This window comes from Pistacia vera, unplaced genomic scaffold (genome assembly GCF_008641045.1).
Source record: "Pistacia vera cultivar Batoury unplaced genomic scaffold, PisVer_v2 Contig824, whole genome shotgun sequence".
NCBI lineage: Eukaryota > Viridiplantae > Streptophyta > Magnoliopsida > Sapindales > Anacardiaceae > Pistacia > Pistacia vera.
The window spans coordinates 853,179-925,227 of NW_022196695.1; the positions used below are offsets into that span (position 1 = coordinate 853,179).

At 35.0% G+C, this 72,049-nt stretch overlaps 4 protein-coding genes, 1 long non-coding RNA gene and 1 pseudogene across 6 annotated transcripts in view; 3 read left to right on the forward strand and 3 right to left on the reverse strand.

Moving 5' to 3' along the window:
* LOC116117898 (putative pentatricopeptide repeat-containing protein At1g09680) overlaps positions 1-467 on the reverse strand; it is a 4,227-nt gene extending 3,760 nt beyond the window's left edge. The window contains exon 1 of the mRNA XM_031403898.1: positions 23-467. Coding sequence (XP_031259758.1) covers positions 23-467 — 445 coding nt within the window. The remainder of the gene's footprint in view (positions 1-22) is intronic.
* An 11,142-nt stretch (positions 468-11,609) lies between these two features.
* Positions 11,610-14,950, reverse strand: LOC116117905. Of its 2 annotated transcripts, XR_004126055.1 has the most exons (6): positions 14,408-14,950; positions 13,487-13,665; positions 12,903-12,974; positions 12,723-12,801; positions 12,454-12,500; positions 11,610-12,036 (listed from the first exon to the last, which is right to left on the reverse strand). It is a non-coding gene; the product is annotated as an uncharacterized LOC116117905 (long non-coding RNA). The 2 variants fall into 2 exon arrangements; XR_004126056.1 differs by lacking the exon at positions 12,454-12,500.
* An 11,537-nt stretch (positions 14,951-26,487) lies between these two features.
* Positions 26,488-31,819, reverse strand: LOC116117857 (oxysterol-binding protein-related protein 3A-like). The gene is made up of 10 exons (XM_031403867.1): positions 31,415-31,819; positions 30,591-30,684; positions 29,975-30,091; positions 29,800-29,872; positions 29,596-29,714; positions 29,271-29,392; positions 28,281-28,457; positions 27,534-27,678; positions 27,129-27,307; positions 26,488-26,867 (listed from the first exon to the last, which is right to left on the reverse strand). Exons 1-10 carry the CDS (start codon positions 31,510-31,512, stop codon positions 26,618-26,620), a joined length of 1,374 nt encoding a protein of 457 aa, XP_031259727.1. The 5' UTR covers positions 31,513-31,819; the 3' UTR covers positions 26,488-26,617.
* Positions 31,820-47,217: 15,398 nt separating this feature from the next.
* Positions 47,218-50,127, forward strand: LOC116117855 (RHOMBOID-like protein 4). The gene is made up of 6 exons (XM_031403865.1): positions 47,218-47,728; positions 47,866-48,029; positions 48,449-48,612; positions 48,725-48,981; positions 49,409-49,535; positions 49,833-50,127. Exons 1-6 carry the CDS (start codon positions 47,394-47,396, stop codon positions 49,953-49,955), a joined length of 1,170 nt encoding a protein of 389 aa, XP_031259725.1. The 5' UTR covers positions 47,218-47,393; the 3' UTR covers positions 49,956-50,127.
* Positions 50,128-51,893: 1,766 nt separating this feature from the next.
* On the forward strand, positions 51,894-58,981 carry LOC116117899 (annotated as a pseudogene).
* A 9,620-nt stretch (positions 58,982-68,601) lies between these two features.
* LOC116117854 (expansin-A4-like) lies at positions 68,602-70,253 on the forward strand. The gene is made up of 3 exons (XM_031403864.1): positions 68,602-68,955; positions 69,041-69,359; positions 69,913-70,253. Exons 1-3 carry the CDS (start codon positions 68,805-68,807, stop codon positions 70,220-70,222), a joined length of 780 nt encoding a protein of 259 aa, XP_031259724.1. The 5' UTR covers positions 68,602-68,804; the 3' UTR covers positions 70,223-70,253.
* Positions 70,254-72,049: the final 1,796 nt, after the last annotated feature.

The window sequence follows — 72,049 nt, forward strand, 5'->3', positions numbered from 1 at the left end:
TAGAATGTTAATTTAATGTCACCTGGAACCACCCCTAGATTAAGCATAGCATCCAAGAGCATATTAGCATTTTTAAGCTGCCCCTGTTTGCAGAGCCCATTCATTAGCACATTATAGGTTACCACACTTGGTACATGCCCATCACACTGCATCTCCTTCAGCAACTTAAAACCCATCTTAACATTCCCCAGTTTGCAAAATCCATCAATGACCATAGTATATGTAGCATCATCCCGTTTCAATCCTTCTTTGAGCATCTCCCTCAATGTTCTTTCAGCCTCTGTTACATTCCCGTCTCGACAAAGTCCTGATATAAGAGCTGTGAAGGCTACATTGTCAAGCTTGATCCCTCTTTCAATCATTTCTTTCCTAACACCAAAGGCTGATTCTAAATCACCCTCCTTGCAGAAACCAACTCTGAGCGTTGCATATGTAACTTTGTCAGGCTTAAAACCCCTTGCATACATCTCATCAATTACTTACTTTGCTCCCTTTAAATTCCCATTCTTGGAAAGGCCACTGATGAGCGTATTATACATTATCAAATCAGGCTTCAAACCTCTCCTCAAAATTTGCTGATAAATATCCATGGCCAAGTCAACCTCCCATTCTTGCAATGCCCATCAATCAAGATAATATAGTAACATCATTTGGGACCAGTCCTCCTCCACACATCTCATCAAAAAGCAATCTCGCATCATCTAATGACACGACCCATCCCGACCTTCCTCATCCCATAGGATCCGGGCACTCCCACAAGACTTGGATGACCGAGATGTGTCGTGTGGGAAAACTGTGAAACCTGAAATTGTGCTTTCTAGAATATACCATGCATAAATAATCCGTACAAAAATGTAATTAGAAATACAAGTATGAATAAGTACATAAACATATTTAGGAAGTTTGGAAAACGTAAATGCATAATCCACAAAAAATCTAGAAACAAAATATCAAGTCTTGTGTAATTATAGCAAAAACATAAGACTATTATAGAAAACAGAAGTCCATTTTTGGAATATAAGCCATAATACACACATGAGAAGACGTCGATGCTTGGCACGATCTCCCTGTAAACCTGGGGGGAGGAAAACATTTTTTGAAAAGGGGTGAGCTGAAATACTCATTGAGTGGGGGAAAGGGGAAGTTTGCAAAACATTCATCAAACAAAAGTTATGGCATGCAATGGTTCTTATGAATTACTGAAAACAACATGATTCTATGAACATGATATGGTGGCAGCTAATCATTCATGTATACATGCATAACTCATTTCTAATTGTTCTAAGTATTGTAATCTGATCAATTAAACTGACAACAATTTCTGAATCCTAGCTCATCACTAAATGCTGAAAACTCTTTTACGAGAACTTAAAGAATAGCTGTAAATGCTTATGCTTCTAAAGACAATGTTTTCTATAAATAATGCTACAAACATCGAATGTTTCATATAGCTAATGTAAATTAACCATCAGATACTGAAAACTGAAACTATTAATTGATACTGAAAACTGTAGGCTGGTATCTAAAAACTTTAAACCGATATCCTGTTCCAAAACAGTAAACTGATACTAAAGGTTCTCACCACAACTAGTACCCTGGGGAAAAATCTCGATACCTGGTGGGCATCCCACACACAGGCAGGGCTGGGAAAAACATCTCAATACCCGACAAGATCTATCATTGTGCGGGCAGAGCCTGAAGAAAACCATCTCAATACCTGACGGACAAACTCAACGCCCAGGCAAAGCACTAAATATCTCAATACGCATGCGCAGAGCCTGAAGACCGAATATCTCAATACCCAGTAAATTCTGCATCACATGGGCAGAGCCTGAAACTGGGGGATGGGTACTTCGTAGGGTGGTTGTAGCACCACAAATATCTCATTCATAATCTCAAGTAACATATAAGTCAGGAGCATATTATATAAGTGCTTATAAATCATGCATATATGACATAATATTCAAAANATATTTAGGAAAGTTTGGAAAACATAAATGCATAATCCATGAAAAATCTAGAAACAAAATATCAAGTCTTGTGTAATTACTGCAAAAACATAAGACTATTATAGAAAACAGAAGTCCATTTTTGGAATATAAGCCATAATACACACATGAGAAGACGTTGATGTGTGGCACAACCTTCAGCGGTGACTCACTACTCGGCACGATCTCCCTGTAAGCCTGGGGGGAGGAGGAAAACATGTTTTGAAAAGGGGTGAGCTAAAATACTCAGTGAGTGGGGGAAAAAAGGGAGTTTGCAAAACATATCTTCAACAATAGTTATGACATGCAATAGTTGTTATGAAATTTTGAAAACAACATGATTCTATGAACATGTTATGAAAGCAACTAATCATTCATGTATGCATGCATAACTTGTTTCTAATTGTTCTAAGTACTGTAATCTGATCATTTAAACTGAGAACAATTTCTAAATCCCAGCTTATCACTAAATGCTAAAAACTTTTTTATGAAAACTTAAAAGTATAGCTGTAAATGCTTATGCTTTTGAAAACAATGTTTTTCTATAAATCATGCTACAAACATCGAATGTTTCATATAACTAACGCAAATTATCCATAACTATTCTGATATTGAAAACTGAATCTAATGTTGAACATTCTAAAATTGAAAGTTGATTCTGATACTATTACTGAAACTATTAACTGATACAAAAAACTATAGGCTAGTATCTAAAAACTATAAACTGATGTCCTGCTCCGAAACAGAAACTAATACTGAAGGTTCTTACCATGACTAGTACCCTGGGGAAAAATCTCGATACCTAGTGGGCGTTCCACACACAGGTAGAGCTCGGAAAAAACATCTCAATACCCGACAAGATCTATCATCGTGTGGGCATAGCCTGAAGAAAACCATCTCATCAATACCTGGCGGACAAACTCAACGCCTAGGTAGAGCACTAAATATCTCAATACGCATATAATCCCAGCCTCCATTTGCTTTAATCGGCCAAAAATGCAGCCAGCAAACATCACAATTGAAAACACAAATAAATCATGAATAGAAGCCACATGCAGCAAAATAAATCACCTCCATTTCATGTTCACTTCGTCTACTTCTTTTTATGCATTCAGTCATAGTAAAGCAACCCCATAATCATAAATTTTCACATAAACAACCAAATTTCAAAACATAGCACAATCAGACAAAGAAATATACTCAGCCAAACACCATATAGCAAATTTTAAACTCAAATTCAACATGCAGCAGCATAAACTAGCAAAATTTCATGTTTACAAAAGATTCCAGTAGCCAAACACAACCAACACCTCTTACAAGCATTTTCACCATCATTTAATTCCATGTGAACAATACATAAATATACATGTAACATGTAGCATGTAACACATACTTTAGAACCAAATCTAGTGCAAAATCATCCAACAATTAATTTAGCCAAAACATGCAAAGTGGGATTTAGCAAATATCACAATTAACTAACAATTTTTACACCAAACATTTTAATAGAAATTCATCACTTGACATGCAAATGAAATTGAGTTTTTAAATACAAGTATTTGGAAATCCACTCACAAAAATTTTAGCTCAACCCAAAATGCCCAGTTGCCTCAAGCATCATCCAACTCACGGTCATTACGCTCCTGTCTTTGTGTTTCTCTCTTATCAAACTCTCCCAAAGTACTCTCAACTCTCATAGCTGCCTCTGTCAATTTCCCAAACTCTGAGTGGTAGTGTGAGGCCACCACTGTTCTGATGCTACCCCTAAGGCCCTCCTCAAATCTCCTACATTTTGCTCTCTCATCTTCAACTATAAACCAGGCAAAACAGGATAACTCAGTAAACTTAATCAAATATTCCTCTACTGACATATTTCCCTATGTTAATCTGATAAACTTACTTTGCTTAGTATATTGATACATTGGGAAAATAATGATCAAAGAACTCCTGACGAAAATTAGCCCAAGTAATTGTTGTTGGATCCCCATATCTAGGTTGCACTGATCTCTACCAATGACGAGCCCTACCTTTTAGTAGGAAGATAGCAAACCGTAGTTTCTGGTCATTGGTGCACTCTATCATCCCAAACACTTGCTCTAATTGATCCATCCGTGAATTGACATCTGTGGGATCTCCCAACCCCTCAAAGTTTGTTGCCCCTAACTTTCTTGCTCTCCCTATAGTTTTTCCTTCTCCTTGACGCCCAGGCATTCCATTTTGTACTACTCTAGTCATCAATTGAGTTAGCCTATCCATAGTCTGCTCCATGTTACCCTTATCACCTTGGAACCCTACATTTGGTTCACCCACTGGTCCTTCCCCAACATTTTGATCATCGGCATCTGATTCTTCCTGAGGTCCTGATTTGTGGGTACCCGACCCTTCTATTTCCTCTTCCTTAGGCTCACTCAACCCCCTAAGCATTCTAGGAACTAAAAATTCCCTCAGGGGTCTCATGCGAGGTTGGCACGTTGACTCATGCTGATATCTACAAAATGTAACAAATATTTTCTTTTTTTAAAACAACAAGACTCATGTATGCAATTAAACTTCTTTCTTAATAAAAACTTGTATGCAAGTATCTAAAAAAAATACCCTGGAAATCNCATAGTAAAGCAACCCCATAACCATAAATTTTCACATAAACAACCAAATTTCAAAACATAGCACAATCAAACAAAGAAATATACCCAGCCAAACACCATATAGCAAATTTTAAACTCAAATTCAACATAAACTAGCAAAATTTCATGCTTACAAAAAGATTCCAGCAGCCAAACACAACCAACACCTCTTACAAGCATTTTCACCATCATTTAATTCCATGTGAACAGTATATAAATATACATGTAACATGCAGCATATAATCACATACTTTAGAACCAAATCTAGTGCAAAAGCATCCAACAATTAATTCAGCCGAAACATGCAAAGTGGGATTTAGCAAATATCACAATTAACTAACAATTTTTGCACCAAACATTTTAATTGAAATTCATCACTTGACATGCAAATGAAATTGAGTTTTTAAAACAAGTATTTGGAAATCCACTCACAAAAATTTCAGCTCAACCCAAAATGCCCAGCTACCTCAAGCATCACCCCTCTCTTCTCCACCTAACAACCCAATTTGACAAAATTGAATTAGAATTACACAAATCGAAGAAAATGGTGAGATGACTCACTCTAAAAACTACATGCATGATACAATTTCTGCAAAAATTCGTGTGATCTCCCTTCATGTTTACTTGGCCGATACTTACCTCCCTTTCTCTCCCTCATTTCCTTACTTCTCTCTCTCTTCTTTTCCTTCACTCAACTTTCTTCTTCTTCATTTGGGGGAGTAGCCCAAATTTATATAAAACAATTTTTTTTTTTTTTTACACAACAGCCCCCAAATTCTCTTAACTCTAGATAACCCTGCCACATCATCTTTTCCTTCCAAAAACCTCCAGATTTTTTGCCCTTGCTACATGCAAACCCAACAGTTTCCATTTCTTCGTTTTCATCCCCAACCAAACTTTAAAATTTGACAGAAAAGTCCCTTTTTATAAACAAAACCAAAGAGAATATATATATAATTAGAATGGAGTTTTACACAAGAAATGGAAGGGTTAGATCCATTTTCACCCTTTCCAGACACAACAATTCCAAATCCAAAGGCTACTGAGACTGCATCCAGCTGAACACAAGCGAGCTGCGACACTACGACAAGATCGATGAAGAGGGCAGTGTCCTGGGTATGGCAATTTTTGAAGAAATCAAAACGGGCAAAGCCAAATGGGTTGGGGGAAGAGACGTGGGGTATGCAATTTTTGTCCGATCAGGATTAGCGCTGAGAACGAGACTTCTACGATGAGGCGACACCTGGAGAATAAGCACCCCCAATTAATGCAGCAAGGTTCAACTTCAACTGGAACCTATAAGAAAATACAAACTCAACTTAATTTTAATCCACAAACATCAACTCTGTCAAACTGGCAATTCAATGCACCAACTGCATGAGAGGAAGTAGCAAAATACATAGTTGCTACAGACTCTCCCATTTCTTTACCTAAAAATGTATTTTTTGTCAATATGATTAAAATGTTTTTTGTCCATAATATAGGCCTGTTAGTAGAGGTACAACCAGAAGGGACAGAGAAATACTTTATACTAAAATAAGTGATAAACTTAAAAAAGAATTTGAAAATTTACATAATATTTCTATTGCACTTACTTTCGAAATACAGGCTGCTAGATCAAAAATAGATTTCTTGAGTTTCAAATACATTACCTAGATCATAATTGGGCTTTACAACAAAAACTAATAGGTTTTAAACCATTACATGTTAAACATAGTGCTAACACTATTTATTTTACAACTAGATGGAAAGCCTATGTTTATTATATTTTTTTAACATTATTATTGGCTTTTTTGTGTTTTAATATATATTTTTTGTATTGGAGTTCATTTTATATTAAATTGATATTTAAAGAAATCAATAAATAAAATATTATATATTTATTGTTGGTATAAAGAAATATTATGTACAAAAGAATTAATATTGATTTTATCATATTTTATAAATAAAAGTTATGTTTTCAACATTTATGAATTAGAATATAATATTTTGTTCTTGGAATTTGGTTTAATTTTTTTTCCTATTTTTTTAATAGTTTGTTGAAAGTAATCTACCCATATCTTAATTAATTTGACAGAACTCGGAAATTGTTAGTTAAAATAGCAACATGTTTTAGTAATTGAGTAGAAATATATTTTAGTTAGTTTTTGTTGTTAAAAATTAATATTTTAATTTATTATTACTGACAATTAAATTTATTCAAATTATTTGTAAGTGTGAACCAATTTTTTTTTTTTAAACTTATTTATAAGTGTTAAACTGGCTTCTTTTTACCGGCTCTTTAACTGGTTTATTAGTTTGTCTAGGTTTTTACTTTTTATGTTTCCCTTTTTCGTTTTTCATTTGTTCACTATCATTGTTAATTTTGTTCTCTCTTTGAAGATTGTGTTGGCTGCGTTTGGTGCTGTTGTTGCAATTTACTTTGAAGATGATTACACTATTTGTCCTATTTTTTTGTTGTGTTTTGTTTCGTTTGTTTTTTTGTTATTGTTGTTGACTGTTTAGATTATAGAGAGTAGTTTGATTGTGAATTCGAAGTTTTGAATTTGTTAAACAGTCTATTTCCACAGAATGCCAAATAATGGAATCATTATTTTGTTTTTCATGTTGAATTTTTTCCTGTTATTAGGAGAATAGTGAGTTAGGGTTTTCTATTGTAAGGAAATTAAGGGAAGTTTGATTGTTGTAGGAGGAAATTAAGCAAAAACATCAGTTTGAAGGAGAGTTTGTTACGAATTTATCAAAGTTGTCTTTGATGTTGGTCCTTAGAAGTCGATTGTTTAGATCTAGTATTTAGGCATTTTAGTAGTGGTGAAGAGCATGAGTTATTGGTTAAAAGTTGTTACTATTTTTAAGTTCATTTTTCGTTGCTGTGTTGCCTGTTTAAAAGGCTATTAGTTAATTGAATAATGATATAAGGGTGTGTTTGGTTAGGGCTCTAGAAAGATAACTCCGATAATCTATCTTTAATTTCGGACATTCCCTTGTTTGGTTGTTAAGTAATAAAAGATTGTGGTAATCTTTCAATACCAATAGTGATTACTATGGGTTAAATAGGGGGTAATCAGATTACCTCCTTAAGGGGTGATATTTAAAGATTACCTGGGTAATCTTAATTTTATACTCATTTTGCTATTATTTAAATACCATTCTGGACACAATTACCCTCAAATGTCTACCAAATAACAATAACTCAGACCTCCTACATTTTAGAATTTAGATAAAACACCTCAGCCACAAAAATTTTAAAAGTTAACAAAATACCCCCAGCCACCAAAGACCATCGCTGGCCGCCAGCCATCACTGTCAGCCACAAGCAATAGTCGCCATATTGATGTACGACTGGTGGGATCTGGCTAGTCGTGTTTTGATCTGGCTGTTTTCGGCCAGATCAAAGACTGAAAATCTCCAGATTGCCGTGGATCTGGCCGAAAACGACCAAAATAGATCAGCTATTTGTGTCTATTTTTGACTAGATCCATGGCAATTTGGCTGTTTTCGGCCTTTGATCTAGTTGTTTTCGGCCTTCGATCTGGCCGTAAACAGCCAAAACGACGCACAACTAGCCTAATCTTGTCGGTCGTGTGTCGTTTTGGTGACTAACGCCGGTGGCCGGTGGTCGGCGGTGGTCTTGGGTGGTTGGGGGTATTTAGTTAAAATTTAAACTTTGTTGTTAGGGGTGTTTTAGCTAAATTCTCAAATATAGGGTGTTAAAGGAAATTATTTTAATAATAATAATACTAATACTAATAATGATAATAATAATAATATTTGTTATTATTATTATTATTATTATGAAAAAGGAAGGGCAATTAAGTAAAAGCCTTTATCGATAATATTTTATTCTTCCCAATCAAACATCTTAATTATTTATACCCACTAATCTAAACAAACATATTGATATCACATTCCCTCGTAATCTTTAAGGTAATCTATCTCGGAGGTAATCCTACCATTTCAACAATAAATCATTCCACGAACCAAACGCACCCTAATAGTAAAAGTTTTTTCTCCACTTTGCTTTGTTTTTTACCTTTATTAAAAGTGTTTTTGTCTTTTTGCTTTTTTTTTTTTTTTTAAGTCTTCAATTTGCTTTAGTTTGTTTTAATTTTTGTAGTGTTTTATGTTATATTGCACTCCGTTTTGATTTCTTTTTTGTTCTGTTGTTGACTGTTCATATTGTAAAGAGTATTTTTTTTATGTAAGAGTACATATTTTCTATTGTAACCAAATAAAGGGAAGTTTGTTGTTGTAGGAGGATCTTTTTTCGTGTTTTCTTTTTTCTTTTTTTTTTTTTTTTTTTTTTGTTATAATTTGTTGTTAATATATTTTAGTTTAATCTATTTTCATTTATTTATTTATTTTTTGTGTTTCTAATAAGTTTTTAATCTTGATAGCATTGAAAAAGGAAAATAGTATCTGGATGATGTAGATGTTTCTTCAAAAAGGAAACAGAAGAGAGGCATTAATGCTAATGTAGACGTTCTGTAAGGCTTGAGGGTTCGGTTTTAGATAGTCGGCAACAGGAAATTGATCGTTTGATTGATTCAGCTATTTTTAGTGGAAGTGAGAGAGATGATGAAGCTACTGTATTTGAGGAAGTAGCAGACGATGTACTAATTTCTGAAAAGAAGAAGTTGGAAGACAAACTTGATTACTTAACAAAACTTTTACAAAGTCAATAGAAAAAATATTCTCATCATGAGAATGTGTGTCTTTGTCATGCAAACTACAAAAGCTTGTATTTTGACTCGAGAAGGAAGGTATCATAATTGTTTTATAATATGTTTGTTTTTTTAATGATTTTAAATGTCATATTTTATCAAGTATTATTTATTGTTTTTGTGTTTTTTGTTATTGGAACACGGATAGAAAGCTTAACAAATGAAAAGCATTAGCTGGCTTTGAAGCTAGAAAATTTGCAAGGTAGACTTGAATCAGTATGTGTTTCTAAATGTAATATATTCCTATTTAACTTTTAATTTGTTTATATATAATTTTAAAATTATTCTTTTTATTGTAGGCTGAAAAGTGTTATTCAGAAAGTATTGCAGCAAATGAAGGATATGTCTTTCTGTTCATATCAAAGAATGTCTAATAAAAATGCAGTACATGTATCATCTGCAGCAAAAAATGTGGAGAAAGAAAAAAAAGGTAGAGGCAAACCATCAAAAAGAGGGAGAACGAAAAAATAGATTTTAGCAAAATGATAATATATTTCGTTTTGGTGTTAATTTCTGTGTAAGATCTTTGTTTTTCAATTTTTTTTTTATTTTTATTTTTTTATTTTTATTTTTTTTTTATGTTTGATGACTTGTTTAACTTTTTATCAATGGGCATGCTGATGTTTCTGCATTGCTTCTCGTTTTGGTGTTAATTTATGTGTAAGATCTTGTTTTTTTGTTTTTTCGTTTTTTTTTAATGTTTGATGACTTCTTTAACCTTTTTATCAATAGACATGTTGTTATTTTTGCAGTGGTTCTTGAAATTATTTATGGTTGGAGTCAATTGATTCAATTCGAATTGTTTTTTTGTTATTTCTTATGACTTGTTTAACTTCTTTATCAATGGACATGTTGTTGTTTTTGCATTGGTTGATTCAATTTGAATTATCTGTTTGTTATTTCTTATAATATATGGTGATGAGTTTCTAAATTATGAATCGTAAACTAAAGAATATATATGTTAGATTTGTGCAATGAAATTTCTAGAATGCAATATACTTTTATTTTCATTTCTTTACTTATAAAAAAACTGTGTACAATGCAGTTGTCTGATTATTTTGATGTTGGATTTGGATTTCAAGTTCTCTGGTAGCAATCAAGAACTCACGTCGAGTTAAGTAAGAGATATAACCATGGTTGAATCCATTATTTCTATCAGTCCATGGATAATATCTTTCAATTTTATGCTAGCACCATTGAGATTGCCCATGCCGGTGCTAACATTCTTGAGAATTTGTTTGATCTCCGCTTGTGTGTGTGACAGTCTTGCTTCATTTGTAAACAACAAACTTACATGAGAATAGATATAGAACAATGAATATAATAGATATTGTTCAATGTTTATTACTGTATGTTGCGGTTGCTTGTGATGCTTTGCCATTTGAAATAAAATTTTGAAACAAGAACAATGTTTGTAATTGTATGATGATTGAAATTGTATTTTCTTATCTTTATATAGAAACAATAGAATGTGAAACGATAGAATATTAATAGACAACTTATCATAAATAGACACACTTATTGATGATATGTGTAAATGACGTTTCAAGTAATCAGTTGTGGGATCCAAAAGGTTCAAGAAACTTTTATGTTAACTTAATAATGTGCAATAATAATTAATATTATAATGTGTAGGATAAATGTAAATAGTCAAAATACCAACAACCAACTTTTCACAAATAGGCACACTTTTAGAAGATATCGAGATAATCACTACAAGAAATTTAACATTTAGGGACAAAAATTTTCATCACATAAAGTGCAAAATTTGTCCTAAAAAGTAATGTGGGACAACAGACCTAATCGTCCCCAAAGTCGCGTCGCCAAAGGGTAATGCTTATGGAAAAATATTTCGTCCCCAAAGCCATGCCATTGGGGAAGAAATACAGTTTCGTCATTAAAAATTATTTATTTTGTGACGAAATTTTTTGTCCACAAAAGAATAATTATTCGTCCCAAATGAGACTGTTTCGTCCCCAAAAAAGCACAATTAGGGACGAAAAAAATTTCGTCCCTAACTGGATCAATCATTGGGAACAAAAATTTTCGTCCTTAATTATGTGGTGAACTAGGGACAAAAATTTTCGTCCCTCAGGCCTCATGTTGTGGTGAATTGGGGACGAAAAATTTTGTCCTTGATCGGGTTGATAATATGATTATTAATCGTAATCCCAATTTATGAATCAACCCTACTAATTTTCCTTCATGATAATACCCAGATTCATTTTCACTTCACTATATAAACAAACAAAACAACAAAAGCTGAGTTTCCCAAATCAAATTGCACTTCTTTATTAACAAAAGCTGTCAACATTACAATTCCTACTTACCCACTATCACAGAATCTTCTAAGTAAGTTTCAGGATTCCAATCCCAAAAGAGTGAAATAAGAAACAAAATTGCAAACATCTTTGTTCTTTCCTATAGCCCAAAATCTTCAATGCTGTCATAGTTTCTTCTTTGCTTCCATCCCTACTACTTCGAGCTCAAGTTTATCTGCCCTAAATGCAATCTCTTTGTCTTCAACAACATTTTATTTACAATTCAGATTTTCTTGATTAGCTTCAAAGAATGATTTACCAGTTATTCCTCATCAAGTTGTTGTCGTTGCGACGTTAGTTCCTCTACTAATCTATCTAATGCTTCCTTGAACCACCCATATTGACTTTGACCAGCTTTTCTGGCTCCTGCCACACTCATCTGCACACAAAAAGTGACATAATTATCAAAAAAATTTCTTTATAAGATATCTAACCAGAAACAGCTTTCTGAATGCCTTTGAAAAATGACATCATTCACAAAAAATTTTCCTCCATTTTACCGTCCGTGCAATTACCCACTGTTAACAGAGTGTTCTATATAAAATTTACCATGTATATTAGACACATTTATGTCAACGATGCCATTACTCAGACTAATCAACACAACCAAAACTCAGAAGAAGACAGAAGAAGAGTTTTGATTGTAAGGGCAATAATTAATTGCAGTAGAGCCTGCCAATTTCAAGAATATACAGCAACAGAAATCAAAATAAATAATGGTCATTACTGCTTCCAATATATTGTCAAGCACATGAACAAGAAAAGTTTCCCAGAAAGTTGAAGAGGGATTACATACTTGAGATCAATGCCCATAAACTGAGGATTCAACTGTATTCCAACCACCTAAAGAATTATATACAAGGTAAAAATATCAAGAATTTAAATATAGACTGTTAAAAATGACCAAACAGACAGAAAGAAAGTATTTGACGGACACTAACTTTTCCATTTTCAGTTACACGAATTGATAATTTAGCTCTTCAGTTATATTGTAATGCAATTACAAAAAAAGAGTTCGTACAGTAAATTATCAGTAGTTAAGAAGAGGACAGAGTTTGAGCTTACAGGAATGCTAATTCAGAAAGCATCCCAAGCTCTTTTGGAAGTTACCCAGATAATCTATTAACGTCGAACGCCGAAGTCCCTAAGCAAAATGAGAACTAGTTGGCATAACAAAAAAAAGAAAAGAAAGGAAAAGGAAAATAATATGAGTTTCAAAATTAAAATTTTATATTAACTGCTTACAGGTTTATTAATGCAGTTAGATTGCCGATAGATGGAGAAAGTGAACCTGACAAGCTGTTAAGATTCAACCTCCTATTAAAAACAGAACAACTAATAAGATTAATATTTAAGAACACAAAGTTCAAATCATTTTATGATGTTGATACTGTATGGTGTCAAGAGATTTAAGCATAATTCATTAAAATGAAGTAAAATATTTTAATAACCACCAACCCTCATCTAATGATCTAAAAATAAGCATATATGAAATAGTAAACGACATGTTCCCACCCAAGGTTTAGCGTGGTAATTTTCCAGGTTTTATAAATTCCACAGTCCCACCCATAAATTAACACCACTTCTTGTCTTTTAACAATTAAAGGCTAAAATGTTAATTTACTACATTTTAATATTTTCATTTTTGCAAAAACATTCTCTCACCCACTACCTAACTGATGCCAGCAGACCCTCTTGTTCATAACAAGCCAACAGCAGCGCCACCACCTAGCCACCACACCCTCCAGCCGAAGCTCCAACAAGTTAAGCTTACCATTACTACAATCGAAAATGAAATGCAACCCGAATGGCTACGAAACGGAACTCACACTCATTTACCAACAATTCAATTTGGCTCTCGATCTCTTCTCTTCCAGCAGCAAGCAAGCACCTGGACCTCCACCAGCTTGAAACCCTCTAAAAGACATGGCCACCGTCGTCGTCGCCACTACCATCCCAAAACTTATCCCAATTCTTCTCATAATCCTCCTCTCCTCCACCCTAACCTCTGCAAAATCCAATCACTTCATTACAATTATTTAAACATTTACAATCTACACATTGAGGTTGTGGCTCTACGGAGACACCTCAAATTTATAATTAAATGATTTGAGTCAGAATGCAAATTCAACCTTCAACAATGTCAGTAAAATATAATGCTGTAAGTTATGATAAGTTAACTTGAAGAAAGATGCTGACACATAAGAGCATGCATGTACTCAAGAATAATGTTTACAAATTAAATGAATAAGTATATTTCATTCAACAACCACGTACCAAACTTTCTAGGCACCAAAGAAGAAACTACATCAATTACAAGAAAACAAAACATTAAAGTTTCTGATAGCAGCTCAAGTTCACATAAATGTCAAATAACACACTAAACCTAATTTAATTAGAAAAAAGACAAAAATACGCACCATCAAAAGTCAAGTCGAATGAGGGTTGTCCAAACATTTCATATATACTTACAATTTGAACCTATAATCTTAAGTTTATCACTTTGAAACTTTCATCATTTCACGTGACAATGCCTACTCTGAGTTTCAAAATACTCATGACACAGCATAAAACATTAAAAAATCTGTATTTCAAGCCAGATATACTACCTGAATGTTTATTCAACATCATACTATCCTATTTACAAATAATAACATAATAAAAGTCACAAAGCCCCAAGTAATTTTAGGAATTGAAGATGATTATATAATTACAAGCCAGTAGATAAACACGGAGTAGCGAGTACTTACAGTAGGTGATATGAAATCCATCTGGGTACCAATTCCAAGTAGCGCAACCAACAATACAAGCATACAAAACAGTTAACCCATTTGAAACATTAAAAAATACAAACTATAACACATCAAAATTCTAAAGAACTTGAGCAAATGAGTAAGCAAACAGCTAATTAAAACAAATCGAGTGCAAAGGGTCAATGGTGGAGTCGGAAGAAGTGGAAAGGTCGGAGAGGTCGGTTTGGTTGGATTGAGCGCGGAGAGATACGAGGTGAGTCGATGGGCTGAGGAGAAGGAGGTGACGCTTGTGGCGGGGGTGGAGATGGATTTGTTTAGAGAGAGAAAGAGGGATCTAGCCATCGGTTTTGGAGGAAATTTGAGTGAAGATTGCGAAAATCTTGATTGAGAGAAGAAGATTTGAAGAATATGACATTTTGGGGCAAAAATTTCGGGTTAATGGATATCAGGTTTCTGGGGACGAAAACTTTGGGACATTTTGGGAAGATAATTTTGGGTTAATTGGTATTAGGTTTTTGGAGACAAAACAATTCATCATAGAAGAAAAAGGTTTTTAGCTACAAAATGTTTTGTCCAAATATAATACCTTTAGTTACCAAAAATGTATTTTTACAATAAAAAACAAAATCATATTTCGTCCCTAATAAGTGTTCCAAATTTTGCATAATTAGAGACAAAAAATTTCGTCTTAGAAAAGAAGGTTTTTATCTATAAAACTTTTCGTCCAAAAATAATAAATTTCGTCCCAAAATAATTTCCCTCTATACTATTTCATTTTTCCCTCCATATGGCATTGTTGGCGCAGGGCAAAAGTTGAGTGCTAATCATTTTGTGATGAAATTACAATTTCATCCCCTAAAATGACCATTCTAGGACGAAATTAAATCCGTCCCTAAATGTTAAATTTCTTATAGTGAATGAGCGGCGGATAGTGAAAGGTTGAAGAAACTTTTGGGTTTTCAGTATTGTAAAATAATAATTAATATTACAATGTGCAGGATAAACTGAATAGTTTTTTTTTTTTAATATAAAAGTTTAAAAAATATATTTCATTTTTTTTTTTTAATTTGTTAAAAAATGTATATAATTTTATTAAAGTTTTTGGTTTGTGAATTTTGTTTATTTCAAGTAAACATAGTTGGACTTGCTTTTTGAATGAATTGGATTTCAACTCCTTTATCAAACCCTCTTCTCAAATATTAAACAATAACAAATGGGTAATTATACGTCTTTTAATTTTTCTAATATTTGTTCTTCTTTTATAACTTTAGTAACATATGATGACAAAATGCTCAATATCTCTCACATAATGCCCCTTAAATTTACAATAGGAGTGAAAATTGATGACTTCAAATAATTTAAGATTCATTTAATCAAAAGTTCCTGGGAGGTGGAACGTTAAGATTATATCAATACGACCCGCAAGTATTATATAATAACAAACATCCCCTTGAAGTTTACGAAATAATATTTGAGTTAAAATTTTTTTTTTTTAATTTTTAAAGATTTTGTGTCATTTGTAAATTATTAATATATAATATTAGTAAGGTGTGCTTTTTATATTGGTGTTACAATTAAAACAAATATTTCAAACATTAGGGAATTATGATAAGTTACAGTCGAAAAAAATGGCTTTTATTGTTTAATATATCATGTTTGTGTTCTAACTTTTGAAATCATTTATTGTTGAAATCAATTTTTATAGAATAAAGATATAATTTTTTAATTCTTGTTGTTGTATTAACTTTTTCTTTTATCTTTTTATTGATCGTGTTTTAGGTATCGTATTATAATTCATGGAAAGCAATATACTCTCAATATTCTATATATTTTATTGATAACAAAATGTGTACATAGATGATGTTTATTTTTTTCCCAGATGAATATCAAGCTCCGTTTCCTTGGTTGCAAGCAAGGAATCACGTCGATTCAAATCTGAGAGAATATTCATGGTTGAGCCTGTTACTTTTAATAGACCATTCATAATATCTATGTTTCTTTCTTTAGTATTGTTCAGCTTTTCCAAGTTGGCTTTAACTTTTTGCAAAATATCTCTTAGTTCAACCTATCTGTTTGATATGACTGCTTCAACTAATAAGATGAAACAATGAAATCGTATTAATTTATTAAAGTTTATATATAAAGATACGAGAGTAGATGTATAGGAAAAATATAAGAGAACTTATTCAACATTATTTACCGTGTGATCTTGCTTTCTTTGCCTCTAGGTTGTCAATTGTTGGTCTCCTATCTGCCATTTGTTAAAAGTGTATGACTTGTTGGATGGATTACAGAGTCTATTTGATTATTCTTATATAGATATAAATATCATTGAATGATGTTTTATAAACAAAGAATGCGGACAGATATAATGCGAACAGGCAACTGTTCATTAAAGAATATAATTGTTTTGATGATTAAAGCAGCTGTTCGGATAATGTGCAATTGAATTCAAATATTTAATATGAATATGACTTTTGAATTATCAATAATATAGATTCAACAATTAATATGGCAATTACATATTTATATATATGTGTGTGTGTGTGTTTAATTATTATTATTTTTTCTTTTTAAAAGAACATGTGTATAAAATTGGGAGATTTTATTAAAAGGCCATTTGAAGTTAAAATTTAATTAAAAGGCTATATTGTTTGTAAATGTTAACTAAATAGCCTTGTCTTTGATTAAGCTTAATTAAACATGATTAGGGGTTAATTAGGATTAATGAATAATTGTGTAATCTTTTAAAAATTATAATATGTCCCCAAAGAGTCGAAATTCTTGCAAACAAACCCAAACACCTTCTTCTTCTTCCTCCCGCCACATTAACGCATTCCTCCACCATTAACATCTTCTCCAACACAGATCCTCCTCCTCCTGACATTTCGTCCAGGTATATGTATCTCCCCTTTCGATTTACAAAGATTTAATGATGGATTGGGTTTGGGTTATGATTTTGATTTAGTTGTTTAGGTTGTTGGGTTGTGTTTGATGTAATGGAAGTTGAAAGGAGTAAAATTTGTTGAAAATTTGCTTGTATTGTGGGTAGCCGGGGTGGTAGCACCGATTGTTATTGGAGATGACTGAAAATGTGTTCTAGATATGGTGTATCGCTTAAGCGATCTGGTACATCTGGTAATGCAGCAGATAGATCACTTAAGCGATTAGGTATGTGGCATAAGATCGCTTGAGCGATCTGCTAAAAGTCTGGTGTATAGCAGCAGATCGCTTAAACGATCAGTAAATGACATAAGATCGTTTAAGCGATCATGCTTATTTATACTGGATCGCTTAAGTGATCTAGTAAACGATATACCAGATCACTTAAGCGATACACCAGATCTGTCAAGCGACTGTGCAGATGCTTTTTAAAATATTTCAACCCTTAGTACATCAGTTAAGAATATTTTTTTCTTGCATTATAGGCACTTGGCTATTATTAGACATGGGACACGTTGTTTTGGGTGTTGAATATTTTGGTGAGTGGGTGGAGGAAGAAAGTAGCTGGAAGTGGATTGGGAAGAGCAAAGAAGTTATACTAATTGCTGTGAGCACAGAGGTTAGTTTTGATGAGTTGATTGATGAAATAATTAGAAGAGGTGATTTGAGTTGCTCACATAGTGATATAGTTGTGAAGTATGTTTTAAGCAGAGTTCCTGAACATTATAAGGTACCTCCTGCTATATTAAAGTCAGATGAAAGTGTGAAGTTATATATGATTGATGTGACCGATAATGGTTCGAGGCCGATTTTAAGGGTTTCTTTTGTAGAAAAACCATTGGAAGTTGGTTCAAAGGAAGGGGATAACAAGGAAGTTGGCGGAGATTTGCCTGGTTTTAATTTGAACTACGAGGGCATTGATTTGTTAGTTGAAAAATCAAGAGTAGATGGTGAATTGGGTGGTGAGGAGGACACTATAGAAGAGGTAGGTCTTGGGCGGCAGAATGAAAATATTGAGGAGGACCCTATACATGTTCCCACGCACAGATGTAGAGATTCCTTTAAATACAGATTATGCAGAAGGTGTAGTTTGTGAGAAAGAGAACACTATGGTCATTTATACAGGTTCAGAGGGGGCAATTGCAGGTATTAGTGAATCAGCTCATGTTTTTATGGATGGATCGGAGTTGCGCATAGGGTATTTATTTGACAACAAAGAGGAAGTGGCGAGGAAGCTAAAACTTGTTGCTGTGAGAGGTAATTGTGAGTTCATCACTAAAAAGTCAAATTCATTGGTTGTGACGGTTGTATGTCATGACCGAAAGTGCAAGTGGCAGGTTTATTGTAGAAGGTTGGAGGAGTCTGAAAAATTTATTCTTAGCACACATATCCATGAGCACACATGTGGTTTGAGACATATTTCAGGTGAGTATCGACAAGCCTCCGCTGATGTTATTGGATAATTTGTCAAAAGTCAGTTCGTTGAAGACTTGTGCACACAGAGTTGGGATGTGCTGTTAGTTATTGGAAATGCTGGAAAGGGAGACAACATGCATAAGATTTTGTGAGGGGCACATTAGAGCACGGGTACGCAATATTAGAAGCGTACCATTATATGCTCTAGTTGACAAACCAAGGTAGCAAGACGACTTTGAAGTGGGATAGGAATATGATGTTTAAATATTTTTTTGTTGCTTACAGTTCTGTTATAAGGGTTTTTGTAAACATGAGAAAGGTGTTGGCTGTTGATGGTTGCTTTTTGACGGGAACGTATGGAGGTACATTGTTGGTAGCCACTGCACAGGACAACGAGAATCACACATATCCTATTGCATGTTGTGTGGTTGACTCTGAGAATGACAAGTCGTGGACTTGATTTTTTCAGCAATTACGTATAATAGTGCCTGACAGTGACAAGTTGTGCATAATATCCGATAGGCATAACTCTATAAAGAAGGGGATTACCACTATTTACCCTCAAGCACATCACATATTCTGTATGAGGCACCTTGGTGAGAACATAAAACAAAATTTTAAGTGTACTGGCCTTCTTCAGACATACTACATGGCAGCAAAAGCTTATCGAGTTGATGAGTTCGAGGAGCACTTCCAACAAATCCAAATTAAGGATGATAGAGTTGCTAAGTATCTTGAGCATGATGTTGGTTTCGAGTGATGGAGTAGAGCTTACTTTCCTGGAAGAAGGTTTGATGTCATGACCACGAACATAGTCGAGTCCATAACTTCGAAGTTGTTAATAGAAAGAGAGTTTCCAATAGTTGCACTTTTTGATGCAATCCAGAGGACATTGTCACGGTGGTTCCATGAGCGTCGTACAAAGTCAGATAATTTTACTACAACCCTTGTTCCGTCAGCTAAAAAATTATTGCAAGAATGTATGGAAATATCAAATGCATTGTTTTCCTATCCTCTTAATGCTCAAGAGTTCACTATGCATGGCTATGGTTCGGATGCCCTAGTTAACCTTGTTAGTAAAACTTGCAACTGTAAAGTGCTTGACATTCAACGTTTACCTTGTCCTCATGCACTAACAGCACTGAAAAACCAATGGAAGCCGGATTTTGGTTCAAGAATTTACATGGAACTTTGCTGCCCTCTCTATATGGCAAATCACTACATGCTAGCTTATTCAGAAATGATATATCCAATGCCTCCAAAAGAGCAGTGGGTAGTGCCACAAGATTTGGCTGACATTATCATCCATTCGCCATTCAAGAAGACAATAAATGGGAGAAAAAGAGTTAAGTGTATTCCATCAGCCTCTGAGGTTCCCCGGAATATGAATAAGTGCTCAATTTGAAGCAACCTGGCCATAAGAGAAGCAGTTGCCAGAAGGAATAACATGCAGATACAGAAAATTAGGTTCGAAGAAGGATGAAATTGAGGGAGTTGCCAAGGCCAACCGTTGATGAGTTATTGTTTTCAATTATTGATGTTTTAAATTTTATTGTTACCTTGAATAAATCAATCTTTATATTTAGTATTCTTGTTACATGGCCTAAATATATATTGGTGATTTTAGTTTGGAATTACGTTGTTAAATTGAGGAGAAAGTATGGAATTAATATGTGTTGGTAATTTTAGTTTGTCAAAATTCAGGAGAAAAGATGGAAGAGTATGTATTGCCCATGATCGCTTAAGCGACAAAGGGTTTTTTTATAAAGGATCGCTTAAGCGATATCATGGATCGTTTAGGCGATCATGCACCTGGGCAGCAAAATTGTGTAAAAGCAAATAATCGCTTAAACGAGATCGTAAATCGCTTAAATGATCGTGCATTTGGTAGATATTGATTATGCATCGGACTTGATCGCTTAAGTGACCTTGTGTAAGCGCAAAGAAATCATCGCTTAAGCCAGACCCAGTGCAAGATTTGAAAATTAACAAAACACCCCCTAGGTTTGTTAAATAACTAACACCGCCATAATGAAAACATTAAAGTTACAAAAACACCCCGAGATAGGCCTTTCTGGCCAGATTCACCATGCATCTGGTTGGAAAGGGCCAGATCTAAGACCAAATGTGGCCATATTTGGTCGTCAACGACAGCCATACCTGCGCTATCGTTGACGACCAGTTATGGCCAGATCTATCAACGATGGCCATACCTTGGCTGTGGTTGATGACCAGTTATGGCCAAAGATCTAGCCGTCAACGGCCAGATGTTGGGTCGTAACTGGCCGAAAAATTATAGATCAGCGCACTACCAGCAAGATGTAGTCGGTAGTGAGTTATTATACCAGATTCCGGCCATATTCTGGCAGTTGGCAACTGGAATCTGATCAATATGGGTGGGTGAGGGTATTTTTGTTAATTTTTAAACTTTTTCTTTAGAACATAAAGATGTTAAGAGTTCGAGCAAGAAAATGGCTTCAGAGTTGAGATATGAACAAAGTAAATTACCCTTAATCACTTAAGCGATCCTGTCTATTTAGCCTTGGTCACTTAAGAAGGTTACAACAGTTGTGCTGAAAAACTTATTGTGATAACAGGAGCCATTGTTCATAGTGAAAAAGTTTCTGAAAAATTTTGACACTCTATTGGTCTACAGAGTGTAGAGCATCTGGTTGCAGAGTTCAATTTTATATTAATATTATATTTATTATATATTACTTTCTTGCCAAGAACTAACAAAAATAATAGAATAACAATAGATCGTTTAAACGATGTTATATATCGCTTAAGCGATCCTATATACATAAGCCATGATTTGCTTAAGTGATATCTCGCATTGCTTAAGTAATCATGCCTAATTTCCTTTGTACTCTACAATAATCATTCTCAAATTCAAGGGTAGAGATTTGGGTAGAAGAGAACTAGATAACCATGCAAGCTTAGTGAACATATCTTCTTCTTCACACTCATCTGCACACAAAAAGTGACATAATTATCAAAAAAAATTTCTTTATAAGATATCTAACCAGAAACAGCTTTCTGAATGCCTTTGAAAAATAACATCATTCACAATAATTTTTCCTCCATTTTACTGTCCGTTCAATTACCCACTGTTAACAGAGTGTTCTATATAAAATTTACCATGTATATTAGACACATTTATGTCAACGATGCCATTACTCAGACTGATCAACACAACCAAAACTCAGAAGAAGACAGAAGAAGAGTTTTGATTGTAAGGGCAATAATTAATTGCAGTAGAGCCTGCCAATTTCAAGAATATACAGCAACAGAAATCAAAATAAATAATGGTCATTACTGCTTCCAATATATTGTCAAGCACATGAACAACAAAAGTTTCCCAGAAAGTTGAAGAGGGATTACATTCCTGAGATCAATGCCCATAAATTGAGGATTCAACTGTATTCCAACCACCTAAAGAATTATATAAAAGGTAAAAATATCAAGAATTTAAATACAGACTGTTAAAAATGACCAAACAGACAGAAAGAAAGTATTTGACGGACACTAACTTTTCCATTTTCAGTTACACGAATTGATAATTTAGCTCTTCAGTTATATAATTGTAATGCAATTACAAAAAAAGAGTTCGTACAGTAAATTATCAATAGTTAAGAAGAGGACAGAGTTTGAGCTTATAGGAATGCTAATTCAGAAAGCATCCCAAGCTCTTTTGGAAGCTACCCAGATAATCTATTAACGCCGAACGCCAAAGTCCCTAACCAAAATGAGAACTAGTTGGCATATTAAAAAAAAATAAAGAAAAGGAAAATAGTATGAGTTTCAAAATTAAAATTTTATATCAACTGCTTACAGGTTTATAATGCAGTTAGATTGCCGATAGATGGAGAAAGTGAACCTGACAAGCTGTTAAGATTCAACCTCCTATTAAAAATAGAACAACTAATAAGATTAATATTTAAGAACACAAAGTTCAAATCATTTTATGATGTTGATACTGTATGGTGTCAAGAGATTTAAGCATAATTCATTAAAATGAAGTAAAATATTTTAATAACCACCAACCCTCATCTAATGATCTAAAAACAAGCATATATGAAATAGTAAACGACATGTTCCACCCAAGGTTTTCGGTGTAATTTTCCAGGTTTCATAAATTCCACAGTCCCACATAAATTAACACCAATCTGTTTTTAACAATTAAAGGCTAAAATGTTAATTTACTACATTTTAATATTTTCATTTTTGCAAAAAAAATTCTTCACCACATACCTAACTGATGCCAGCAGACCCTCTTGTTCATAACAAGCCAACAGCAGCGCCACCACCTAGCCACCACACCTCCAGCCGAAGCTCCAAAAGTTAAGCTTACCATTACAATCGAAAATGAAATGCAACCCGAATGGCTACGAAACGGAACTCACACTCATTTACCAACAATTCAATTTGGCTCTCGATCTCTTCTCTTCCAGCAGCAAGCAAGCACCTGGACCTCCACCAGCTTGAAACCCTCTAAAAGACATGGCCACCGTCGTCGTCGCCACTACCATCCCAAAACTTACCCAATTTTCTCATAATCCTCCTCTCCTCCACCCTAACCTCTGCAAAATCCAATCACTTCATTACAATTATTTAAACATTACCATCTACACATTGAGGTTGTGGCTCTACGGAGACACCTCAAATTTATAATTAAATGATTTGATCAGAATGCAAATTCAACCTTCAACAATGTCAGTAAAATATAATGCTGTAAGTTATGATAAGTTAACTTGAAGAAAGATGCTGAAACATAGAGCATGCAGTACTCAAGAATAATTTACAAATTAAATGAAAAGTATATTTCATTCAACACCCCATACCAAACTTTCTAGGCACCAAAGAAGAAAATACATCACTTACAAGAAAACAAAACATTAAAGTTTCTGATAGAGTCAAGTTCACATAATGTAAAATAACAACTAAACCTAATTTAATTAGAAAAAGACAAAAATACGCACCATCAAAAGTCAAGTCGAAGAGGGTTTTCCAAACATTTCATATATACTTACAATTTGAACCTAATCTTAAGTTTATCACTTTGAAACTTTCATCATTTCACGCGACAATGCCTACTTGAGTTTCAAAATACTCATGACACCGCATAAAACATTAAAATCATGTATTTCAAGCCAGATATACTACCTGAATGTTTATTCAACATCATACTATCCTATTTACAAATAAAACATAATAAAAGTCACAAAGCCCCAAGTAATTTTAGGAATTGAAGATGTTATATAATTACAAAGCCAGTAGATAAACACAGAGTAGCGAGTACTTACAGTAGGTGATATGAAATCCATCTGGTACCAATTCCAAGTAGCGCAGCCAACAATACAAGCATACAAAACAGTTAACCCATTTGAAACATTAAAAAATACAAAATATAACACATCAAAATTCTAAAGAACTTGAGCAAATGAGTAGGCAAACAGCTAATAAAACAAACGAGTGCAAAGGGTCCATGGTGGAGTCGGAAGAAGTGGAAAGGTCGGAGAGGTCGGTTTGGTTGGATTGAGCGCGGAGAGATACGAGGTGAGTCGATGGGCTGAGGAGAAGGAGGTGACGCTTGTGGCGGGGGTGGAGATGGATTTGTTTAGAGAGAGAAAGAGGGATCTAGCCATCGGTTTTGGAGGAAATTTGAGTGAAGATTGCGAAAATCTTAATTGAGAGAAGAAGATTTGAAGAAGATGACATTTTGGGGCAAAAATTTCGGGTTAATGGATATTAGGTTTCTGGGGACGAAAACTTTGGGACATTTTGGGAAGATAATTTTGGGTTAATTTGTATTAGGTTTACAATTCGTCCGAGAAGAAAAAGGTTTTTAGCTACAAAATGTTTCGTCCAAAAATGATACATTTCGTCCCTAAAAATGTATTTTTACAATCAAGAACAAAACATATTTTGTCCCTAATAAGTAGTTTTCCAAATTTTGCACAATTAGAGACAAAATATTTCATCCCAAAAAAAGAAGGTTTTTATCTACAAAACTTTTCGTCCAAAAATAATAAATTTCGCCTCAGAATAATTTCCCTCCATACTATTTCATCCTTCCCTCCAAATGGCACTGTTGGCGCGGGGCAAAAGTTGAGTGCTAATCATTTTGTGACAAAATTACGATGGGCAAATGATTCTGCCTCATACAAGATCTCTTAAGCGATCTGAAATCGCTTAAGCGATACAAATGATCGCTTAAGAGATTATAGATCTGGGCAAATTTGGTTCTGCCTCAGAAGAGATCACTTAAGAGATCTTGTACGAGACAGAATCAACATCCGCCAGATCTAAGATCGCTTAAGCGATCTTTTATATTGCTTAAGCGATTCATCGATTTTACTCTTAAGCAATCCAAAATAGCTTAAACGACCAAGAGTAAAAGCCATCAATCACTTAAGCGATATAAAGGATAACTTAAGCGATCTTAGGTCTCAGCAAGTACAAATACCTTTTCTTCGGCTGCCTCCTCCTCTTTGGCGACCTCCTCCTCCGTGGCCTCCTCCTCCTCCTCTGAACTCTTGCCGGACTCTTCTTCCTAGCCTGAATTCTGCCCGGCCTCCTCTTTCCCTTCAGAACCGTTTTGCTCCTGTTCTCTCTCTTGTTATGCCGCCGTCGTCTCCGCTGGAGGATCCACCGGAGCAGCCATTGAACTGCTTGCGCGGCCAGACTCTACGATTCGAAGAGGCGTTGGGTTTTCCTCCTCATTGTTAAAGTCAGCCATAGTTTTAAGAAAGGAAGAAGCTTTAGGATTGAATTTGGGTGTGAAAATTCGCCAGAATGTGGACTGTTATTGCCGGAATGTGGACTGTTATCGCCGAAAATTGCTAAGATGCGTTTAGGGATTGAAGATATCGATTTTTGCCTTAATTGGTTTCGATTAAGCGATTTGAATATTTGGGGCTCTTTTGTAAATTTCAAATTTTAAAAACTTTCATTAATTTTTTTGTCCTTATATGTTTTAATCTTTTCATTTTAACCCATTTTACATGTTTAATGGATCCTAACTGTGCCACGTCAGCTTCTCTAAATAAATAAAAAAAAAAAAAGGGTAAACAGTTTCAAGGCCATTTTTTTAAATCCAAACTTGGGATGGCCGGTCAGCTAAATTTTCTCGTTAATCATGTGTGTTTAAAATAAAAGTTTGAATTTAGGTCATCGTGTATCCGTTTTTGACTTCCACATTACATTTGTTCTTTGCAATGTCAACTACATAACTCTAAACTTTTTAACATCTCTTTCACTATTTTTTTTTTCAGTTGCAGTTTGTTGTTCTTGAGAATCTTATTTCAAAATATATTGGCAACGTTAAATATTTAATTCACAACGTAAACCTTTTTTTTTTTTTGGTCGGTTGTCTTTGTTTTGTTTTGTGTTTGCAGACAAATTGTGTTGATGGTGGTTTTCGGCACCAACCAATTGTCTCGTGGTTTTTGCTCTTTGATGAATTAATGCACGTGATAATGGATATCTCCCATGAAATGAATGCAAAGAGGACTTTTAAAGTGGTTCGGATGCTAAGGTAGTAAGTCCTACGTCCACTGAGTTGTATTGATATTAGTGTGGGTCAGGTCGCGAAGCGGACTGACGTACAAGAAGTTTAAGAAAAGTGTTTTCTTTTGTAAGAGAGAGAGAGTTATTTTCTGTAAAAAATGGCCGAATCCCCTTAATGGAGGGGTCTTCTTCATTTTAATGCAATATGAACAAAAACATGACTGCATAAAAGGCTTTAAAATGATCAGTCATAATTTGGTACTAGCTAACACAACAAGAGTGGATAAAGAATTAACAAATACATATAGCATACAGGAAAATCTATAAGATACTTGTTCATTCGGCAGCCAAATCTCCATACTGCCAGGGGTTGAACTCGGTTGACTTGGCGTTACTACTCTCTTCATCGCTATTTGAACTATCTAAAGCCGCCCGGTGTTCAGCATACTTGCCATTGTACTTGTATACTTCCAATTCACCCCAAGGCGTAGGGGCCACTTCATCAGTAAAGTCAAACCATTTTGGAGTAAACTTATCACCCTTGGCCTCCCGAGTTCTCTTTTCAGTTCTCTGCCTCTCTTCCAATCTAAAACACAGAAAAAAAAAATGATTATATTTTAGTTGAGACATTGCCTAGTTGAGTATTTAGAAACAGAATAGCACTCCATTGTCGTAAATCAAATCAACAACAAGCTTTAACGCCATATTAGGAGATTAGGCTCTCTCTTTGCTCAATAAACTTCAAATAAGAATTAAGATATGTGAACAGTACCAGGCATGCATGCCCCTGAGTGAGTGTGTCAGTGTGTGTGTGTGTGTGTGTGTGTGAGAGAGAGAGAGAGAGGACCTGGTCTTTTCTGAACCAGCTTTTGAGAGGTCACCGGTTTCTAGTGCACACCTATCAGGACGTAAACGAGAATCCGACGACAACAACTTCTTAGGAGCAGTATCAAAGCTGTTTAACTTGTGAGCAAAATATGTATACTGATGTTTGTCATTTTTTGGTGCATCAGCAACTCTCCAAACCTACAAGAAGACAACAAACTAATTAATAACAGAATGTATGGAGGGTTTTAAAGGTTTGTTGAAAATTTTCAAAACTTCACGCTCTTTTTATCAGGAGGTTCAACCAAAAAACAAATTGGAGATTAGTATTAATTGAAGCATACAGAAGTTTTTCCAACTGAGTGATTTGCAATTACATGGCTAAAAAAGGTACAGAAAACTAAGAAACTTGAAAAACAAAACTAACCTCCTTTAGTTCAGTGCCTGGAAGCGGTTCCCCGTCCAAGTCACAGGGTTGGTAGTTCATTGACTCATTCCATTTCCCAGTCATCAGTATCTTGGGTTCCTCATCAGCATTATATACATATCCATCCACTTCATAACGACCAGATCTGCAAATGACAAGTTAAATTAAGTATAACAATTCAAACACACATTTGTATGTATCAACCAGCTACTGTTCTCCCTGAACCATATAGGGAACACAAAAAAGATTTGAGCTTTTATATTGGTCCTTTCTTTCCATGTGAAGACCTGCATGATCTGGTCAAGCATTTCAGCCATAAAAAATACATATGGCTACTTGTAAGGAAAAAAATCATCAAGACAATTCTTAGAAGCAACATAACTAAGAAAAGATACACTCAAGCTTGATAAGCTACATGCAATGATGAAAAGAGTGTCTAGTTAATTATGCGAGTAATATTACACGTACAAAGAAATCTTACAAAGATTCCTATACATAGTGACGTGGCAAAAAATGAATAAAAGAGTGAATATGATGAGTTTGACTTTTTGTATGCACTCTTCTATTCATTTTCTACCACATCACTTTGTATAGAAATCTCACAAAGATTTCTTTGTACGTCTAGCATTACTGTAATTTTGCATACTACCTTATGGCCCCCAAAAAAATAAAGATTGTCTCCGAGACAGAGTAATCATTAAAATCACCAACATGCACTACAAAATAAGTGAGGAAAAGAAGTAATACCCAAACCAGCCACATGGTTGAAAATATAGCACGGCTTTGTCTCCTGTGTTCAAGTTTGTCATGATCATCTCCCCTGGTGAATCAATCCAAGTTCGTCCAAAAATTAAGTTGTTAACTTTTGTGGGAGGGGGCACCAATTCGAGAACTACTCCATCCCTCTTGAGGGTTACACGTGTCCTGTAAATAGATTTATCAAAAAAAGTTATGCATATACAATATGCAAACTTATCCTACAAGCCGAAATACTTAGCAGATCAATCATAATATGTAAACAAAAATCATGCTTAGCATGAGTTCAATGATTACAAACAATGGTTTTTGCAAATTGAACATATAGGAACAAGGACAACTAAATATTTCAAAAGAAATTGGGACCATCTCTAAGTCATAACTAATTCTGAAATGCATATCCTGATTAATGATAGTTTCAATTGCACAGAAAAACTTCTTCCCTCTGGTTCTGTCAGAGGATACAAAGCAAAGCAAAAAAGGACAAGAACCTCATAAAAATTCCACTCAGATCCTCCTTAACGCAAACTATATTTGATAAATCTACGAGTAAAATTACAAAACCTTTTATAACCATCAAAGCAATTATGATCTTAGTTTTATATTTCCACAAACTAATGCATAGGAATTTAACTTCTGCAAGCTCTTCAAGAATATGCTGAATTGCTGACACTTAAAGAACCTTAAAACCTAAATCCATAATTTAGAGAAGGGAGGCAGGAAATGATTATTCACAACCATATCCAAGAATTGTTATGCTGGCATGCTGTAAGAGTTCTAAGCGCTACCTTTAATCAAATATAAGGTACTTGCAAAGAAGATACTTATAACTTTGCTTTTATAAAAGTAAAAATCAAGCTCACATGTTGTAATACCAATATTAGATATTTCAACATCAAGAAATTCTTTTCTTTTACGAGACAGTGCAAGATATCAACAAGAGTCAAGCCCCGGAGACAAGAGAAAGCATTCACAGTTTACCTTCCAACTGGATAAATATCAATCGAGTTTCCCAAAAATTTAGTTCTCAACTTCGAAGTCACATCATAAGTGAAGTGCTCATTTTCAGCATGTCCAGCACACATTGGAGGGTGATGACTAACCTGAACGAAAAATATGAATTAAAGAACGTCGAAACAGGCAAGTAATGAAAAGATAGAGCATAAATACTAGCTTCTTCAAAATTTTATGAGTTTTCCCACTAAAAACCTAAGATATATCTCAAAAATGAATGATTGCTTGTTTCCATCAAAGATATTAACACAAAAAGAAAGAGAGAGAGGGAGGATAGGACTGCTAAACTCACTTGTTCGGCTATAAACGTAATGCCACCATGATTAACCAATTCATAAGTTTCACCAAGAATAGGATTAAAGGGCTTCCAGGCTCGTTTGTATGCATAGTAGATAGATATAGCCCATGATGCTGCAATCAGCAACTGTAAGTCCCCACAACAAAAAATAGAAATGCAAAGAGACAGAAATAGAGGGGGATTGTAAACAGTTCTTACAAGAATACACCAATCTCATGTAAGGATCCTCGCATTTATCAGCCAGATCTAGCAGGTTGGAGTACTCCATCAACTGTCAGAAAACAACAAACGATATGTAAAATCCCATAGCAGAAAAACATCAAATAGAATAAGAACTTAGATGCCATGAAAACCAAATACAAAAATCACAAACCTCTGCCATTCTCTGAAGGTTCGTACTTGGCTCACAAATAAGTACCGGAAGTGTCACCATCGATTGAACATCAGATCCTATATAGTTCTGCATCATCTTCCAGTAACCATCCCGATCCTGGAAAACCAAAAACATCAAGAAGTGAATAAGCATCTCTTTGATTAATTATACTATACTACAACACCAACAACTGAACATACAATAGAGCACTCTCAAACTTAAATGTACTAGTTGGTGGGCAGACAAATGTTCTTTGATGGTATTCAGTTTTGCAACATTTGACCCTTCCCTGTCCCATAAAGATACTGTCATCTCAATTGATGTAAAATATGCTCACATCACAAATCCATTCCAAGAGGCTTGACTTCGGACAATGGCACACTAGACTAAACTTCATTACTAAAGGATTACAGTACTGATTCAAAACAATATCCAAAAAACCATGATCCTAAGCTCTAATACATAATATGTTAAAACATTCCCTACTAAGGAGGCCTCTAGCATTTTTCTAAACCAGGAGTCAATCTATTATAAGGCCAACGCGAGGAGAAGCTTAATGAAATTTACCCTTTACATATATATATAGAACAGGAAGAGAATGTAATCTACTTCTCACCTCTTGCTTCCATCTTCCTTTCTTTGCTTCCTCTTCAGCATCTTCTGTGCCTCCTTCTGGATTAATAACTTCCAGCCCTTCATAACCCAATAAACTGAATAACAAAACCACCAAAATGTGAGCATGTCAGAATAAGTCACAAAAGGGTCATGATACTGCACAGTAATCCAAGTCTGTACGTTGTGTTATTGTTTAATTATCTAACCAGTTTGACGCTAAATGTCATATACCAGTATAATTTAACACAAAACTGCATTGACTTTCAACAAACAGAGAATTCAAAGATTAGATGGGACAGCGTACCAAAGCATCCATATGATCCTCCAATAAAATCATGTCATTCATAGATTTATTTTCTTTTCCATCTTTTCAACTTCCACCATGCTTAGTTAATTTTAATATTAATATATGTGACATGATTTTATCGTATATCTGCTAATCCCAGTAACCTAGCTAAACCTTATAAAAGCATTAATCAACTCCTGTGAAACCAGGAAACTAAGATCCGGAAAAAACTGATAATTTACAGACTATACATGACACAACTGCCTATTTTAGCAATAGATGCTCCAAATCAAAGAGCTTGTTTAATTCAAACTACTAAAAGATGATCTATAAAAATAAATCTATCAGTTAAATTTAGTATTACTGTCATAATTATGAAGGAATTACGAGATCAGAACACTTCAGGCAATTCAAGAAGAAAAAAACAAAACAGATCTCATAAAGCAGAAGACATAAATTTTAAGATAAATAAGGCAAAATACTTAATAATTAAATCAAATCAGCAAATACAACATCACAAAAAGTTGAAGTCAAAGTACCCGTTGACCGATTTGGTCATGGCAGAACCAAAAGTCGACAAACCGGAGGCGATGGACGCGAAGAAACCACCACCTTGCTTCGGTTCATTAGAAGCCATCACTGAATTAACAATCTGAAGTGAAAATAAACCCTTGACGCTATGAAATGAATGAGAACAGAGCAGAGCTAGAGGGACGTTATATTGGTGAAATTAATTTAATTTAAATTTCGTAAATTCTTTTGATTATTTAATAGAGGAACAGCTCGATGAATGGAATATTGCCCATTGGCGGTACTTTGTTTTGAAGTCAAAAAAAAGGAAGAATCATGAATGCGCGTTGCTTTCTAGATGTATATATTATTCACGCGTTTATAGGAGGGCGTGGGATTTAGCTGCCGTCGTAAAATCCAAGTCGGCTACTTCGTGGTAAATACGCGTACCAAACCACGCAAAATCACAAACCTACAAAATTGCCGGCACGGCAGTTTAGCTTCCCGTCCAGTTACTATCGTACGGTGCTATGCCGCGTGGAGAATTAATTTGGATTAATAACAATAATATCCTTTTAGGTATAACTATATAGCAAGGTTTTAAAACCTCACCCGACTCGTCCGTCCGATTCAACCAAGACCTGGGGCTTTTATCTGGTCAGGTTGCCAATTTTCACTATTCATGGAAAACCCTAGAGAGAAGAATGAAGACCAATGAAAAATTAGTGGGTAGGATGTTGGGGGTTTTGAAGAGGAGAGGTCGATGAGTCTAAAGGTAACGATGAAGACAATTTCCGGTGGGTGAAACAATCGGAAATCACAAAAATGCGCAGCAACTTGCTAGCGAATGAGGACAACAATCGACGAGCAACTGGTTGTTTTCAACAATTGGCGAGGCGAATGGGGGTGGGGTGAGATGAGTTTTGGTCAAGAGATTGAGGGGAGTGTTTTTGTGATGATGGGAAGTGTTGTTGACGTCGGAAACAAGCCATATTTGGTATGGGTTGTCGATCGTCGATTTGCATTGGGGTGTTTTTACAAGATTTTAAATATATAGAGACCAATATGTAATTTTTAGGGGTGTTTTTATTAGATTTCAAACTTTTTTTACATGCTGATGTCACCAGTTTTAACAGACAAGTTAAACCGGTTCAACTAATCAACCCGAGACTCGACCATTTTGTCAGATTTCACCCAGAGCAAGGTTTTAAAACCTTACTATATAGTCAGTGGCGGATCTAGCCACATGGCCCACCCTCAATTTTTTTTTTTTATATTAATATGTATAATTTATATATTTTGGCCCACCCTAACAAAAATATTAATGGACAAAAATAGTAATGTATAATAAATTTTTATTTTGGCCTACCCTAAAAGAAATTATTGGATCTGCTACTGTATATAGTAGTTACAAAAATAACATAAATCTTTTTATTATTAATTTTTTGTGTTAAAATAAATGGTAAAAGAGCAATTAGATAAATTTTCATAAACCTATCATATTATAAATTCTAACTTTGCACTAATAATTATTAAGAGAAGAAAGATTTTTGTTATTTATAAAATCTCAAAGAAGCTTTTATTATTTAATTAAACCTCGGGTAAAGTGAACCCTTAATTTTATCCAAATGGTATTTTCTTGCATAAAGAAATATTTTTGATGTAGTCGGAAGAAAGACCAATTAAATCACAGTCAAAATAGTGACTAATTTATAACATTATATTTCAACATATAATGGGTCAAGTGGGCATTGAAAATCATGGGGGCCATCATCAAATTTAAATAAAATAGTAATGCAAAGAGATGAAGTGGTTCTCGCTGTCGTCGTGATAACTTTATCTATAAAATCCTGTCATGCACATGCACAGGCAGCCAGCGGCCGCCGCAACGTGCTTCTGATCGAGCATATGCTTCATCCCCTTCTTATTTACCGCATCAATTGTTTTTGAGAAAATTTAACCCTCCGGATATCCCAAGTTTCCATTTAACAAAATGGCCTTGAAAATTTTTTTCATTTTTTTATTTTTTTTAATTTAGAAAAGCTGACGTGGCATAGTTAGGATTCATTAAATATGTAAAATTGGTTAAAATGAAAAGATTAAAACATATGTGGGAAAAATCATAATTAATGAAAGTTTTTTAAAATTTGAAATTTAAAAATGAGCCCCACCCATTCAAATCGCTTAATTGAAACTGATTAGGCAAAAATCGATTTCCTGAACCCTAAACGGAATCTCTGCGATTTCCAGCTATGCAGTTCACATTCACAATCAAAACTGCAAATTTTCACACCATATTCAATCATAAAATCGATTTCTTGAACCCTAAACGGAATCTCTGCGATTTCCGGCGATACAGTCCACATTCACAATCGAAACTGCAATTTTTCACACCAAATTCAATCCTAAAGCTTCCTTTCTTAAAACCATGGCTGACATTCACAATGAGGAGGAAAAACCCAATGTCACTTCGAATCCTAGATTCTGGTGGCGCAAGCAGTTCAATGGCTACTCTGGTGGATCATCCGATCAGTGAAGGTGGTCCACAGGCAGAGAAGACGACGGCGACACAACAACAGAGAGAAGAATCGCAAAACGGTTCTGAAGAGGAGGAGGCTGGCGAGAATTCAGGCGAGGAGGAGGCCGGTGAGAATTCAGGCGAGGAGGAGGCCGGCGAAGAAAGGGTATGCATTTGTTTTGGGAGTTCTGGTACTGTATTGTATTTTAGTTCGCCATACCAATTCTATATTGCTTAGCCTTTGTTTGGTGCATGGCTATGGTGTCGACATGCTTCATGTCAGTGATGCTACTAGTTTAGATATGTGATGGTGTACTTCTCGTGTACTGCTTATGGATGAAAAACCACTTGTGGAATTTGAATGATTAAAAGCTTTTCATTGTGTATTGAACTATTGATAGGTGGATTAATCAGAGGTCATTTTGATCCTGTGATGAAATAAGACAGTGCAATTAAGTTTTTGAATTCAGTAAATTCATATATCGGTAGGAAGAAATATATGCAAGTCGTAATAACATCCCTTTGCTCTGTACTGTTGCTTAAGCGATCTTTTGTATCACTTAAGTGATTCATGGCTTTTACTCATGGTCGTTTAAGCGATCCTGTCCGAGGCAAAATCAACATCTGCCCAGATCTAAGATCGCTTAAGTGATTCATCGCTTTTACTCTTGGTCACTTGAGCGATCTTTTCCGAGGCAGAATCATCTGCCCAGATCTAAGATTGCTTAAGCGATCTTTTGTATCGCTTAAGCGATTCATCTTTACTCTTGGTCGCTTAAGCGATTCCAGATTGCTTAAGCGATCTTGTCCGAGGTAGAATCATCTGCCCAGATCTAAGATCACTTAAGCGATTCATCGCTTTTACTCTTGGTCGCTTAAGCGATTTCAGATCGCTTAAGAGATCTTGTACGAGGCAGAATCAAGATCTCTTAAGGGATCCGAAATCGCTTAAACGACCACAAAGGTAATTTCTCATGAATTATGTAATAATCTCTCTTTACAAAGGTAATTTCTAAATTGATTGTATGATACTTTTTCTTTGTTAACAAAGTATGTTGGCAGCCTATTAGTTGTTTTGGTTTCTTTTTTTTTTTTTTTTTTTTTTTACTGATATTTTGTTTATATCGATTGTTCAGAGTTTGCGGACCGTAAACTGTAAAGACTATGGGTTGGACATTGTAAGCAATAAGGTACAGTACTTCCCTGTAAGGGTGACAATCAGGTCGAGTTGGGAAGTTTTTAAGAGAATAAAGGGGATTTTAAATGGAGTGAGGAATGGTGATACCGATTCAAAGAGACTTGTTTCGGCCATTTTTTTTATATAGGAAAAAGGCGTTCTAGGGGCAAGGAGTGCATTATATGTTGCTGCACTCAGTAAAAAGCAAAAAAAAAACAAGAAATGTAGTTCATGGTGGATTGAAAGCCACTACGTTTTGGGATGATAGAATATGCCTTGGTGATAAGCTTAAGATGTGGGGAATTGCCAGATGCGAATGAGGAAAAAAGAATAAAAGAGAGTAAGGCAGCCATAAGGTGGGCTAACAAGGTTTTGCAGGGGCAAGCATCTATTACGGGACACGATTTAGAGCAGAGGATAGAAGCAGTTCAGTTAACCGATTCAGAGAAGTTCAAACTGTGTTTGGTATTGTTCTTACATTCGATCCTAATGGCTGGTGACTTAACAAAAGCCGTTGATATTGATTGGGCGATGTTTGCAAGCAATTTGAACTTCTTTAATGCTTATCCGTGGGGATAGGTATCATTTTAAGCGAACCATGGACTCCCTACAAGTAAAAGACATGGCCTTTAAGCACTCCCAATGGGCTGGGAAGAATAGACTTAGCACATACAATTTGGTTGGCTTCTCATGGGCACTACAAGTAAATATTAATAGCTTTTTGTCATATTTTTTGTAATATATGTGTTTAAATTATGATATGGACTTTTTTTTACAATATAGGCTTGGATGAATGAGGCCGTCCCTGTCTTCGCTAAGGCGAGGGGGATAAAGACTTCAGATGTGTGATGGAAATTTCCTAGGATGTTGCGGTGGCACGTCGAGAAGTGTACCCATTGGGATTACGACTAAATAGACATTGAAATTGAAGCATCTCGGGTAAGATTAAAGGATTAAGCTTTTGAATATGCAGTTGCTTTAAAATGCCGCTTAAATCTGATTGATTTTGTTTATTATTGCAAGGAGTCGTCCGTCCCTTTCTCACAGCTACTAGGGGTGAAGCGGAAAAGCATTATGTCAAATCTTTCCAACCATTGGAGGACGAAAGCGATGAAGGGATAGACTGTCTAATGCGGGACCCAGAAGGGGTCACGCATGTGAGGGCAGTTGTAGGGCCACTACTTAAGAATGTGATTGACGCCGAGGATGATGAAGCTCCAATCGGCGGGAGGGAGGAGGAGGAGGAGAGGAAGGAAGAGGTTCATATACCTCAGCAAACTGGTACAACAAGTTTCGCTTTGTCGAGGCGTTGGGGTCGGGAGAATGAGGTGGTTGACCTTATAAACGGTCTGTTTGAGAGTTTTACAACAGCCGTTTATGAGAGGTTTGACAAGATGGAAGAGCGGATAAAAATGGTGGAGGAGAAAGTGGATAAGGTGGCAGAGAAAGTCGGTAGGGTGGAGGAGGAAGTTGGTGGAGTATTGAAGGCAGTTGAAGTGCAACCTGGGCTGAAAAGAAAGAGCCGAAAGAGCAAGTTTGTCAAATCGCCTTCCACCGTAGTAACACATGGAAAGAAGATGAAAATGAAGAAACAAATTGAGGAAGAAGCAAAAATGGAGGACGTTAAGGAGGTTGCTGGAGGAAGTGGGGCAGTGATAATGGAGGAGGGTGAGGCAAAAGGCAAAGGAAGCGGGGATATACAAATGGAGGAAGGGGAAAGAAATGTGCAAGCGAAAATGGAGTCAAAGGTCGATTTGTATAGGCCAATAGAGGAGGAAAAGAAAAAAATCTTCTATGTCTATTACAATGAATTTGGAAGTGATGCTCATGTAAACTGTAAGATCGGGGATTATCCTTGGGACTAGTTTGAACAGATTTTGACGATAGGCAGGTGGCTTGACGACTCGGTGAGTTATTTTCGCTTAATTTTCCTTATTTTTGTTTATGTTTTCCATGAGCTATTGTATATTTATCATGTTTTTATTTGATGCAGCACATCGATGAGGTATTAACACTAATGAGGCTACGACAGACCAGTAATAGTGATCTATTGTATCTCGATTGTGCCATCACCGATGTGGCCTTTGGCCAAACACTAGTAATGACATATCGTAGTTTAATGAAAAAGGTCATTGATAAAGGTGTAGCAAAAGGAGCCAAGCGAAAAAGATTGGACACAAAAGACTTGGACTTCATCCCTGATGATTTTAAGTTTGATGACAGGATGATGCAGTATGTACGGGGGGAAAGGCCCAAATATGGCCACAGTTGGGCAAAGGTTAAAAGAGTCTACCATATCATGAACATCAAGGATATGCACTGGATAGCAATCATCGCGCTTCTAGAGGAGGGGTTGCTAAAGATCCTTGACTGCAACCCAATTATTTGTCGAGACAAGCAGTTGGAGATCGAGTTGGAGCCACTGTCCATATTGTTCCCGCAGCTGTTACTCGACAGTAGGATGTTTAAGCACTTCGATGATCAAGTACTGACCGAAAAGTGGCCACTCAACCGCTCTCTCATCCCAATAAATGAGTCAAGATATATAAATTTTGTATAAAACTAACTTACATAATTCAATTGTTCTATAAGCTGATTCGAATGCTAATGTCTTTTTCCTATTGTAGTACTGATTATAGGGTATATGCCCTGAAATTTCAGTTCGACATGACCAACACCCTGATGGACGGCTTGAATGACGAAACAATGAGCAACTGTCGGGAGCGCTGGGCTGTTGAGTGCTTCCATGGGGAAATGGATCCGTTTTGAGTGACCACAACCCAATCAAAAGGTATGGAACTTGGACTTTGAATTTTGTAGTTTATGTGATGTTGATGTTGATACTTGGGTTGTGGTGCTGATGCTACAGGTGTCATGCTTATACAGAGCTTTACCGAAATAGATGGACGAACTCAGTGAACTTTTCAATCTTGCACTCCATAACTTGGGTTCGTGAAGAGAGAGAATTTTACTCCCCGGACATCCCAAGTTTCCATTTAACAAATTGGCCTTGAAAACTTTTTTGATTTTTTTTTTATTTAGAAAAGTTGACGTGGCTGTAGGCGTGCCGGATAATTTTGCAGGTTGCTGGCAAACAATGAGATGGAACTTCTCAAACTGGCTTGGGCTGTCAGAGTAGGTTACCGGCAAGGCATCTGCAATCAAGGCTGGTGGCCAGGATGAGGCATCTACAATCAAGGCTGTTGGCAAGGCATGGTACCAAACAATGATCTCAGACAGTGATTATACATAATTCGAAAACTTCTCAAAGTGGCGGCATCTGCAATCAAGGCTGCTGGCAAGGCATGGTACCAAACAATGATCTTAGACAGTGATTATACAGAATTCGAAAACTTCTCAAAGTGGCTTGGGCTGTCACAGGAGGGAAATGAGAATGTATGGAAGGGAAATGAGAGGAAAAATGGTACTTGGAATTGGGTTTTTCTTTGCAATTGTCTAGGTGGAGGAAATTTTATTACAATCAGAATTGGAGTTAAATGTCTTATGATTTATTGTGTTTTGGCACTATTATGGATGATTTTAAGTTTAAAATTTCAATTACATTGATGTCTCTTATATTTTGATTTGTGATGAATTAGCTTAATATAAATTACTTAATTTTGCTGCTTATTCTTTTCGGATTTTGGAGGAAAATGAGTGAGGTCGAAATGTATCACAATCACAGTAATTTACAAATTAGCCCTAGAAAGAGAGATTATTACATAATTGAGGAGAAAAGTCAGAAAAATCTGTTTTGTCTATGATCGCTTAAGCGACCAGAGTTTTCTAGTAATCGCTTAAGCGATCATGAGTAACAGTGAATAATCGCTTAAGCGATACAAACGATCACTTAAGTGATCATAGATCTGGGCAGATGCTGATTCTACCTCGGACAAGATCGCTTAAGCGATTTACAATCACTTAAGCAACCAAGAGTAAAAGAATTGAATCGCTTAAGAGATACAAATGATCACTTAAGTGAACTTAGATCTGGGCAAATGTTGATTCTGCCTTGGACATGATTACTTAAGCGCGCAAATTGCTTAAGCAACCAAGAGTAAAAGCAATGAATTGTTTAAGCTCTTAGATCTAGGCAAATGTTGATTCTGCCTTGGACATGATCGCTTAAGCGATCGTAAATCGCTTAAGCAATCAAGAGTAAAAGCAATGAATCGCTTAAGAGATATAAATTATCGCTTAAACGATCTTAGATCTGGGCAGATGTTGATTCTGCCTCGGACATGATCGCTTAAGTGATCGTAAATCGTTTATGCGACCAAGAGTAAAAGCAATGAAACGCTTAAACGATAAATTTTATCGCTTAAGCGATCTTAGATCTGGGCAGATGTTGATTCTGCCTCGGACATGATCGCTTAAGCGATCCTAAATTGCTTAAGTGACCAAGAGTAAAAGTAATGAATCATTTAAGCGATACAAATGATCGCTTAAGTGATCTTAGATCTGGGCAGATGTTGATTCTACCTTGGCATGATCTCTTAAAGGATCCTAAATCACTTAAGCGACCAAGAGTAAAATGTTAGAATCAGTTAAGAGATATCATAAATACCACCAAATCTCTTAAGCGACTAAGTCTAAATACACATGATTGCTTAAGCGATAAAAGAAATCGCTTAAGCGATCCTGTGTTTTCGAATTTTTTTGATTGTATTTGACAAGATCGGTTAAGCGATTAACGTTATCTTAAACATATAATGTGTACTATTCGTTTTCAGTGGAATATGACCGTTATTATATTTTAATTAAACATATAGTTCTTTTACGTGTATATTAAACATATATGGTGTAGAATGTTTACGTCTGTATTAAACATATAGGGTGTACGATTCGTTCAGTTAACCATGACCTTTATTATATTTTAATTAAATATATAGTTCTTGTACGTCTATATCAAACATATATGGTGTAGAATGTTTATGTCTATATTAAACATATAGGGTGTATTATTTATTGAACGAATCATACGGAGCTATAACTTTGCAAAACCATTTGCACAAACAATCTGTTGATTAGTCATTCAAACTTCGTTTACTCTTTAAAATAACAACTCTTTTAAAATCAGACTGAGAAGAATCTCAAAAGAGTGTAATATTTATCAATGCTCTACAAATTTCACCATCTTCTTCTTTATCCATATCTCAACTCTGAAGCCATTTTCTTGTTCGAACTCTTAAGATAGAGGGTGTACGATTCGTTTAGTTGACCATGACCGTTATTATATTTTAATTAAACTTATGGTTCTTTTACGTCTATATTAAACATATATGGTGTAGAATGTTTACGTCTATATTAAACAGATTGGGTGTATGATTCGTTCAGTAGAACATGACCATTATTATATTTTAGTTAAACATATAGTTTTTTTACGTCTATATTAAACATATATGGTGTAGAATGTTTACGTCTATATTAAACATATGTCCATACACTTGGAAAAGAAATATTTAAGTAAATTACCCTTAATCACTTAAGCAATCCCGTCTATTTAACCTTGGTCACTTAAGAAGGTTACAACAGTTGTGCTGAAAACCTTATTGTGATAACAGGAGCTATTGTTCATAATCAAAAAGTTTTTGAAAAATTCTGGCACTCTCTTGGTCTACAGAGTGCAGAGCATATGGTTACCGGTTCAATTTTATATTATTATTATATTTTTTATATATTACTTTCTTGCCAAGAACTAATAAAAAAAAAATTAGAGTAACAATAGATCTTTCAATGTTAAGTGAGACATTAAATCGTTTAAGCGATCAAGCGAATTTCCTTTTGTAGAATAATCATTGTCAAATACAGGATCGCTTAAGCGATGTTATATATCGGTTAAGCGATCCTATATACATAAGCCATGATTTGCTTAAGTGATATCTCGCATCGCTTAAGCGATCATGCTTAGTGAACTAGATAACCATGGAAGCTTAGTGAACATATCTTCTTCTTCTTTCTTCATAACATAAAGGGCGCGTTTGGTTGAATATTCCTATCCATATTCCCAAAATATTTCTTTGTTTAATTATTTATGAAATATTAGTATATTTTTTTAATTAATTTTAGACCCCCTTAAGTTTATTAATTTCATTAAATACCCCTAGAAAAAAAGTTTAAAAATTAACAAAAATACCCCTACTACCCACAGTGCCAGATTCTGGCCACCACCGCCGGAATCTTGCCAGAAAAGAGTGTTACGATGCAGACCGGTCAGATCTGGCGGGTAGGGCATCGATATGGCCTTTTCCGGCTAGATCGACCATGGATTTGGCCCGAAAAGGCCAGATCCGACTAGATCTAGCCGTCGACGGTCGCAAAAGCCCAGATTTGGCTGTTGTTGACCGTCAACAACGATCATTTCTTTGACCGTCAATGACGGCCAGATCCACTGTGGATCTGGCCGGAAAAGGCCACATGGATGAATTACCGGCCAGTTTCAGTCGTTTGTAGGCCGTTGTGACAGATTCCGGCTACAATCTAGCAAGTTTGGGTAGGTGGGGGTATTTTTGTTAATTTTTAAACTTTTTTCAAGGGGTATTTAAATTAACTTAAGGGTTCTAAAATTAATTAAAAAATACTAATATTTCTTAAATAATTAAACAAACAAATATTTTGGGAATATGAATAAGAATATTCAACCAAACGCACCCTTTATGTTCTAAAGAAAGAAGAAGAAGATATGTTCACAAAGCTTCCATGGTTATCTAGTTCTCTTCCACCCAAATCTCTAGCCTTAAATTTGAGAATGATTATTGTACAGTACAAAGGAAATTAGGCATGATCGCTTAAGCGATGCGAGATATCACTCTGAAACATGTATTGTTATTCTATAATTTTTGTTAGTTCTTGACAAGAAAGTAATATATAAAAAATATAATAATCGTATAAAATTGAACTGTGTAACCATATGCTCTGCACTCTGTAGACCAAGAGAGTGCCAGAATTTTTCAAAAAATTTTTGACTATGAACAATGGCTCATGTTATCACAATAAGGTTTTCAGCACAACTGTTGTAACCTTCTTAAGTGACCAAGGCTAAATAGACGGGATTGCTTAAGTGATAAGGGTAATTTACTTAAATATTTCTTTTCCAAGTGTATGGACATATGTTTAATAGAGACGTAAACATTCTATACCATATATGTTTAATATAGACGTAAAAGAACTATAAGTTTAATTAAAATATAATAACGGTCATGGTCAACTTAACGAATCGTACACCCTATATCTTAAGAGTTCGAGCAAGAAAATGGCTTCAGAGTTGAGATATGGATAAAGAAGAAGACGGTGAAATTTGTAGAGTATTGATAAATATTACACTCTTTTGAGATTCTTCTCAGTCTGATTTTAAAAGAGTTGTTATTTTAAAGAGTAAACGAAGTTTGAATGACTAATCAATAGATTGTTTGTGCAAATGGTTTTGCAAAGTTACAGCTCCGTACGATTCGTTCAATAAATAATACTTTATTGCCAATAGTAATATTATAAGTGTAGATAATTTAATTTTATGTACGGAGTTGTAACTTTGCAGAACCATTTGCACAAACAATATGTTGATTAGTCATTCAAACTTAAGCGATCAAGTCCAATGCAGAATCAATCTGTCAAATGCACGATCGCCTAAGTGATTTAGGGTCTCGCTTAACTGATTCTTTGCTTTTACAAAGTGTCGCTTAAGCGATCAAGTCCGAGGCAAAATCAATAACTGTCCAGGTGCATGATCGCCTAAGTGATCCGTGATATCGCTTAAGCAATTCTTCTCTTTTTCACTTGGTCAATTAAGCGATCGTAGATCGCTTAACCGATCATATGATGGGCAGAATCAATATCTGCCCAGGTGCACGATCGCCTAAACGATCCATGATATCACTTAAGTGATCCTTTATGAAAAACCCTTTGTCGCTTAAACGATCAAGTCCGAGGCAGAATCAATATCTGCCCAGGTGCATGATCGCCTAAGCGATCCGTGATATCGCTTAAGCGATTCTTCTCTTTTTCACTTGGTCGATTAAGCGATTATGTGATGGGCAGAATCAATATATGCCCAGGTGCACGATCGCCTAAACGATCCATGATATCGCTTAAGCGATCCTTTATGAAAAACCCTTTGTCGCTTAAGCGATATACTTAGTCACTTAAACGATCATGGGCAAAACATACTTTTCCATATGTTCTCCTGAATTTTGATAAACTAAAATTACTAGCACATATTAATTCCATACTTTCTCCTCAATTTGACAACCTAATGCCAAACTAAAATCACCTCCACATATTTAGGCCATGTAACAAGAATACTAAATATAAAGAATGATTGAAAACAATAACTCATCAACAGTTGGCCTTGGCAACTCCCTGAATTTCATCCTTCTTTGAACCTAATTTTCTGGATCCCTATGTGATTACTTCTGGCAACTGCTTCTCTTGTGGCCAGGTTGCTTGCAAATTGAGCACTTATTCATCTTTCGGGGAACCTCAGAGGCTGATGGAATACGCTTAACTCTTTTTCTCCCCTTTGTTGTCTTCTTGAATGGCGGATGGATGATAATGTCAGCCAACTCTGGCGGCATTACCCACTGCTCTTCTGGAGGCACTGGATATATCGTTTCTGAATAAACTTAGCATGTAGTGATTTGCCATATAGAGAGGGGAGCAAAGTTCCATGTAAATTCTTGAACCAAAATCCGGCTTCCGTTGGTGTTTCAGTGCTGCTAGTGCATGAGGACAAGGTAAACGTTGAATATCAAGCACTTTACAGCTGTAAATTTTACTAATAAGGTTAACTAGGGCATCCGGACCATAGCCACGCATAGTGAACTCTTGAGCATTAAAAGGATAGGCAAACAGTGCATTTGACAGTTCCATACGTTCTCGCAATAATTTTTCAGCTGATGGAACAAGGGTTGTAGTAAAATTATCTGACTCCGTACGACACTCATAGAACCACCGTGGCAATGTCCTCTGGATTGCATCAAAAAGTGCAACTATTGGAAACTCTCTTTCTATTAACAACTTCGAATTTACGGACTCGGCTATGTTCGTGGTCATGACATCAAACCTTCTTCCAGGAAAGTAAGCTCTACTCCATTGCTCGAAACCAACATCATGCTCAAGATACTTAGCAACTCTATCATCCTTTATTCGGATTTGCTGGAAGTGCTCCTCGAACTCATCAACCTGATAAGCTTTTACTACCATTTAGTATGTTTGAAGGAGGCCAACACACTTAAACTTTTGTTTTAGGTTCTCACAAGGTGCCTCATACAAAATCCGTGATGTGTTTGATGGTAAATAGTGGCAATCCCCTTCTTTATAGAGTTATGCCTATCGAATACTATGCACACCTCGTCTTTATCAGGCACTATCGTATGTAATTGATGAAAAAACCAAGTCCACGACTTGTCATTCTCAGAGTCAACTACACATCATGCAATAGGATATGTGTGATTCTCGTTGTCTTATGCAGTGGCCACCAACAATGTGCCTCCATACTTTCCCATCAGAAAGCAACCATCAACAGCCAACACCTTTCTCATGTTTACAAAACCCTTTATAGCAGAACAATAAGCAACAAAAAAATATTTAAACAACATATTCATGTCCAACTTCAAAGACGTCTTGCTACCTTGGTTTGTCAACTCAAGCATATAACGGTACGCTTATAATACTGCGTACCCGTGCTACGGCGTGCCCCTCACAAAATCTTGTGCATGTTGTCTCCCTTTCCAGCATTTCTAGTAACTAACAACACATCTCAACTCTGTGCGCACAAGTCTCTGAATGTCTTTAGGAGATGGACCTTTCCCTTCAACGAACTGACTTTTGACAAATTGTTCAATAACATCAGCAGAGGCTTGTCGATGCTCACTTGAAATATGTCCCAAATTACATGTGTGCTCACGAGTATATGTGCTAAGAATAAATTTTTCCGACTCCGCCAACCTTCTACAATAAACTCGCCACTTGCACTTTCGGTCATGATATGCAACCGTCACAACCAATGAATTTGACTTTTTGGTGATGAACTCAAAATTACCTCTCACGGCAACAAGTTTTAGCTTCCTCACCACTTCCTCTTTGTTGTCAAATAAATACCCTATGAGCAACTCCGATCCATCCGTAAAAACATGAGTTGATTCACTACTACCTACAATTGCCCCCTCTGAACCTGCATAAACGACCATAGTGTTCTCTTCCTCACAAACTACACCTTCTGTATAATCTGTATTTAAAAGAATCTCTACATCTGTGAGAACATGTATGGGGCCCTCTTCTTCAACATTTTCATTATGTCCCCCATGACCAACCTCTTCTACAGTGTCCTCCTCACCACCCAATTCACCGTCTACTCTTGATTTTTCAACTAACAAATCAATGCCCTCGTAGTTCAAATTAAAACCAGGCAAATCTCCTCCTACTTCCTCGTTATCCCTTTCCTTTGAACCAACTTCCAACGGTTTTTCTACAAAAGAAACCCTTAAAATCGGCCTCGAACCATTATCGGCCACATCAATCATATATAACTTCACACTTTCATCTGACTTTAATATAGCAAGAGGTACCTTATAATGTTCAAGAACTCTACTTAAAACATACTTCACAACTATATCACTACGTGAGCAACTCAAATCATCTCTTGTAATTATTTCATCAATCAACTCATCAAAACTAACATCTGTTCTCACAGCAATTGGTATAACTTCTTTGCTCTTCCCAATCCACTTCCAGCTACTTTCTTCCTCCACCCACTCACCAAAATATTCAACACCCAAAACAACTTGTCCCATGTCTAATAATAGCCAACCACCTATAATGCAAGAAAAAAAATATTCTTAATTGATGTACTAAGGGTTGAAATATTTGAAAAAGCATCTGCACAGTCGCTTGACAGATCTGGTGTATCGCTTAAGCGATCTGGTATATCGTTTACTAGATCGTATACCAGATCGCTTAAGCGATATAATGGATCGCTTAAGCTATCCAGTATAAATAACCATGATCGCTTAAGCGATCATGTTATACACCAGACTTTTAGTAGATCGCTTAAGCGATCTTATGCCACATACCTGATCGCTTAAGCGATCTATCTACTGCATTACTAGACGTACTAGATCGCTTAAGCGATACACCAGATCGCTTAAGCGATCCATCATATCCAAAACATATTTTCAGTCATTTCCACCTACAATCGGTGCTACCACCCCCAGCTACCCACAATGCAAGAAAATTTTTAACAAATTTCACTCCTTTCAACTTCAATTACATCAAACACAACCCAACAACCTAAACAACAAAATCAAAATCATAACCCAAACCTAATCCATCATTAAATCTTTGTAAATCGAAATATAAAATCGAAAGGGGAGATACACATACTTGGACGAAATGTTAGGAGGAGGAGGAGAAGGATCTGTGTTGGAGAAGATGTTAATGGCGGAGGAATGCGTTAATGTGACGGGAGGAAGAAGAAAAAGGTGTTTGGGTTTATTTGCAACAATTTCGACTCTTTGGGGACATATTATAATTTTTAAAAGATTACACAATTATTCATTAATCCTAATTAACCTCTAATCATATTAAATTAAGCTTAATAAAAAACAAGGCCATTTAGTTAATATTTACAAACTATATAGCCTTTTAATCAAATTTTAACTTAAAATGGTCCCCCATTGTTTTTTGTGAACAAATTGTCGTCTGGATGACTCGGTCTACTATTTAGAACATTCTAATTTGGAGCCTGCTGTTTTGATGTAGCAGGAAACAGTTTGACCGTTAAATAATTAGCCTGACTTCTAAATTCAAATGCTTAATTAAATAAAAATTATACTGGATACTTTAAACAGATGGATCTGTAGAAACACATGATTGAGATAGCCTACCCACCCATATAATAAACAAATAGAATAGGGAGATAATAACAATGATGATGAGTGTTGATTTAATGAGATTTTGAATGACTTTTCTTTGCATTTAAAATTTCTTATTTTATGAATTCAAGGATTATTTACAAATAAAGTATTCGCAACTTCCATGACTAAGCAAACAAATTACATGAAAAGAAGAAAAGAGAAATTGTTGGGTTAGGAATTAAAGATTGGAGTAGGTTTTTTGATGACATATTTTACGTGTAAATGTAAGTTGCCTTATTCTGACATTCAATTCAAGTTGGTAGGCTGCTGACTTACCGCCACTGTTTCTGACCCTCTTCAAGGCTTTACATTAGGATTTCAGAGACCAATTCATCTTCCTATATGTTGCAGTCATTTTGATCAAAATCTGCCAAATTGTGTTCCCACTTCCCAGTTGAGTTTCAATGGCGACGAAAGAGAAAGATCCTCCATCAGGAGCCCAGATCAGGGCCAATTCCAGGCAGGCCAACGGCAATGTTATACACCCAGTAGATATAGAGACACAGAAGCCTCAAGTGTCTACCCCAACTCCAGTTGTTTATAAAGAAATCAAGCATTTCAAGAAATGGTTTCCTTGGTTAATTCCTTGTTTTGTGTTGGCTAATATTATCATGTTTGTCATCACTATGTACGTCAACAACTGTCCCAAGAACTCTGTCTCTTGCATTGCTACATTTCTCGGTAGATTCTCGTTCCAACCCTTTAAGGAGAATCCTCTTCTTGGCCCCTCCTCGATCGCGTAAGTACTTATGAGTATGAATTTACCAGAAATTAAACTGAGATGTATGTTCTTTTAGTTTAGTTTTCGTTCATTTGATGATTAATTTGTGGGTGTTTTGGTAAAGAAAGTTTGATGTGTTTTATTGCTGTGTTTAGGCTGCAGAAGATGGGAGCTTTAGATGTTGGGAAAGTGATTGACCAGGACCAGGGTTGGCGCCTCATCACTTGCAATTGGTTACATGGAGGAGTTTTCCATATACTGGCAAATATGTTGAGTCTTTTAGTTATTGGAATTCGGCTTGAGCAAGAATTTGGGTTTGGTATGTATTTCAATTTCAAACAAATATGCATATTTCTTCTGGGTTATCATGAGGTAGTTGAAATTTTAAGATATAAAGACTATAAGTGGCACTACCAACTAATTTCTGCAAAGTTATGCTCTGTATGCAACTTAAAATTTTGGCATCAGGATCTTTTACTAGTTAAATATGCATCATGACCATGTTGACTTAATTTTCCAGTGACATTCTGAAGAATCGCTATATACATGTCAGCAGACTTCTATTTGATAGTTTTCTGTCCATTCTTGCAACAAGCTTGCTTGCTATAATTGATAAACTTGCTATGAGTCTTGCGATCAGGCATTTGTATGTGATTTTGAGTATATGACTCACTGTAAGTTGTCTTGGTTTACCATCAGTCTTGCTGCTGATTGAGAGTATTACTTGTTTATATACAGTGCGGATTGGTTTGCTATATGTCATCTCTGGATTTGGTGGGAGCTTACTATCAGCTCTTTTCCTCCAGTCAAATATCTCGGTTGGTGCATCTGGTGCACTTTTTGGGTTACTTGGAGGCATGCTTTCAGAACTCATCACTAATTGGACAATGTATGATAACAAGGTACTTATTGAAATGCTTTCTATTGAACTATGGATTTCCAAAATGAATGTCCCTACAGTAAGTTACATTGTTGGCCTCTTTAATCACCTTTTAACTCTTGTGGTATGTTCAGATTGCAGCATTTGTGACTCTTGTGGTCATCGTCGCTGTCAATTTAGCCATGGGAATCCTCCCTCATGTTGACAACTTTGCTCATATTGGAGGATTTGCTACCGGGTTTCTTCTTGGGTTTGTGTTTCTTATCCGCCCGCAGCTCGGATGGGTTACACAAAGATACGCTCCTCCTGGATATTCAGCTTCATCTAGCCATAAATTCAAGATGTATCAATGCGTTCTTTGGATTGTTTCTCTAATCCTCGTAATTGTGGGGTAAGCTTTAGAAATCTCTTTTTCATTTCTAAGCATATTGTCTTACAGTTATCGAGAAACAAAATTAAAACTCGGTGGCACAACTTCATTCTCTTATTTCTTCATTGATGTGCTTGTTTGGCTGATTTGACCATCCCTGTTCTTATAACCTTGAGATTTAAGTTAAGGAACTGTCAACTTACCACTCATGCTAACTTTTTTCCTTGTCTGTGCCTTGAGATTTTCCATGATACTATATGCAAATTTCTCCGCTTGATCAGTCATATAATCTTCTACACAAGGCTGTCATGTGAACTTCAACACTGTTGTTGAGGACCCAGTATTTTATTTAATCACCACAGGAATTCGGCTGTTTTTAACAGCATACTCGGCATTGTAGAATTTAGTTTTGAATTACTAACCTTTTTTTTTTTTTTTGACTTTGCAGCTTAACTGTTGGCCTGGTTATGCTTCTCCGAGGAGTTGATGCAAATGACTCTTGTTCCTGGTGTCATTACTTGTCTTGTGTCCCTACATCGAAATGGAGCTGCAAGACAGAGCCTGCATACTGCTTGGTAACTATACTAATACTCTCTTTTAATTTGTTGTTGTTTACAAGCTGATAAATAATGTTCACTAAAAGAATCTTGAGTGCTCTCCTTCCACTTTTAGTCAATGCATTAGCATTACATTGTATCCACTTTCATGATCAGTTGGTTACAGCTCTGCAATTCTTCATGATTCAAATGTTTTTCAAGTCAGCAGGCTATTCTTTCATGGTTCATATACCATTGTGCATTTGGCAAATTCAGCCTCCTGATTGAAATTACCTTATGATGTGTTTGATGGGTGTAAATATTTGATTATTGCAGTCCAGCCAAGTCGGGAGCCAGCTAAATGTAACATGTTCGAGTAATGGAAAATCGGGTGTTTACATGTTGTCAAATCCAAGCACTACTGAGATCCAGGGATTATGCACTGAGCTTTGCAGTTGATTTATGTTAAATACAGGAGGGGTGGAAATTGGCATTAGCCGCTTAGATGTATAAAATAAACTCTTGGTAGTTTGTTACACATGTTTAAATCTCCTTTTAATTTTGTGTAAATTGACCTTCATAATGTTAACAATAGTTGATTGGTTGCTTGATTTACTAAATAGATGTTTTACATGTAAAAGTGATTTTAGAATCTTGCATATATTTTTCCCCTTCTGCAAACTGTGTTCAAACAGAGGCTTCATTCTCCACTCTACAATCGTCACAATGGCTTTGAGCTGCAGTGCATTGAATTTCAACTATTTGACACATCAATATGAAATGTGAAACTAGGGATGAGAAGCGAGTCGAGCAGTTTGCGAGCTACTCGAGCTCCGCTCATGAAAAGCTCGAACTCGACTCGAAGTCAATCGAGTCGAGCTCGAGCTCAAGTGGCTCATTTAAGGGGTCAAGCCGAGTTCGATCAAGCCAAAGCTCGGCTCAATAGGCTCGAAAGCCTCATTGCGCTCAGAGGGCCAAATTGCAAGTTTTGTAACTTTTTTTTATTTTTAAGTTTTTAAAATGACAAATAACCCCCTTCTCACAATAAACTCGAAGCTCGAGCTTGAGTACCCACCCATACTCACGAGCTTGAGCTCAAGCCCAAGTATTTGAACTCGAACTCGACACTGTTCATCACGGACCGAGCTCGAGTGTCCAAATACTCGGCTCAGCTCGACTCGAATTGTATACACCCCTATGTGAAACTCAAGCCACAAATCAAAAAGAAAAGTCATTAACCCTTTTAGTAGTTTTATGGTTGTGTTTGTTTTATTATTTTGAGTAGGTTGTATTAGGAGGATAGGATTTAAAAATGAACAAACACACCCCCTAAATTTGTTATGGATCTGGCCAAAAAAAGTCAGATATGTGCACGATGGGTCAGATCCAGCCAGTCTTGCACCATTATGGTGACTTTTGACCACCCTCCAACAGTGGTAGTTGGCTGTTGGCATCTAATGGACAGGTGGAAGTGTTTTTGTTAATTTTTAAAGTTTTATTGTAAGGGGTGTTTAGCTAAATTAACAAATTTATGGGGTTTAAAAATAATTAAATAGAATAGGATTGAAATTTGAGAACAAGGAAACAAATATGTATATTGGGTAGGATAGTAATAGGATAGGGAAACAAACGCAACTTAAATTATTCAACTAATGAAATTTCAAATTGTCAACAACAATAAAGGTAAGCTTTTGATTTTTATTTATTTATTTATTTTGGATGACCGAAAGTGTCTGGGCCAGCTTACGCACACCTCAACTAATCCCCCGAGACCCTACAACTATCGGCCAGGTAAAAGCTTGAGTGACTACCTCTATTAACATCCAAGAAGAGATTTGAACTTAAGACTTCTTGAATAATACACCTAAGAGTCCCTATCAAACTACTTGCCCATCCAAGAGTCCCTAAAATGGGTGAAATTTTAGGTGAAGCATTTAAGAAAACTATTTAAATTAAAAAAATTTAATGTTAAGAAATTTCATCCCATCTTAAAGATAAATATAATATCAAATTTTATCCAAATGTCTTATATTCAAGTCTAACCAAGTAACTACCTATTACATTTATGATTTATCTGATTCATTGAACTTATAGAATATTCAATAAACTCTAAGAATTAATCGAGGTGGGTGCAAACTGCTTCGGACCACCCGATCACTAAATTTCGTAATCTATTTCATTCTTTAAAAGGAAGAATCGGGTTGGGTTAAGTCAGTTGAGCCCATCTCGATCAGTAGGCCCAGTAGAAGAAGGTCCAAGCCCATATAATGCCACGTGGATTTCTGTCAGGGTTCGACTTCACGCACTCAAACCAAATCCTCACCGGATATTTTTCCATTTCTTGTCCAGAAACACTCAACTCTCTTCGTTTTTATTTTTTGCCTCTCTATGTATCCTTGCTCTTCCCTTACTTTATGAACTCTAATTTCAGTTTTTCCTTCATTTAACGGATGATTATGGCCGTTAGAGTGGTTAACACTTGTTCCATCGTTCGGTCCACTACTTCTCCTCCTGTCGCTGCGTTTCAATGCCGATTTTACCATTTCCGGACCTTGCAGCTTCGCTGTCACTCCAAATCAGGGTTCCGGTTCCCGATATTTTCGTCCGAGCAACAGTTTCTTAGCCATGCCGGTTTTCGCAGCTGTTCCGTTCATAGTCTTGTTGACAGTGTCATGAAAGAGCTCAAAACCATGCGTAAACGCAAAAGAGTTTCCGCCAAGTAAGCTTTATCTTTTGTTGAAATATATAAATTTTTTGAATTGTGAACTATTACTTTGTATTATTATTCTCAAGGTATGGAATTTGAGTTTGGAAGTGAATTGCTTGTAGCTTTAGTGGGAGAATTGTATAAGATAATATGACTTCAATTGAGCAACTTTTGTGGCTCCATTTTAGTTCAAAATGTAGAAAATAGTCCTTGGAAGTAATGGATTCTTCAATCAAATATGAAATTAGTGAATTCAGAAGTGACAGTTTCTTTGCCACGTTGCTTATATGAAAAGGATATCATCCAGAGGTGTTAGTGGATGATTTTCAATAACGCAAAAAAAATTTTTATTCGGAAAAATAAATGTATTCAAGGCTTAGGAGATATATAGTGGGGTAAGGAGAGAAACATTCAGAAATTGAGAGATGTGAGTTCAGAAGATGTGTAAATTGAAAGGCACTGAATTTAAAGTAGTAGTTAAATAAAATAAAAATTAAAAAAAAGTCCAAAATCTTATCCAGAGACTACAACTTATCTGTGTAGAAATAGAGGGGTGATACAACACATATAAAAAATAGCTTTGCACGACAAAGTTGAAAGCTGAGTTTTAACAAGATTTAAATTGTTTTCTTGTTAATGAAGACTAAAAGTCGTTTGAAAATGATAAATTGATATGTATGAACATGGTTTGGTACATTGAGGACCATCTTTCTTTGTTTGTTTAGTTTGTAAATTTTTATTAATAACGTGAATGACTATTACTTAAAAGTTGTTATAAATATCACAACAATAATGATTAAGAGAGTATATAGAAATGCTGATGAGATTTGAAGTAATGAAATTTACTAGGAAATATTTTCAATATGTTGGATGGCTTTGATTGGTTGAGATTTGACAATGATTAAATTATTAAATTCATAAGCTATTTTTTTCCCAAAAATGGTGGCTCCGCTTTCCTCTGCCACTGCTAACTGGCTTCTTCTTTCTAATAAAGGAACAATATAAACTAGATAGAAGCATATATAATTACCAGGATCATTCTGTGTCTTTTCTGTCTTGACAATGATTTAGTTGAGAGACAAATTTTCTTTTTCTTGGTCTCAAAGAAATATCTTCCTGCCAGTCGTCAAGATAAAGTAATTCACAACAACTAATCTTTCTAAGGGCTAAAGCACTAGTCTCGAATCAGAACAGCATATAAAAAAACTTCTGCTGACTTTTGCTTCCCTTCATACTGTCTTGGTATTCATAGTTAAGTGTGCTTATGTGTGTATTTATTCATTTATTGTGTTTTAGGTTGCGAATTTAATGTGATAGTATTCCAGGGTGGGGTTGTCAGGTGGAGAGCTTCTTGTAAGAAGCTTGAAAACCAGGTACTGCAGAAAGGGTTACTGTGGAGTTCAAGAAGATTCTGACCGAATATTGCTGGCAGTTGCACAGAGACCTGATGGGAAAAAGAACTGGATGGTGTCTGATCAGGTTCTAGTAGAAACACCTAATGCGGCATGTTCAATAGGTTGCTAGGTGTTGAAAACTATTGTTTATTTCTTTAATATGAACAGCTGTGGAGTTTTCAGTTGAGTGTTATTGTTTCTTGGCCTTTTATGCAGAATGGTGTCTCGTGCTCATTAACCACAACAAATTACATTTATCGTCCCAGGTGTTGAAAACTTTGATCATTCCGAGATTTCACAATTTCTGCAGAAAGCTCAGGATAACTTGGTTTGTTTTTCTTGCATACTGAAGATGGCAACTGTTGTGTGTTTTCCAATCTGGTTGGTAAGTTTGTAGTTGTTCTGGTGCAGGATCCAGCACTTCTTGAGTTTGCTTGGGTTGAGCTTCTTGAAAAGAATAAGTCAGTCACTGCTGAAGAACTAGCGGAGGTACGTCTTTTATTGCTAGAAATCTGTCTTTTTGCTCCCTTAATGATATACCTTACTCAGCAGATGACTTTTGGAAGTGCGGAGCCTCTTGAAACTATTGTGCCATCTTCTGCTTTCAAAAGATGAATCTATTTCAGTGTGCTTGCAAACTAAAGGTTCTCGCTCAATTTATGCACCTCGATCTACTGCACAGGTACAATCATATGGTAGATGTTCCTCATGTGTTGCAATGACAAATAGTTTTCTCCTGTACCTGTGTTGTTTGCTAGATACAATATGTTGAAACCAGATTTGCCTTCAAGTTAATGATGTTTTATGACTTATTGATGATAGTCTGGCATATACCAGAAGTTAGAAGCTCAACCTCTTGGCTGAGCAGTGATTAATATCTTAATGCTCTGATTGCCTCTATCCATTCAATGATTGCATCCCATTCCTTTGAAAAACTAGGTAGAAGAACTTTTACGAGGAAGCTTGCAAAGGAGGCTGCAGAGAAAGAACTCGGAGTTTGTGCAACAGCTTATGGCTGCTAAGGCAATGCCTGCCATGCTAAACCTCTCAAATCTTCATGGATGGTTGAAGAGAAAGTCCGATACAAAATTGAGTCTCTTGAAGCATATGCTATCGATGCATGCAAAGATGATGATCAAAAGAAACTGCCGGGATTGTAACTTGTCTAACTTGACTGTATTTTGTTTTGATGTGCGATAATTGTGCTTGCTGGATGTTAAGATAAACTTGTCTATCTGCAATCTCAAAAGTTTCTGTTTCAGAAAAAAAAAAAAAAAAAAAAAATTTGTTCATGTGATCTGTGCATATCAACAGCATTTTTTATTTCTTTATATTCAAATTAGCATATTTTTCTTGTCAGATCCTTAAGGCAATGGGACTAGCAAAAACAGCATCCTCAGCAGAAACCTCCTCATGATATTGGGTATTTTCCTGTACATGTCAATCTGGAAGTTTTGAAGTCAACATTCACACTGATCATCTGAAGAGATATATCAGCTGCTGAAAGGTTCTGGTAGTTCACCTGATGAAGACGAGGTAAACAATAAAGCTCTTGATTTTGAAATACCTATCAATTGATACTCTTAGATCCTAAGAATAATTATCTACTGAAAGACATCTAAGATGTCGTGGAGTGCTGTGTGTCTTTCTGCAAATTCTGACCTTTCACTCCCCAGAAAGGAAAAACATAACTTATTTAAAAAAATTATCTTGCCAGAAGAAGAAAAAGGAAAACATCGGAAATTTTTTATCGGGAAAGATCCTGCAGTTAAATTGAGTGTGGGGTCGTAGAAGACATGTGAAATGGCTTTTAAAATGTTTCCTATAAGTTGGATACCATTGAGACAGTAAATCACCCCTCAATGCGGCAAGTGACATTTGATATGAAATTATTGCTTTTTTTTTTTATGACATCCACTGAAGTCTTGTTGCTTATGCTTTTTGTTGTTCTTCATGTTCAGCTAATAGGAAAGATCTTACTCATCTAAAAGTTTATGCCATTGATGTGATGAAGCCGATGAGGTATTTGTTATTCAAGTTTTTCTGCTTAAAGTTCCTTGGGACCTTGAATATCTGTTCCTTCAAATGTTAGTCTCAATCTTTATTGCTTGTGGTGTAAAATATGTAGCTCGATGAGCTCTGAGTGCAACAAGGTTGCAGGATGGCCGGATTAAAGTGTATATACATGTTGCTGATCAACTAGATATGTTCAGCCTGGGAGTATGTTGGACAAGTATCTTCAAATTCTCTAGAGCATTTTCTTATAAAAATTCCATATTGCAATCCTAGTACAACTTTTTCTGTATATTAATTATTTTATACATTTTATGATTGTAGGGATGCAATGAGAGATGAAACTTTCTGTGTCTTGCCCACTGCCACTTATCCCATGTTTCCAGATAAACTTGCCATGCAGGGAATGAGTTTGAAACAAGGAGAGGTTTGCAATGCTGTGACAGTATCTGTTGTTCTGCATTCTGATGGCGGGTAAATTTCAAATTTTATTGATCTCTATTTTTTTTTTTTTTTTTTAATTTTGTACTTGCTCTGTTTGTTTGTAAATTCAACATGGATATGATGGACTGGGTGTGACAATCTGAAGGCAATTTTTTCCCACCCGGAAAGTTTTTTTTACTATTTATTGTTAGTAAGAAATGAAGACTTTTTTGGGAAGTTTGGACGTCCTATGACCTACAAGCCCTTGCTATATTAATGGGCTTTGAAGTGATTGATTATGTTTCTGATATTTCTTAGGTAGTTCTATATTATTGCATGAGTGATCGTCAAATCAAAGTACGACCTCATTCTACTTTCATCTGAAAAAAAAATTTTTGTTTAGAATACTGGATGAACCCTTTCTAGATGTTCTTTATTTATTTGCTATTGTGATTGGTAACTATGGTGTGTGATAATTCATAATATTTGGCTATCTCAAACTTTGGTGAAGTGTATTCCCTTAAGATGTGATACGGTGCAGATCATTCCTGTTATGATTATGGATACTCTCTTTGATTATAGACTATTTTATGCATGTATATAATAGCTGCAAGTCTTGTAAGGATGATATTTGTATTAATGAAGACAATTTTGCACCCGATATGGGTAACACAGCATTGCAGAGTACTCCGTGGAAAACTCAATCATTAAACCAACCTACATGCTGACCTATGAAAGTGCAACTGAACTGCTCCATCTAAATCTAGAGGAGGAGAGGGAACTCAGGCTCCTATCAGAGGCAGCAGCTCTCCGGTTACAATGGCGTCGCAGACAGGTTGGGCTTGATTTATATTTCACAGTAGACTCCGAAGTAGGCAAATTTTACTTTGAGTTCCAACAACTTGGTTTTATTTTTCTGTGATTATTTCTCTTTGAATGAATGGCACTTTGTGATGACACATTTTTTCAAAAACAATGATGAAAACAGAGAGAAGCATGCATACTGTTAGTCACAGTTTACATACTCTATAATTTAAGGAACATATATGCATTGTGTTTTCCCAAAAAATTCCCTTGCATTGATTATCTGTTGATTTTGCAGGGTGCAGTTGATACTGTCACATTAGAAACTCGTATAAAGGTTTCCAATCCTGAAGATCCAGAACCATTAATTAATCTATATGTCGAAGACCAGGCTCATCCTGCAATGCGACTTGTTTCTGAGATGATGATTCTCTGTGGGGAAACTATAGCCACTTATGGTTCATGCAATAACATTCCTTTACCCTACAGAGGACAGCCTCAATCAAATATCGATGTGTCGGCATTTGCACATCTTCCAGAAGGGCCTGTCCGGAGCTCTGCCATTGTTAAAATAATGCGAGCTGCTGAAATTGATTTCAGGAAACCAATACGACACGGAGTTCTGGGGCTTCCTGGTTATGTTCAGTTCACATCTCCTATTCGTAGGTATTTGGACCTACTTGCTCATTATCAGGTTAGTTTCTTCTGATCTTCTGAACGGTCATTGGTGATAATGGATTGCAGGCCTTATAGATTCTTGACTGTTCTACAAGAACTTCAACTGTGTTGTACTCAACCTGTTTACTTGATTAGCTTGTTTCCTGGATTATGGACCCTACACAAAGTGCTGAATGTACTTCACATTACAGCATCTTTCTTCTTTCAAGCATACCAAAATCATACATTGTTTATGCATGTTGGCTAGTTATGCATTTGCCTTGTTTATTAGTGTTTTTTATCAAAAAAGAAGACAAAACTAGTGGTACTTCAATAATTGTGACCGTCATGGTTGATTTTCAAATGCTTACCCACCCCCACGACCAAAAAAGAAGAGAACAGCGTGTCCTAGTTTGGTGAATTAATATATAAAGCTAAGACGAGAGCAGAAAATGGACCTGATCCATTCTGTGAAACTTAAGACGTGTATTATGTTTGTGTAGGTCAAAGCATTTCTTAGAGGCGAATCTCCTCCTCTCTCTTGTGGCCAACTTGAAGGGATGGCATCTATAGTGAATATGCATACTAGAGTGGCAAGGAGGCTCAGCAGCAGTAGTCTTCGGTATTGGATAATAGAATTTCTGAGAAGGCAACCAAAAGATAAACGGTACAGTGCTTTGGTCCTTAGATTTATCAAAGATCGGACTGCAGCCTTACTATTGGTTGAGGTAAGCATTTAATGGTTACTAAGTTACTGATTTGACACCTTGTGATGTATTAGCCAGTTAAACTTTAAGTTGATACATCTGTTTAGGTGGGATTTCAAGCATCTGCATCGGTGTCTGTGGGAACACAAATTGGGGATGAGATAGAAGTTCAGGTGGAAGAAGCCCATCCACGAGATGATGTTGTTTATCTGAAGGAGGCTATTAGGTAGTGGAAAGAGATTCTTGTGGAATAGTTTGTTATGGAGAAGGTTGAAAATACTGCTTTTGATGGGTAAGCAGTGTTCCTTTGTCTACACTCATTTGACAAATCTAGTCTTAATATTGATTTTGTTAGAATAACTAGAATTTATCTATCTTGCAGTTTATTCATTGTCTTGTGACAACACAATTTTGTTGAGCCATGAAGTTTTCCGGAGTCCCATTCATTGAAACTAGTCAAATGACATCTGTGGGAAGATGTATCAATGAGCATCAATTATTCGTTAGAAGACTTACTTCCCAGGCTGTATCTATCTCAAGCTTACACTGTTTCAGATTGCTCAATGTCCAACCATGCAATGGAAAGCTTGCCGCGTCGTTTGTTTGCAAGTGTTATGGAGATTATGTCAATATTTGGTTGATATGGGTTGGTACTGCATCATCTGAAACAGAAAGATATTAATCGGCAGTCTTGTTTTTGGTATAGAGAAGTAACAAAATGAATTGTAATTTTAAATTATGAAAAAAATTATAATGCAGCAGTTTTACCTTTTCTTATAAGATTGTTTTGGTAATAGGTTCTAATTTTCACTTCATGAATTGAAAGTGCAGAATATGAACCCTTATCTTAATATTTTTCACAATATGATTTGGAAACTGAGATAAAGGTTTTGGCCTTGAAGGCTATTGGGCTGGTGGAGCAAATTTTTTCTTCGTGAAAAAGAAGATGGATGATTCTGTGGTTTGACGGAAGCATCATTCGCATGGTAAAATCTGATGGCTTTAAACTAAAAGACAGTTTGAATTGTCGATTTGCAATGTCTATAAATTTTACAGGATGATGATGATGGTAGTTGCCGACAAAAGCATATTGAGACATGCATTAATACACATCACGTAAAGGTACTGACCATATCTTAGATACGCAAACTCAGAATCTCTGATTTTGTTTATCTACGGAGAGACAAGCATATTTATCTTTTCTTTGCTGCCTAACTTGATGTTATATTTCTTTTTTAACTCTTTTCAATACTAGGAAGAAAGAAATGGGAAATAGCACTGGTGATTTGTGATATTATAAAGGTATTATGTCAACCAGTACCATCAATCAATACATTATTGTCATCATGTTTATGGTAAAAATTGATGAAAGATCAAATATTAATAGATGCATTAGTTGGTTGTATAAATGGAAACAATTATAAAGATGTACATGGAGCCACCACCGGGATGTCTGATGGTAAAAAAAGGTTTTATGAGCTTCTCAATTTGTGTCCTCTCGAGCACTAATAAAGGTTATCACTAGAATCTTTACCCCGTTGACAGTTTTAAGGTATCGACAGATTAATTGAGGTGCATGCAAGCTGGTCCGGATAGTTTCAGTGATTATAAAAAATAAAAAATAGGACAAATATGGAGCCCAAATGGAAGACTTGGATGGACAGTCTTCAAGTTAAAACAATTAAGACTAGAACAACTTCAATGGAATAAGGTAAAACTACATGGAGCATACATGAACGTCAATGGAATAAGGTAAAACTACATGGAGCATACATGAACGTCAATGGACAATAATTGATATGTTCATGTAGTGAATAAATAGTTACATGTATCATAATGTATCCCATCTATATGTTGAAAAAAAATCAATGGATCGAAAATCCAATTTTGTTAAAAAAAAAAAAAAAAAAAAAAAAAAAAAAAAAAAAAAAAAAACCATTTTGGAGAAGCTTCTAGGTCTTGTCTTAATCAGTCAGCTTGATGTAATATATATTTACATACATACATATATATATATATATATATAGTGTAGTTGATATTATTAATGAGTTATGGGGACCATGGAGAGATCCAAAGAGGACTTATCATAGATTTCCTGTTTTAAATATAATTCACATCCAACTTCTCCAACGTCTTCACCAAACGCCTAACATATTTTGAAAATTCCTGCAGATCACTTATTGAAATTCTAAGATTTCTGATGCCTGTGGCTCTCTTCGACAGCCTTACTCGATTCTCAGGCCACAAGAATTTTCATAAAAACAAAACAAAATTAGAATTTATAAATTGCCTGAGACTGACATATATTATATCAACTACAACATTTAGTATGGAAAATGACAAGAAAAATTAATGAAAATATATTCCAATATCTACATGAAAGATTCAGAAAAGATTAATTTATTCTTGCAAGAGAGCAACATGAGAAGCTAACAAAATTTTGTATTTTACTATCTCTGAGTGGTCGAGTGGTTCGATAGGGATTTTTAGGTGTATTACTTAAGAGGTCTTGAGTTCAAATCTCTCCTCATTTGTTAATAGAGATAATTAGAGCTCTTACTAGGTCGGTAGTTTCAAGATTCTGAGATATTAGTTGAGGTGCGCGTAAGCTAGTCCAGACCACCCCGATCATAAAAAAGAAAAAATATGAGAAGCTAACAAAATTTTGTATTGTATCTGTGGTACCCATGTAATCCTTTTAGGTCACCCCATTTCAAATTTGGACCAGTTTCATTCAATATGTTAAAAATTTCAACTGGTTCGAGATCCAGTAGTGTGGCCATTGTCCTAACTAAATAGACAATGTTGAATACAATAAATTCAGTTGAAATTAATAAAAACAGATCAATAAAAAGGAAATAAGAAATGGAAGTGTGAAAATGGATGAGAAATAGTTTGATTTGATGTCTCTCTGTTGTCTCCTTTTAAAAGGATTCATCCACATGCTTTCGTTTTCATACGGCCATCCTTTGTTGCTTCCTTTTCTCTTCACATTTGACATTCCTCCTTTGGTCTCTCTCATCTCATCTCAATTCTTATCTGTTTAATTATTATAATTAAGTTTAATTTAGTCCATGATTTCAATTAATTAGCCAGGGGTGATCGGTTCTTGATACCCTGTATTTTTTTAAGGAACCAGAATCTGAACCGAAAACAAAACCGAAATCAATAGGTTCCTAAGATTTGGAACCAGAACCATAACTGGTTGGTTCCAATTCCTAGAAATCTTGAACTGGAACCTAGAATGTAGGTTCTAGTTCCGGGTACCCTGGTAAATTATAATTACCCCCTATTTTTTGAAAAATGACAAATACACCCCAAAATTTCAATACACCCCAATGTTTACAATAATTACAATTTAGTCCTAGTTCCTACCCGAATACTCGAACCTCGATTCTAGTTCTGATTCTCGGTTCCAATTTTCTAGAACTGGAATTAGATCCTAATGGGGTCAGTTCCAGTTCTACCCTTTATCCCATGCAACCATGCTCACCCCTATGGGTAACCTAAACTAGTATAGTCTCCTCTAAGTATTACAATTAATTAGTTTTAATTACAACTATATCCCTCAAAGTCTAAAATTCTCATGTGCCCATGTGTTTTATGTTTTGATCTCCTATTAGAAAATAAACAAAATACTTTAGAAATAAATTATACTACGTATATTTTGGTATTATTAGAGTATTGTATAGATGAATTTATATCGTAAAGATATACATATTTTGTCAATCTTGAATTATTTGCCATGTATTTCTCATAATAATTTAATTTTAAGTCGATACATCAACTATTTTTATCAACCTTTTAATTTGTACATATAGTTGATTGTGTTTAAAAGGAGTTAACGTTTTTTTCCCACCCAAATAAATAAATAATGGTTTTATGACACTTTTCCACAAATTTTAAAATGTCAATTTACTACCCAAATTTATATTTTGACAGCAAAAACTACATGAGGTTTTGATAAGTGGTGATCGGAAAAGAGAATGGTGATATTGTAAGGTCGCAACGATGTCGAAATCGAAAATAAAATATAGATTTAAATAATAAAATAGTATTTTAAGAAACTGTGAGTGAAAAAGTGTCATTAGGTGATTATTTGGATGGGAAAAAGTCGTTTAACTCTATTTAAAAGGGCAAAGATGAGTGATTCATAAGATATATTAATTAACTTTCCTAATTATATACTCCAATTAACAGCAAAAGCAATATCTACATGGCTTCCATTAAAGAAATTCTTTTAATTATAAAATAATAATGGAGATCATAAAGTCAAATTGGATTTATTTAATAAAATAATAGAACTCAAAAGTCAAACCCACGTCACTCTATTCCATTGATTAATTAAATTAATGTAATTATGCGATTAATAGTAACGTATATGCATGCAGGCGCATCCGACAAACTATTACATTTGATGATAACTAATTAAATAATATCTTAAGCAAAGTTGGATATCATGTCAAATATTAATTAAATATAATCTATGATTGGAAATTTAAGTTTATAATTTGGAAGATTATTCACTGACACAAGGCAAGAGTTGATGATAATAAATGGAGTATTTTTAATTAGTGGGATGCATTATCTTATTACATCAAAATTAGAAAATTAATCTAGGAATAATTCCATGTGATTTTGGATTCATGGCATAAAAGATTTTAATGAAACTCTTACTCGACTGGTAGTTTCAAGGTTTTTGAGTGTTATTGAGGCCTGGACGTAGCTAGGATTTGAGTTTGTGGGTTCAAATAATCAAAATTGAAAATTTACAATAAAATACATACTGAGTAATGAGGATAAAAAAATATACTTTTAAAAGTTATACATACCAAATTATAAATTCTACATTATCCTCGACGTTTTTTATATCTGAAAACGTTGCATAATCCCAAATCTCTATAAATTTAGGGTTTCATTAATTCTTTAAATAATTCAAAATTAACTCAATAACTAGCCAAAATTTATCAACTCAACTTAAACAACAAACTAATTAACTCATATCAACATAGACAAGTTAAATCAAAAACCACATTAAAATTAGTAATTTAATCTTTCAATTTCAAACTTATTTATTAAATTCAGCAAAAACTCATGCTCATGATCTTTCATTAATTAAGAAAGCTAAAAGAAAAGAAGTGTAAGTAAAAAAAAAAAAAAAAAAAAAAAAAAAAAAAAAGAAGAATATCATCTTACCTCGTAATCCAAAAGAGTGACCTTTCTTGAGTATTTAATCAAATGAAAAATATAGTATGAGAGGAAATGAAAAAGAGAGAAAAATTAAAAAATAGTTAATTAATAATTCATGAGGTCATATATAATTAAGTTGGGTTAAAATTGTAAAATTAATAAAATAATTACAATTTAATCCCAATTCCTACCCGGATACTCGAACCTCGATTCTAGTTATGATTCTCAGTTTCAATTTTCTAGAACTGGAATTAGATCCTAATGGGGTTAGTTCCAGTTCTACCCTTTATCCCATGCAACCATGCAGGTCCATGCTCACCCTTATGGGTAACCTAAACTAGTAGTCTCTTCTAAGTATTACAATTAATTAATTTTAATTACAACTCTATCTCTCAAAGTCTAAAATTCTCATGTGCCCATGTGTTTTATATAAACAAAATACTTTAGAAATAAATTATACTACGTATATTTGGGTATTATTAGAGTATTGTATAGATGAATTTATACAGTAAACATATACATATTTTGTAAATCTTGAATTATTTGTCATAATATTTTAATTTTAAGTCGATCAACTATTTTTATCAACCTTTTAATTTGTACATAGTTGATTGTGTTTAAAAGGAGTTAACGACTTCTTCCAACCAAATTAATGACTTTATGACACTTTTTCATAAATTTTAAAATGTCACTTTATTACTTAAATTTATATTCCGACAACAAAAACTACATGGGGTTTTGATGAGTGGTAATCGAAAAAAATATTAATGGACAAAAATAGTAATGTATAATAAATTTTTATTTTGGTCCCCCTAAAAGTAATTCCTGAATCCGCTATAATGATGATGGTGTGAGATCGCATTTAGATAATAAAATGGTATTTTAAAAGTCTATGAGTGAAAAAGTATCATTAAACAATTATTTAAACGGAAAAAAATCGTTAACTCTATTTAAAAGTGCAAAGATGAGTGATTCATAAGATATATTAATTAACTTTCCTAATTATAAACTCCAATTAACAACAAAAGCAATATCTACATGGCTTCCATTAAAGAAATTCTTTTAATTATAAAATAATAACAGAGATCATAAAGTCAAATTGGATTTATTTAATAAAATTATGGAAGCTCAAAAGTCAAACCCACGTCACACTATTCCATTGATTAATTAAATTAATGTAATTATGTGATTAATCGTAACGTATATGCATGCAGGGGCAACCGACAAATTATTACGTTTGATGATAACTAAATAAATAATATCTTAAGCAAAGTTGGATATCATGTCAAATATTAATTAAATATCCAATTTAAGTTTATAATTTGGAAGATTATTCACTAACACAAGGCAAGAGTTGATGATAATAAATGGAGTATTTTTAATTAGTGGGATGCATTATCTTATTACATCAAAATTAGAAAATTAATCTAGGAATAATTCCATGTGATTTTGGATTCATGGCATAAAAGATTTTAATGAAACTCTTACCCGACTGGTAGTTTCAAGGTTTTGAGTGATTAATTAAGGCATGAACGTTGCTAGGATTTTGAGTTAGTGGGTTCAAATAATGAAAATTGATAAATTTACAATAAAATATATACTGAAGTAATGAGGATAAAAAATATACTTTTAAAAGTTATACATACCAAATTATAAATTCTACAATTATCCTCGACCTTTTTTTTCATATTCTGAAAACGTTGCATAATCGCCAAATCTCTATAATTTAGGGTTTCATTAATTCTTTAAATAATTCAAAATTAACTCAATAACTAACCAAAATTTATCAAACTCAACTTAAAACAACAACTAATTAACTCATACCTCAACATAAATAAGATTAAATCAAAACCCACATTAAAATCTAATAATTTAATCTTCCGATTTCAAACTCATTTATTAAAGTCAGCAAAAACTCATAGCTCATGATCTTTTATTAATTAAGAAAGCTAAAAGAAAAGAAGTTTAAGTTAAAAAAAAAAAAAAAAAAAATCATCTTACATCTTAATCCAAAGGAGTGACATTTCTTGAGTATTTAACTAAAGGAAAAGTATAATATGAGAGAAAATAAAGAAGAGAAAAAAGTTAAAAAATAGTTAATTAATAATTCATGAGGTCAACATGAAATTAAGTTGGGTTAAAATTACAAAATTCATAAAATATTAAAACTTTTTTGAAATTTTTAAAAAGTTGAGTGGATTCAATTGAACCCGCAACTCTCTATGTAGTTACGTGCTTGAGTTGAAGTACATATAAACTGATCCAGATATCTCAATCATAAAAGAAAAATGATTTAATAAATGATGTTGATAAGTTATATTTGAGGAAAGGTTGCGATTTCCGAAAGCTACACATTTATATGATAAGTGATAACCTCTCTTAAGAATAGCAATTGATAGTGGCATCCATGTGGCCTATTTCTCATCAGTTAAAATGTCATTGTTCTTAATATTAATTATGCTTATTCCATATTATTATTATAATTATAATCAAAACCAGTAAGCAGAAACAACTCTGTTCATGTAGAGAAGCTTGAAGATAACTTCAATGGAAAATATGTAGAAAGGCACGTTCACATGTCTGACCATGCATGTGCTGGGTTCGTGCTTTGCATGGTCATGTTTAGTCAAAAAGATAACTTCAATTCATTTTTTGACGTGGCAGATTTGCCTGATCTGGTTGGTCGGTCACCTTTATGTTTCTATGACTTTCCACCTTTCACTTTAACCACTCAATCTCCTTTCTTTATTATAATTAATTAACTAATTTACAACGAAAGCAATAAATATATCATTAACCATGACTATAATAAATGTTTTACGAGCTTTTGAATTCGAATATCTTCAGATATTAATAAAGATGACCGTGGATACTCTTTGAAGATTAGTTGAAGTACACTTTTAGTGACAAAAAAAAAAAAAAAACCAAACAAATATATTCTTAACAAAATGATTTTAGTGGGATTTTTTAGAAGAGAAAAAATAATACCTTATCTATATATGAAACATGAGACAACTCCAAGATATGTTATTTAAAGGATGGTATTTCAAAATATTATTATATAAAAAAAAAAAGGCAATTAGTGAAGGCACATGGTGGGTGGGTTATGGCGTTATGGGTTATAGATTAGGCTGGCGGAGGAAGCAAACAATAATTCGAGTCACATGGGAAGTGAGATTTCGGCCTTGGAGGCTTCCCACTCACATCACTTGTAAATGCTTTATCAATTTTGTAATTTTAATTTTTTTAATATTGAAAACAGAGGTTCTCCAAACTCTTGATTTCGTGTCATTCCATGCCATAATAGGGGTGGGGGTGTTAAAAAAAATAGAAAAACCAAACCGAATTTTTGGTTATCCGAAAAACCGATTTTGTTTCGGTTCAAAGAAAATAAAAAACCGAATTTTCGGTTTGATTATTAGTTTGAGAGAATATGAAAACCGATTAACAAAAATCGGTTTTACTAATTGGTTTCTTAAAAAAATATAAGGTTTATTATAAAAATATATGAAATTAAAATTTGTTTTAAACTGGTTAATCAATTCAATTTCAGTTTAGGAAAATTTCTGAACTGAAAAATTGGTTCGGTTCATCAAACCGATTAACTGGTTTTGATCACTCCTAAATAGGCATCAATTTATTCATCTTTAACGCCATCAATTTATTTGAATGCATTGAATGTTAAGTATGGAAAAGTTACCTAAATTGTAAATTTGGAAATCAATGCATCAATTTATTCATCTTTAACGCCATCAATTTATCAAATTATTTACCCACAAATTCCGCCAATACGTCCACGTGGCTGCTCCTGCTCCTTTAACTCAGTTGGTAAAACGTAAAAACAGCAATTATTTGTGACGTACAAATTCATGAAAAGAAAATCCTGAGCCGTTGATTCGTGGGATCAGAAACAGAGGGAGAGGGGTCCACTTAAAAGAGTGTAGGGCATAGGCAAATACGTACAGTATACGCGATGATACTACTTGTGCCTGGTGGTGGTCCCCTCAATTTCACGCGGTTTTGAAGGTTTCGGGTTTTATTTTTCTTTAATTTGAATGCATTACAAGTGATTTTTTAATTGCAGCGCACTACAAACTTTCTAATTGCAGCCCCTTCATTTGCCATTGTCTTGTCACTTTGGGTTATTCCAAAGTTGTATTATTTTAACTTTATTAACCCCACATATTTTTAAATATATATTATGGGTTGCATTGTAAATTTTTAAGAGATAAATTATGTTAACATTTCATATTTAATATAGTCCAATGCTTTGTCAATGATCTAATGATTGAAACGTTTATTTAACGATATTAAGTATTTAAATCAAAAAGTTAATTCACGATATCTTATCATATCTTTTAATCTATTAATTTATCGTTAATTTTATATGCTAATTTTTTTTTTTAGTCATCAGGAGAGCTTAGACCATCTTACACACACTTTAACTAATCTATTGAGGTCTTGAAACTGTCAATTGAGAAAGAGTTTCAATAACTATCATTATTAGTGTTTAAAGAGACTACCAAAGAACTCATAAAATTTTCTTTTTCCTCTTTTACCATCAGGTCACCCAATGGTTATTATCATATATGATATTTTAACGTATACTTCAACTAATTTCTAGAGTTCATTGAACACTATATTTTACTATTTTATTATGTATAAATTTAAACTATTGGATCAACTCTCTAGTATATGAGTGGAATTTGACGTTGACATATTTTTGATATTAAAGTCAAATATTTTTACAGCATTAAATAATATACTCGGTAGGTTTTATTTAAGGAAAATTAATGATGGGTATCGAAAATGTGAAGAGATAAACAGGCATGGTTAATGCCACCGCTTGCAAATGAAGCAAAGTGAGATGAAGTTGGGTTGGGTTGTATAAATATTAATCGGAATAATTGCTATTATCTCAAAATGACAAGAACATATTCAGTTATTCACTCAACTAAAATCATGGAATATATTCCTAATAAGAGTAACGGAGGTATGACGTGTTTGATTATGAATGGATGAAGATTTAATGTGACCGTCCCCGTCCCGTAATTCCATCAAGTAGCACGTGGCAATTGTCATCCAAATCCCAACTTGCCTTAATCTGACAAAGCAAATTTAATATCATAATATGAATCACCCATGTGCTGCTCACGTGTATTCCCTCACCCAACCCTAACCCACTGCCCACAATAAAATTAATAATTAAATAAAAAATCTTTAATGAGATCTGAGAGAAAAACCACTCGCAGTAACAAACACCATTAATTACATTTCACTCTTTATTCTCTTTAACCCTAACCGCTATCTCCTCTTTAAGTACACCCATCACCTTCTTCCCGCTTTCTCATTCGCCCCCTAGCCCATTCACTCCACTCACTCTCTCTCTCTTTCTCCCAGAACCTCACTAACAATGGCTATTGCAAATGTGCTCTGTTTTGTTTTACTCACACTTTCCTCTTTCGCGGCGGTGAATGCTAAAATTCCTGGTGTTTTCACCGGTGGGCCATGGCAGAGTGCCCATGCTACTTTCTACGGTGGCAGTGACGCCTCCGGAACTATGGGTATAGGCTTTTTTGACCTTGCATTTCTCCGTATTTTACTACTCGTACGTAACTAAATGTGGTTTTTTTTTTTTCCTATTTTTAGGTGGTGCTTGTGGGTATGGGAATCTTTACAGCCAAGGCTACGGCGTCAACACGGCCGCATTAAGTACGGCTCTGTTCAACAACGGTCTGAGCTGCGGCGCGTGCTTTGAGATAAAGTGCGCGGACGACCCCAGATGGTGCCACTCTGGTGGTTCTTCCATCTTCGTTACTGCAACCAACTTCTGCCCGCCGAACTTCGCTCAGCCGTCTGACAATGGCGGCTGGTGCAACCCTCCCCGCCCTCACTTCGACCTCGCCATGCCCATGTTCCTCAAGATCGCTGAGTACCGCGCTGGTATTGTTCCCGTTGCTTACCGCAGGTGAGTTTACTGAAATGCCCATTATTTTACTTAAATATTTTCTTCATTGTTTAGTGTAGACAATGGGAAATGTTGTGTCATACTTTTTATTTAACTTTAAATAAATCTTAGAAACTGAAAAGAGTTGCCTTTATTATTTTGAGCTTTATGTCGTTTACCCAAAAATAGCCAACGGCAAACCCTTCTTTACCTAAGTGCCCATTCGCTTTCGGTGCGGTGGCTTGCCCTAGTTTGCATTAAATCTTAACACTAATTTTCACTTTTACGAGGACATTATTGTAAAAAAAAACCAAAGGGTATTTCTGTTATTTTCAATTGTCAGTGTCTTAAAGTCAGAAAATCTGGGACACACACTTCACGTTTTCCCACGCGTGTGTTGGGTCACAGTTTCTTGTGACTCTGTACCCTACAGTTCCCACCTTAATTTACATTTAAATAATGAGTTTTTTTTTGTTTTTTTACCGGTCTAGCGTTGGGTCTTTAAAAAGTGCCTTTAATTGTAGGGTAGGCACTAACTGTCACGGTGACGATTTTGTTAATTTTTTATATACAGGGTGCCATGCAGAAAGCTAGGTGGAATCAGATTCACCGTTAACGGTTTCCGTTACTTTAACTTGGTTCTGGTGACCAACGTGGCGGGTGCAGGAGATATCGTGCACGTGAGCGTGAAGGGAACCAACACTGGCTGGTTGAGTATGAGCCGTAACTGGGGGCAAAATTGGCAATCTAATGCTGTACTTGTGGGTCAGGCTCTTTCTTTTAGGGTCAGGGGCAGCGATCGCCGCACATCAACTTCATGGAACGTGGCACCACATAATTGGCAGTTCGGTCAAACCTTCACGGGGAAGAATTTCCGTGTCTAGGGATTTTTATTAATGACTTGTTAAAAAAAAAGTAAAAGCATTTTCATTTCCCGCCTTCACATTTGTTTTTCCTTTATTTTCCCGGGAAAAATTTGAAGTGATGGGTGAAATGGGATTTGATATTAGGATTTAAGTAAAAGTGAGAGTGATTGTGATAGGTAAGGTAGAAAAAGTGAGAAAAGTAAGGCGTGGTTTCTGTTATTTTTTATTATTTTGTTTTGACTTTTGTCGTTTCGGGTTGGTGATAATAGTTAAAAACCAGCCATCGGTTTAAGTGTAAGAGGCTGAAGGTGGCTGCAGGAAGAAACCAATCCATGTAGCCCGCAGCTCTGGTAATATATATATTTATTTTACTCGTATAAATATAATATGGTATTAATTCCCTTATGTTTGTGTATGAATGAATGTTTATTTCTATTTTCATGACTTCACGGTATCTCCAGTTGTCGGTGGTTGTTCTGGGGAGCATGTGTGGATGGCTCCACTCCATTGCTTTATCTTTTAGCTGATGGAAGAAGGAAATCCTGACAATATATATATTTAAAGAAGAAATATTAGTCCTGAAGATAACTTGAATTCTCGTGAAATGTGCCTATCATTTACAATGTTATTAATGTTTAAATTATCTTGAGGTTCAGTTGGGCAAATCCCATTTGCCAGAATATTTGTTATCATATCTAATTGCATGCATGAATTAATGTTTGCTGTTGAGTTGGAAATCAATTTGTGGGCCTTCTCATTTCAGATGAAGGTATTTGTGGGGAACCCAGATCAATAAAAGTCCCAGTTATTGGCTGTTTCCTCTTTTCTGAACTGGTTGCCAGCTTGCATTTAGTTTGGAACCAACCAAACAGCTTTTTACTGCTAGACCCCCAATCAAAATTTTATCGGACATACTTGAAGCTTAAGGTTGTAAATGAATACTGTGACACCATAGCAAGGACCCAAATCAACGGTGTTAACTACATTTACCCATACGGTTTAGGTCCACCAAGTCTCACAATTTGAAGTACAGCAAACGACAAAAGATTAGCGAAATAGCAAATGTATATCCTAAATTCCCACTCTGACACTCTCTAAGTAACATAAAATTAAATAATATGAATAACGAGGGCAAGGAAAAATAAACAGTTTTTGGGTTTTTAAAACTGGACATGAAAAATGAGGGATATATATATATATATATATTTTTTTTTTTAAACAGAAAAATCCCTTTAATTAACCGATTATGTAAACCGTTTGATAAATTTATAATAATACTGGGTTTATAACCTTCTTTTACAACTTTTAACGTGATAACTCGTTATTGGTTAGCTTGTAAATAGGCAATCGAGATCCACAAGTAAGTAGGACCCATTTTGTGAGCCGACTAAAGACGAGCTACCACGTTAGGGGTTATGAGATTGGGTTGTGGACCTAGAATTACTCATAAATTTAAAGTGGCAATACAATACTTACAACCCAATCTTACAAACTTTCTTTCACAACTTTGACGTGACAGCTCGCAATTGGTTTCTAGTGAGTGAGCGTTTGCTTCCTTACTTTCGAAGGTGGAACCCATTTCACGATTAAGCATCCAACCCCCTTGAAAGGGGCCTTTTCTTGCAAATTTCGATAAGAAAGGGGATGGATAGGCTCTGAAAGATTGTGAGATTGTGTTACGGTGAATAAAGTGTTCCTCTCATAATCAAACCTAGGTTGTGTGGCGAAGGGTTAATATATTTGACTCATGATTTCCTGCCAAGCTACAAGTCAAGCACTAATGAAACCATCCATTCCCATCTCCAAAGATTCTTGCCTTGTGGCCTATCACTTACTCGCTTTCTT

Bases quoted from the DNA above. Each gene is read 5' to 3' on its own strand.
- LOC116117857 (XM_031403867.1), bottom strand. From the start codon at position 31,512: ATGGCTTCTAATGAACCGAAGCAAGGTGGTGGTTTCTTCGCGTCCATC. The intron at 27,679-28,280 runs GTATTACTTCTT...TGTCATTTGCAG, and splicing joins CAACCATGTGGCTGGTTTGG to ATCTGGTCGTTATGAAGTGG. The intron at 27,308-27,533 runs GTTAGTTTTGTT...GTCTTCTTGTAG, and splicing joins CAGGCACTGAACTAAAGGAG to GTTTGGAGAGTTGCTGATGC.
- LOC116117855 (XM_031403865.1), top strand. From the start codon at position 47,394: ATGGCGACGAAAGAGAAAGATCCTCCATCAGGAGCCCAGATCAGGGCC. The intron at 48,982-49,408 runs GTAAGCTTTAGA...TTGACTTTGCAG, and splicing joins CTAATCCTCGTAATTGTGGG to CTTAACTGTTGGCCTGGTTA. The intron at 49,536-49,832 runs GTAACTATACTA...TGATTATTGCAG, and splicing joins CAGAGCCTGCATACTGCTTG to TCCAGCCAAGTCGGGAGCCA.
- LOC116117854 (XM_031403864.1), top strand. From the start codon at position 68,805: ATGGCTATTGCAAATGTGCTCTGTTTTGTTTTACTCACACTTTCCTCT. The intron at 68,956-69,040 runs GTATAGGCTTTT...TCCTATTTTTAG, and splicing joins TGACGCCTCCGGAACTATGG to GTGGTGCTTGTGGGTATGGG. The intron at 69,360-69,912 runs GTGAGTTTACTG...TTTTATATACAG, and splicing joins GTTCCCGTTGCTTACCGCAG to GGTGCCATGCAGAAAGCTAG.